We start from the raw sequence: 72,089 nt of genomic DNA, 5'->3' as shown, positions 1-72,089 counted from the left end.
TTCATTCTAGAGAGAAGATAAAAATAAAAAAATACTCTGAATTTTGAAAAAACAACTGAAATAAAATGATGGCAGAATTCAAAGATAAAGTGAAAAAAAAAAAGCCATAAAAAGTGGATGGTAGTGTTCAGGAAAGGAACTGAAAATAACCATAAACATTTTACCAGAATGGAGGGCCACATTAGAAGCCCTAAGTAGAATAGATGGAGTCAGGGATGTGGAGAAGATGCTTGAGAAAATCACAAAAAACCAAATAGAGAAGAACAAAGAGACAGAAATGATTCCAAAGAGGAGTATAGATATGTAAAAGAAAGTAAAATTCAATATGTTAATAATCATTTTTAGTGAAAGAAAAAATACACATCTAATAATACTTTCAAGAATCCACTGTCCTAAAAAGCACACCGTTTTAAGAGAAGAAAAATAATACGGAATAATAGATACTGAGATGTAGTCTGATTAATTTGGTAAACTTCAAGAGAAGGAGAAATCCTGTAGAAGTCTGGGTAGAAAAAGCAAGGAGGGAGATGTGAGGCTGAGTTTAGCTTACTCCACTCTATCAGTTAATTTTAGAATAAAGTGGATAAAAGGCTACAGATTTTTATAGGAGTAACAAGGAGACCTGAGAATTTTATTTCATACCAACTTGTCTTTCAAGTGAAAGGAAAGGCATTCTTAAACATACAAGTGATTGAGGAATGTACTACTCGTAAACTGTCTTGAAACAATTACTTCATGTTGGAATCCAGCAGCCAGCTAAATGAAATTAAATAAAGGATTCAGTATGGGGAAGCAGCAGTGTGAAAGATCCAGAGGTAAGCAATGACTCCATTTAAATACATAAGGAAATCTTTTAAAAAGTTATGGGGAGTTTCATAACAGAAGAGGGTATAACTGATATAAACCTTGACAATGTAAAATAATAATAACAGAACTAGGAAATCTGCAGGGAGACAATGAAGAGGGAAGTTAGAAGTGCAAGAGTGGGTACTAATTTCCTCATCTTTTATAGTTGAAAGTCAAAAGACACTGTACAATTTTGATAAGTCAGTAAATAGAGGTTGAAGCATATAATTTAAAGTTTTAAAGAATTTAATAAAAAAGACTGACAACAAGTCTTTCAAATGATCAGAATGGAGCAAAAAATTAACACTAAGAAACTAGAGACTCCAAAAAAAAGATAGCAAATAAGAGAAGTGAAAAAACAGAAACAGAAACAGAATAAGATGAAAAAAGTCAGACACATTTCTTATAAAAATGAGCATAAGTGGAATAAATTCACTTAATAAAACAAAAGTCTCAAATTATAAGAGAGGGTCAGATTTAAAATAAAATAACTCCAAAAGATCAAATATAAATCAATAAGCAAATACATATTGGGCAGACGAATGCATACATGTAAAAATTAGATAGTAGCAACAAAACTCCAAACCAAAAACAAACAACAGTGACAAAAGCCAGGGGTCATAACTATTCATATTAGAAAAGAGACAAAAATATTTTTTTTCAATATTCAATATTCAAACAAAAAGCATTACACGAAACCAAAATAAATAGTTTATATTAGTAAAGAGTTTACATCATGTTGGGAATAAACCATTAATCTTTTTGCACCAACTAACCAACCATCAAAATATTGAAGGCTAAAATTGTAGTAAATAAGGGAGAAATTGACAGATAATGTCATAGTAGGGATCACTAAGGCACTGTCTTGTCCCACGACAGGTGACATAAAAAATAACTAAAATTACACTGAGTTTTTACAATATAAATAATGAGTGTTCACATGCACACTTACACAGGCACATATCTATTTAAGTCCGTGGAGTATTTTATTTCATTTTATTTTTTTTAGGAAGATTAGCCCTGAGCTAACATCTGCTGCCAATCCTCCTCTTTTTGCTGAGGAAGACTGGCCCTGAGCTAACATCCGTGCCCATCTTCCTCTACTTTATACGTGGGACACCTACCACAGCATGGCTTTTTGCCAAGCAGTGCCATGTCCGCACCCGGGATTGGAACCAGCGAAACCTGGGGCGCGGAGAAGCTGAACATGTGAACTTAACCGCTGCACCACTGGGCCAGCCGCGATGGAGTATTTTAAAAAATTGATCATATACCTTCACTTAAATTTGTTGTATGGAAAAAATCAGCAATTTCTAGAAGCTTCTACCCCATAATTTCAGCAAGTTTCCCTGAAAACATAGAGTTTCATGAACTAGAGTTTCAAAACCTCTGGATTAAGAAAGTAGAACTGTATTATTAGACTGCCAGTGTGATTGGATTTCCTTTCAATATCAAAGCACTTTTCTCATTGTTGCTTCAGAGAAAACATTGTTCTGATTACAGTTGTCTGGGCAGCTGTTAGTTATAACCAATTCTACCATTTTCTAGCAAGGGAACCAAGGAAAACCTGGAATCATAAATCATCTCTCAAAGACGATTTTAGTAATAATACTTTAGGTTGCAGTGCACTTCAGCTCGTAAGGGACTGGCTGGTGCACTCATCAAGGTTCTCTGATCTTTCCCTGTGACACACTCATAACTCACAAAGATTCGCTTTACTAGATGGGGACACAGTCCTGTTGGTTAGCAACAGAACCAGGCATTGAACCCATAGCTCCTGAATCCCAGTCCTTCGTTTCTTTAAGCCACATTGCTTTTCCTCAGCGCACACAGGGATTGTGGATATAGAGTAGCTTTTCGTTTGATTTAACTTTCCAAGCGATGTTGCATTTGACTGGTTTCTTGACCAGCATTCCTGTGGCTTAGAGATTTTCCAGAATCTTCATACTCAGCCCCATGAGAGTTTATTGTGTAAAATGTGTTCATTAGTCTTCTCTGTATTGCATAAATATCTTGCTCACGCCAGATTATTGTTACAAAGTAGAGCTGCAAATACGATTTTCCCCCCACAAAAGCCTCTGCTCAGCTTTTTGCCCATACTAAACAATCTGTCCCAGCTCTGTGCTGACATCTCCCGGATGCTGATCTAGTCGCTCTGGCCCCATGACCCCACAGATATTGCACAACATAAATGTTTCTTCCAACACACCGCAAATGCAGTTACATGCCTTATGGGGACTGTTTTTTCGCCAGTCCTAAGTCCGCATACTCCTATCACTTGTATGCCTGACCAGGTGTTTAATAGGCTATGAGTGTTTCTCTTATAGTAATAAACTAAAAAGTTCTTACTTAAATAATATTCAAAAAGGCCCTGTGATTTAAAAATGAAATGTTGCTTTGTTTACTGTCTTCCTAGATACCTACTCTGAGCTTTTTGGCTCCTGCTGAAGGGATAAAGCTCTCCTAAACCACTGGGAAACTAGTTCTACTAAAAAGAAAGGGTGGATATTAGCAGCTGTTTCTAGAAGAAACATGATTTTGACATGGGCACTATCTTCAGTTTTACTCTAAGCTGAGATACCACACGTGGGTCCTCCTGGACAAGTATGGGAAACAATTAATATTTATAAGCCTGAAAATTCTGGCTGTTTTAAAACCGAGCGAGGAAAACTTCCCAGAATGGTGAATTTGTTAGCACAATAAACTATCAATCATTTCCCCTCTTTCACTTGGTGTCCCTTTTTAAATTTATGAAAACAAAAAATTTAAGCTCTGTGTTTTAGGATAAATCTATGTTGAGATAATAATTCATCTCTGGCTCCATGAGGCAACTTTTAAAAGTTCGAGAGAGTTGTTGATTAGTATTTGAGCTACTTTATGGAATTGTCAGGAAATGACTACATAATACATTTTCATTCATTCCGTTATTCTGTAAACATTTATTGAACAGCTTCTGCTCCAACCTATGGTGCAAAATGTTATAGGGCATGTGGGAGAGAAGAGGCAGACATCTCCTCAGCTAGACTCCCAGCTCAGTGAGGCCAGGATAGGACGTGTGTATAACTAATTTTAATACAAGATAGGAAATACTAAGTGTAATGAGAGAGAGAGGTGAAGGACTTTGAGAGACCAGGGGTGGCAGAGATCACGTCTGGCTGGGGAGTCTGGGAAGAGACAATATTTGAGGTGAATATGGAGAAATAGCTAGGATTTTGACATGCAAACTTAAGCAGAAATACACGTAAGCAAAGGCAGCATTGTGATCAAAGTTGTACAACTTCGAGTTGAATTATTTTTCTTAGGGTCTCGCTAGAGAGCTAGGCACCCAATTTCTGGCTAATATAACACTTATCTCTATGTTTGGGGTCTGTGTGGCTCTACAATTGCAAATCCCAGGCCTGATGACAGCTGCAACCTCTTCAAGGCCCCTAAAGCCAGTGGACCACTGAGCATGTGGTGGAGTGATGCAGGGCACTGTGACCCATCTGTCCTTCAGAGCTCCTGGCTGGAGCATTCTCCTGCTGGCCATCTGCTCCTGCCAGCTGTCCATCACCTTGGAAAAGACCTTCCTTTGTTGAATGTGTGTAACACAGGTATTTCTATGTTTTGGGTTGGGATTTTTTTTTAAAATGTAGTAGTTGGGGCCAGCCTGGTGGCGTAGTGGTTAAATTCACGTGCTCTGCTCTCGTGGCCTAGGGTTAACCGGTTTGGATCCTGGGCGTGGACCTTTGTACTGCTTATCAAGCTATGCTGTGGCAGGCGTCCCACATATGAAATAGAGGAAAATGGGGACAGATGTTAGTTCAGGGCCAATCTCCTCAGCAAAAATAGGAGGATTGGTGGTGGATGTTAGCTCTGGGCTAATCTTCCTCAAAAAAAGTAAAAGTGTAGTAGGATATATGACAATACAATACTACAACAAAGAAATTGGAGTTTTGTGGTGGTTCCACTATTTGCTGTGACTTTAGTAAAGGCAATTTACATCTCTGGGTTTCAGTTTCTTTACTTCGAAAATGGGAATGTGTATTACCATTGGATTTGTTTCTGCCATCCACAGCAGTTGAGAGAACAAGTGAGTTGCAAGTTACTGCTTTGAATTTGGCTTTTTACATGAAGACAGATGTATCTCATTCTCTGGACCAGATTTAGTTCTATAGATTTAGCTATGGAATATTTTCAGCAAATTAAAAATATTTTTTTATCAATTTTCTTTATAAAAGCAAAATAAGTCCGTGGACTGAAGGCAAGAAATCGTAAGTAATAGCATGCACTTTCAGAATCTCATATTTCTCAGATCATCTTTTTTGATAATCCTCTAGAATCAATGTTTAAAATAAGCCATCCACTAAAACAATGCACCTGAAACCAAGTTCCCCTGGAATTAATCCCATGTGAGAATAAGATTGGCTGTATATGTTTAATGTGCCATTTAAAATGATACATTTTCTCTCTACTAAGTGTCTGGGGTTCTTTAGCCATCCTAACATTTATTAAAATTCCTTGGCACTTTTCTCCATGGCTGATAGTCTTGTAAACTTGAACAAGCTTCTCAGAGAGTAATTTGGCAATATATATCAAAGGCCTTAAATACATTCATACCCTTTGACCCAGTAATTTTATGCCTGGGAATTTATCTTAGGGCAATAATCAGAGATGCGCTCAAAGATTTATGTATGATGATATTTATCACAGCATTTTTTGTAATAGCAAACTGTGGAAACAACCTAAATGTCAAACAATAGGGGGTTGGTTAAATAAATTATGGTACATCCATATCCAGAATTCTGCGTGATTATTAAAAATAATGATCTCAAAGAAGTTTTTAAGGCTGTGGGAAAATGCTTAATATATTTTATTAAGAGAAAAAGAAGAAGAGTCAATAGAGTAGATCCCAATGTGTTCTTTAAAAAAGCATATATATCTCCACATAATAAAAGGCTATGGATATATAGCAAAATGTTAAGAGTGATTTATCTATGGCTAGAACAAATGATTATTTTTTACTTCTTCATACTTTTTCTCAATTTTTAGATTCCATATATATTACTATTATTTTCAAAACAGGTTATACATATGATATGTGTTAGTCCATGTAGGCTGCTATAAAAAAATACCAGAGACTGGGTCTCTTATAAACAACAGAAATTCATTTCTCACAGTTCTGGAGGCTGGAAAGTCTGAGATCAAGGAGCCAGCATGGTCGTGTTGTGGGGAGAGTCCTCTTCCTGGTTCATAGCTAGACCCTTCTTGCTGTGTCCTCACATGGGGGAAGGGGCAAGGGATCTCTCTGGAGTCTCTTTTATCAGGCACTAATCCCATTCAAGAGGGCTCCACCCTCAGGATCTAAGCACCTTCCCAAAGCCCAACTCCTAATACTATCATTTTGTGGGGTTAGGATTTCAACATATGAATTTTGAGAGGACACAAACATTCAGACCACAGCAGTATATATATGTCATATAATATATAACTTATATTAGACATCTGCTACATTTCCCTGTCTAATTCAGGAGGTTTCCCCGAGGCTTTCAGCTGCTCTCTATTTGTTCCCGCTGGGGTTTTTTGTGAACTCCTTCAGCTTGACTTTGTGGTGGCTGTCCAGTGTTCCACCATTGGGTTTAGAAACTTGATTTCATCAGTGTATTCGGAAGGTGACGTGTCTCTGGGAGACGGGTTCTCACTCATTACACTCAAAAAAGACTGATTTCAATTAAAGTAAAAACAATTAAGTAATTTGGAAAATTAACTATAGCTTTCCAGTGATCAGAATCCCATTGACTCCTTGAAAATATGAGCTGGAAGGGCCCTTCACAATGACAAACTCTAGAAGGGTTAGAGTAACTTTCCAAGGTCACATGGCTAGGAGTGGCAAACGACACTAGAACTCAAGTTTTAGACCTTCAGATTCCCTTCTCTTTTTTTCTCTAGGATACTCCTGTCTTGCTATCAGGATCCTGGGCAATTTAAGTTAATGAGATACCTTTTTTTTTTTTTAATTTTAAGACTTCATTTTTTTTAAGAGCAGTTTTAGATTCACAGCAAAATTGAGATGGTACAGAGGGATTTCCCATATACTCTTTGCCCCCACATGTGCATAGCCTCCCCTATTATCAGCATCCCCCACCAGAGTGGTACATTTGTTACAATTGATGAACCTGCATTGACCGCAGTCCATAGTTTACATTAGGGTTCACTCTTGGTGTTGTCCAAATGTTGGACGAATGTATTATGACATGTATTTATCTGTGCTCTGCTTTATTCCTTCCTCCACCCCCAACACCTGGTAACCATAGATGTTTTTACTGTCTCCATAGTTTTGCCTTTCCCAAAATGTCATATAGTTGGAATCATACAGTAAATAGCCTTTTCAGATTGGCTTCCTTCATTTAGTAATGTGTGTTAAGGTTCCTTTGTGTCTTTTCATGACTTGACAGCCTATTTCTTTGTAGCACTGAAAAATATTCCATTGTCCGAACGTGCCACGGTTTTTTTATCCATTCACCTACTGAAGGACATCTGGGTTATTTCCAAGCTTTGTCAATTAGAATCAAAGCTTAGCAAGCTACCTTTTTATAATTAATTCACTCTGAGCAAAGAGAGTTGAAAAATCTTCTGTGAATGATACACACTGGCTGCTATGGGCCTTCAGGGCTGTACCTCTTATTCAATAAAACGTCTGTTGGGTGGACTAAAATACTTACATATGCCAAATATATGGGTCCTTTTCAAGTCTGTGGAGAGAACTGGAAAAATACCAATGAATTCTTACTCTCTTTCCTTTATTCAAGATTTTTAATGTTACCAGGGACTTCTGTCATTCTGACATCATCTGGTTTCAATTTTCTAAGAGGATGGCTGCTCTTTATGTTTATATGGTTGCTTATTCCTGATGACGCATAGGAAAGCACCACTGTTTATTATACGTATATTCTAGTGCTTTCCAGATATAGGGAAGAATTATTTGTGGACCTTATCTATCAATTGAGAAGTAGTTTCTCTTTTGTGGTGGACAGTTGTCCTTTCTCCATATCCTACGTTATCTCCTAAATCATTATGGTAATGTTTTAAATATCATAATTTAATTGGTATTAGTATTTGAGGTTTTGCTCAAAGACATCAAATAAGTTAGTATTTCTGTTTTATGCTGGCTGAAATCTTTTTTTCCTGCTTTTTCTCCCCAAATCCCCCTAGTACATAGTTGCGTATTCTAGTTGTGTGTCCTTCTAGTTGTGGCATGTGGCATGTGGTATGCCGCCTCAACATTGCCTGATCAGTGGTGCCATGTCCGTGCCCAGGATCCGAACTGGTGAAACCCTGGGCTGCCGAAGTGGAGCATGCTCACTTAACCACTCAGCCATGGGGCCGGCAACTACTTCTCAATTGATAGATAAGGGCCACAAATAATTCTTCCCTATATCTGGAAAGCACTAGAATATACATATAATAAACAGTGGTGCTTTTCTATGCGTCATCAGGAATAAGCAACCATATAAACATAAAGAGCAGCCATCCTCTTAGAAAATTGAAACCAGATGATGTCAGAATGACAGAAGTCCCTGGTAACATTAAAAATCCTGATGATGATTCTTGCATCTAATTTTTTTTCTATCAGGGAACTTTCTTTTTAAATGATATCAGGTCATGATAAGAGATTCAGTCTTTAATTTATTTCTCCTTATTTCTTTCTTATTTTTCCATTGTGTCTTTCCTTTAAATAATATTTTTCTGTATTTGGATTTTATCATTACCAGAACTGATTTTTATGTAACTTTTTGGGAAAACTGGCAGGAGGATTATATGAATGTTGTGCAATAAAGAAATTAAGTAAACATCTTATGACTTTTCTTCTTCACTATGCAGTCACTTCACCTCTAGGTATGGGATGCAGAGGGTGTTGGTCTGGGGGGAGGTGTGTATGAGGAATTCAGCATAGATAATATCAATGCAATTGCCATGCATCTTCCTAGTAGATTCCAAACACCACCTGAAGATAATTTGGAAGGTGTAGCAGCAAAAAATTAAACCCTGTAAATGCTGTCTGGCAAATTAAAACATGTAATTGATTATATTAGCTTATTTAAGTGCTTCTAATTGCCAGAGATAGGGTTTGTTTGGTATAGCTTTTCAACTTGCCAAGCAAAGTTTACACTGTCAACAAGCAAGTAATAGAAGTTGCCAAATGGCTCTTTTAAAAATTTCAACACTCAGGTGCTTAATTTTATTAGATATTTTGCTTTTGGTGCCAGACTGTCTTCTGTAGTCTACAGTAAGTGAGAAAAGAATAAAATCATCGTGTCGGATTTGGAAGGGGCCCCCAGTGCCCACCTATTCTTCTACACCACAGCTGGCAGTTCTAAATCCATATCCAGGAAAGAGATTGGATGGCCTTTTGAGTTACTGATTGCTACAGTCACATCTTGTACTCAGAGATTCCAGGAGCCGGTTTTTTGGTCAGTACTTAAGTATACCATTCTCTGTCTTTGGAGCCACCATGGTGGTTGCTCTGAGGTGCAGAGAAATCACTGTCCTTGAGTTAGCACCGAAGTGCTCCAGGCCTGGAGGGCTCTAGCACCATGATGGCTTTGGCAATACATTATTCTCTTGTGCAATCAGGGTAGGCATTGGAAAAGCACCCCAGTTATTCCTGCATACTCTCATAAATTACTTAATTACATACACAAATTACCTGGAGCTGTTAGGGATGGGTAAACAAAGGATTCACAGGTCTCCTCCATCTCAACAAAATTGCTTTTGTTTTCTGAATACTGAGTCCCTCTATTAATATCAATACATATTTATTGGGCACTTTTTATGCATACAACACCATTCTAGATGCTCCAGGGAAAGTGAAGAGAGTATAAGTCAAGTTTCGGTTCTCAAGGAGTTTACAATATGTTAGGGAGATAGTGCATGTTTACCTTAAAATAGTGACAACAGAAGTCAGTTATTTGTAGATGTCAACTAACATGCCTAAGGGACCTGTTCTAAATTCTGCTAAGTTGTAAGTACTGAGAAGGTGGGGACTTGGAATTCCTGAAGGCCAGGTTAAGCTTGCTCCCTTGGGTTGACTCAACATGCATGCCAAGAGAAAATTCAAAACCTAAGGTTATTGTACTTAGTTGTTGAAAAATTTCAAAGTTCAGTGAATGGTGTCCACACTATTGTCCTTTCCCACCCGGGCAGAGGAAACAGTAAATGGTCACTGGCAAGCTATTTCTTGAACTGCCAGCTCTGTTTGGAAATCACTTAGTGGAGGAATGGAACAGAGACACAGCCAAGAAAATTTTGACATCTTATACACTCTCTCATATTTGCATGCTGAGCTTGGTACCAGATTTTCCCAATTCAGATGACTCTGTGACTATGAAAGAGTTTTTAAAAGCATAAATAATAGTAAATGGGCAGTCTTTATGAGCACTGCATACCAGGCACTTGGCTAAGCATTTTGTAGACATGATTTATTTTAATCCTTATGACAACTTTATGAAGTCAACTCTATTTTTAGTATCACTATTTTACAGATGGGAGTACAGAGCTTTAAGAGGCGAGATTGCTTGTCCAATATCACAGAGATAATAACCACCAGTAGAACAGGGATTTGAGCCTACGTCTGAGTGATGCTGGAACTCAAGTTCTCTACCACTACTTTAAACCACCTCTCATAAAGCACTTTATTACCTCAAGGGATGGTGATGGTTAGGTAGATAATGATGGTGGCAGCTCATATTTTGCATGTAGAAAGGGGTTCTTTGGCGTCACCTGTTGGAATTTCCTGTAATCCCATTTTGCCCTCACAAATCCCATTCAAGATGGCTTGGACAGAGGTATCACTTCTCTGCTTCAACCACGGAGTCCACGTCTGTCCTCAGGTAGACACAGGGTCCTACCTTGAGACAAACAACCCTTTGTCAAATTAGGTCAGACCTTTGACTTTGGGTCATACCAATGGCTTGCCATTTATGATTCCCTGATCACAGTGGTCTGAGGCAACATAAATCTTTCCTTGATGCTCCGGAGTCCTGAAGTCTGCTGTGTCTGCTCATGGTTATTCTCTGGCTCCTTAACTGTGGTTGAGGATCTTTGACTTTCAGATCTGTTATTTCTCCTCAACAGCACATCACTGTGTGTCCCACTGTGGGCTCTGGTGTCAGCCTCCATGTCAGATCTTCTCTAGCTTTGCTGCTTACTGGTAGTGTGGCCTTGGGTAAATTATTTGAAACTTCTAAGCTTTTGTTTCCTCACATCTGAAATGGTTTAGTAATACACTTGTACATTTGGGTGCTTGTGAGGATTAAGTAATGTTTGTAAAATGCTTAGCACACTACCAGGCACAAAGAAAATAGTTAATGAACTGTTAACTAGCATTAACGAAGGTCTATCCTTTATGTAGCTTTTTCTTTCTCTGGGTAACTGGACTCCTTCCTGTTTATGACTAGCATCCTAGGGCAATAAGTCTAGCTTACCCCTTAGATAACGTCCTAGAGGTGAGAAGAAGTGGGTGGCTGATGTCTTGATGTCTAGATCATTTGGATCTTCTCCAGGTGGCTGCAAGGTTTCCCAGAAGGTGGTCCTGTGGGAGTGGGGCTCATGGTTTGGAAACACAGAGGTCCCAACTGGCTGCTCTTGGGAGTTGCTGAAACTGGGCCACCCCAGCAAGCTCAGGGGGCACTGCCATCTTCTTATTTCCACCCCAGTGCTAGGCCTTACTGAGACCACTTCAGTCACCCCCAACTAAAATCTCAACGACTTTATTGTTTGCCTTGCTACTTGGCTTCTGATCACCTGCTGATCTGACCTGCCACAGGTTTGTTTCAATTTTAGGACTTAACATTCTGGTCAGAACCATGATCTTCAGGCTGTCTTCCTCTTCCTGTTGCCCGGACCCAGATATAGCACTTGCCAGGTTTTAGCTCCTGGCGCCTGCTCTGCCTTTTACTCTTCCTTCTCAAAAGGCCTCACTTATTCCTTCTTTCCTTCAACTCCTGCCTCCTCCATTTTGCTTCTAACTGAGCCATTATGTGACAATGCGGCAGCCACCTAAGCTAACCTGAGTGGAAGTGGGAGGAAGCGATTTCTTCTCCAGTGACCCGAGCAAGGCCTTCTTCCTTAGCCCCATGTGGAGAATTGTCCTCATTATGACTATTTTAACATAATAAATCTTTGTGGCTCACTAGTGATATAGAGCAAAGCCTCATTAATTAAGGCCCCACTGATTCAGACTTTAAGATAATTTGTTCACAGGCCAAGCTTAAATTTACATTTGTACTATCTATGAAAAAAAGGTTCATTAAGTAAATCAATAAAGGAAGGAAGATTGCAGGAAGCCTGTTTAATCTAATTAAGAAAACAAACTATTTTCAAGCGCTTGGTAATACCATTGACATATAAACAATGTGCTCATTACAAATGACTTTTATGTGTTCATTAAAGCATATTGAGAAAGATTCCTGTTTGACAACCTTTTAAAAAAATGATTAGTTCAAGTAAATGTATTTAATTGAAGATAAAGAAACTGCTTTTAAAAATAGTCTGCAGTTTTGACCTTTCCTGTAATGGAACATGTATATATAAAGTTTTGGTTGCGGGGAGAGCAGACCTGGGCATCAGACAGACTCAATTTTTTATTTTGGATCCACTTGTGAACTTGGGCAAGGTATTTCCTTTCTATAAACTGTAATTTCCTTTTGCCAAAAGAGTTTTGGGAGAATTAAATGAAATAATATATGTAAGGTGCTTTTCACTGTCCTAGACATGTAGTAATAAGCAAAAAAAGCAGCTATTTTGTCTCATTTAACCCATACAACAGAATCTGAGAAAACTCTTATTATTCTCATTTTACACATGAGAAAACGCAGGCTCAGAAATATTGAGCCACTTCTCCCGGTGGTAAGTGGAGGAGCTGGGATGCAGACTCAGGAGGCCTGGTTCCAGGCCAACCCCTTCCCAATGGGCTCATGGGGTTCTGTTTGGTAGCTGCCAGTGGGGTAACCTGTGTCTTGGGCACCACAGGAGGACACGGGTGCTTTCTGATGAGTACGTTTGGCTCCATTGTGTTAATAATCAGCCATGGTTTGTAGCTGTTGTCTCCACTTTAGAGCAGTAGAAAGAATGAAACCCTTCCTCTGTCACATTTATTTTATTTTTGAATTTTGGAGGAGGATTAACTTGGCAGTGAGGAGGGAAAACAAGATTAAGGGTGTCTGAAACGGGGCTTCTGAGAGGTTCAGAAAGATTCTGGTCTTTCAGAGAAGGGAGAGGAGAGAAAACCAGCCGTGCTGTAATGGAAGCACCAGGCAGACCTCAGCCAGGCACAAATGACTCCAAGGAGACCACGAGGCCTCACTTTTTATACTGAAACCAGAGCTTCAAAATGATGGAAATGTATTGCTGACAAGAGGGGAGAAATATGGATTAAGCCTATAACTATGTTTAGAGCACCAGGGGATGAATTAGCCTAATTGGAATATTAGTCTCAGTTACAGAGAGCAATCACTGCAGGCTGCCTCTGTTTTCATTAGAAATTTAATTAAGTTTATCAATGTTTGGCTTCTCTAGTCTTCGTTTTCCCCGACTCTCTTAGGACAGCCCTCTTGTTTAAGAGGAGTTTTCTTTCATCTTATTTTGTTTCCAGGAAGGGGGCTGGGCTAGGACCGGGGCAAGCTGGGAGGGATGGAGAGGAGAGAGGTTCATGATTGGCAGGGCTGGCCCTTCTCAGTGAGCCTGCTGTTACCCGCTCTGAGATGGGCTGACAGGCACCAGTGCTGAGGTGTAAGGTCCTGGCTCTCCCAAGTAGCCCTGGGGACTTCCCACAGCTGAAGAGATCATAAAAGGGTACACTTATCCAACTCGGGGAACTGAGCATTTTCTAAATCTAGTTGGGAAAGCAGCAAAGTGTTTCTTTAGTTACCTCCACTAAGAGCACAGAGAGGACCCTCGATGATTCTGCAGCTGAGGCTTTGACAGGCAAATCTCCTTCAGGAAAATAGACACTTTTATCTAAACACGTGGTGTCTGTGGCCACTAATTATAGGGCGAATTGTGGGCACAATGCAAATGCTTATAAGAAGGATGAGAGCTTTTCAGTTCTGCAGGAAGTGTGCCTCTTTCCCACCCCAGTTTTCCTCCTATCCTTCTTCTCTTTCCACCTCTTCCTGCCTCATTTTTCCTCCCCCAATCCTTCACCTTAACCTCTTTCTCTCCACTCCTCCTTCCTTCGCAATGAACTTAGGTTCCAACGAATAAATTCCTTTCCGCAGGTTCTTCTCTTCCTGCTCTGACCCCGGCCACCTCCAATATTTTAATTTAAGACAATTTTCAAATCTATAGATTGTTACTGTTTTGCCATTTTTGTCCCCTCTTTTTCTTTTCTCTCTCTCTCCACATATGTAGACATGTGTGTAAATGTACGTGTATTACTTGTTTTTGCTGGGTCATTTTAGAGTAAGTTGAAAATAGCAATATTCTGTACTAAAATATTTCAACACATGAGAAGAGTTGTCCAGAAATGAATTTCAAAACAAGAAATAAATGACTCTGAACAAGAAGTGGAAGGACTCTTTCTACAGGGAGAAAACCTTGAATGGGGTCCTTTCGGGACTTGGGGAGGAAGAGACAACATGAGGAATTAATTCCTGAAGATAATTTGTACCTAAGGGGCTTAACAATCCTCCCCATCTTTACATTAAAAAAAAAGTCTTTTCTGCCACCCCAATAAACAGAATCCAAGGCGTTTTTTTTTTTTTTTTAACATTTTTATTTCCCTTTGTGAATAAATCCATTTTTCAGGATGATTGATCCATTTTATCTCTTTTCTCTTGTTCTATGCCTGGTTGTAAAAAGCAATGTGCTCTATATTAAGGTTTTAAGTGCCACTCTTAGTGGTACTTAAAGGAGCAATGTGACATTGGTTAAGCCATTTAATCTGTCTGGTCTTCAGCTGCCTTCACTGAAAAATGGGAGAAGGCAGTTAAGGATCTTCTAGAAACTTAAAAAAAAAAATCAGATCTATTGAGTTATAATTTACATACAATAAAATGAACCCATTTTAAGTATACTGTTCAATGAATTTTGACAAATGTGTTCATCCATGTAGCAACTACCGAAATCAGTAGCAAACATTTCCATTACCTCCGAATGGAAGGGCTGCTTTGCAGTTAATCCCCATGTTAGTCTCAACCCTAGGCAAACCCCTGATTTGCTTTCTGTCACTATAAATTAGTTTAGCCTATTTTAGAATTTCATACAGCGTATACTCTTTTGTGTTGGCTTCTTTTGCTCAGTATAACGTTTTTGAAATTTTACATGCTGTTGCATGTAGCAGTAGCTGTTCCTTTTTATTTTTAGTATTCCTTTGTATGGAGTTTGTGTGGAATTTCCATTGATATGGCTTTTGTACTATGTTGTACATTTTTCTTCTACATATATTGCATACCCCACAACATAATGTTATAATTTTTTTGTTTTAAATTATGTTTTAAAGATATTTTAAAAATGAGAAAAGTAACTTTTTAATATTTACTCTCGCATTTGCCATTGTCAATGTTATTCATTCCTTTTGTGGATCCAGGTTTCCATTGAGTGTCATTTTCGTTCAGCCTGAAGAACTTTCTTTCACATTTCTTTTTTTTTTCTTAAAGATTGGCACCTGAGCTAACAACTGTTGCCAATCTTTTTTTTTTCTTCTTCTTCTCCCCAAAGCACCCCAGTAGATAGTTATATATTCTAGTTGTGTGTGCCTCTGGTTGTGCTATGTGGGATGCTGCCTCAGCATGGCCTGATGAGGGGTGCCATGTCTGCACCCAGGATCTGAAGGGGAGAAACCCTGGGCCACCAAAGTGGAGCGTGCGAACTTGACCACTCGGCCCATTAAGATCTATGTCTATATTTCTCTATCTATATTTCTACTTACATTTGCTTCTCCATCTGTATTTCTGTATCTAAATTTTATTCCTTCCTGTGTATGTATCTGTTTGAACCGGTAGTTTTACCTATCTATCTAAATTAAGATCGATACAGAAAGGAAGGATAATCTAGTATATAAAAGCATAGACTTGGGAGCCAAACTCTTTGGCTTTGAATTCCATTCCGGTATTGTGCATCTTTGGGCAAGTTATCTAATCTTAACATACCTGAGTTTCTTCACCTGTAAAATGGGGATAACATCAAAGTCTACCTTATAAGTTTGTGGTGAAGAGTAAATGAGTTAATATATACAAAGCGTGTATAGTACCTAATACATAGTAAGTGTATGTATATACATTGTATACAAATTCTAAGTGTTTGCAGTTATATCTGATGACAGAGAAAGGTCTTACCATGTCCGGAGACTAAGCTACAAGCATTGTTGTTTTTGAGCCTCCAGAACCAGCACTTGTTTTCAGAAACATTTGGGAAGTGAATTTCCTGTTTCCTAGAGTGAATAGAAATGAAGGTGACTTGGAAAAAAAAAGAAAATTTCCATTCATACCAAGTCATGTCTTCTTAGGAGCAGTAGCCTTTCTACATAAGCAGTCTGGCCCCTAAGAATAGTCAGAGGGTATTACATAATACCTGGTAGTTATTTTATAGGGCTTCGTGTGTCAGAAGCCCTTTTATTTACAATCCTATGTGGCGGGCATTCATGGTATAACCCAGCTCTCAACTGCCTCTTTGTGAAGCCTCTTTCCACACCAGACTGAATACTCAGCGACTGAGTTTCCGTGTCTTCCCCAAGGCCTCTCAGTCTATTACAACTTACTTATGCAGAGCAATTTATCTCTTTTCCTGCTTCTCTTTCCTCATTTGCATGTCCTCCTCTACCACATTCCTCATCAAAGAAGTCTTCTTTAGGACAAGGAGCCACCCTCCTTAAAGCTCACTGGGGAATTATTAATAAAGATATTTTCCTGTTTTATTACACTAGTATAAGTATTTCTGAAATGGTGATATTATTAGGAGTTTTAATTCCTTAAGGAATAGAGAGCGTAATCAGGATCACATAGATCGTCTGTTGCAGAATAGGACTCCAATTTCTGCTAGCTTGTCCCCAGATCTAAGTTGTTCATATTCCCTACATCAAATGGTTCAGGTGGTTTCATTAAGCCTGAGGGAATCCAATAGTCTAGAGGGAACCAAAGCAGAAGTGGAAACCTACTCTTAGCTTTTTTTTTGGTGTGTGTGACAGCGTTTTTTTCACACCCTGCCTCATTGTAGAAGTCACATTTTCTTTCTTTCTCCCAGTTATTATAAAGAGAGGAACCTAGAGTTGTTATGTTTCTCTCTGTCTTGTAGTCATCAGAATGGATGCCCAAAGCAATAGAAATTCTACTTCTTTTTAATAAGGCTGCTGGACACCAAGTAAGCGGCTATTTTCTTCCAGTTTCTTAATTCTGGTGCTGGTGCTCCTGAGATACTTTTCTCTTAGAAGAAAAGAAAAGGGGTGGGGAAAATGTCAGAAGTTTTGAATCCATTACCAGAAGACCTTTAAAGTGCTGAATATTTTTTCCACGTGTCACTGAGGGCCTAAGACAGCCCATTTTCCTGTTTAAGATGTGGGTGAGCATACTTGTGTATCCCAAGAGCATTGTGTTGGAATCATGCTATTTTCAATGTAGAATTCACCTCCCTCTGTGATCTCCCAAACTGAAGGGTACAGGGTTTTGCTTTATGTAGTTATAATGGTAGGAAACAACTAGAAACGGGACTTCTTCCAAATCAGAGAAAGGTGGCTGCTGGGCCCTGACAAGTTCACTGTTGCTTTCAAATCTCATAAATGACATCGCTTATTGTATGGGGTATGTAAATGTAGACAATTAAATAATAGCTAGCATTCTCCTATTTGAAAACAAGAGCGCATGATTGATCGTCCTTGCCTGACTTGGGCCCTGCTGGGGACCAGAGAAGGAATTAACGTGGACTGCGTTTAGTGTTTGTCAGATACAGTAAGCTGGTCTTAGTCAAAAAGGTAAAAGAGTATGTCTATTTTCTAGTAAATGCTTTCCTGTAAGCAGATATTAAAAGATGACATGGTTGACAGATCGTCCTGGTTCTCTATCAGTAGGACGTATGCATCTTTGGGATTCATCTTGTTAATGTAGAGGTCTGAGGGTGACACCTTACTTTATCATCACACCTTAAAAACCCAATACATATGCACAAATATGCAGCATTGCTTAGCATTTGTCATTACAGCAAAGGAGTCTGGCAGTGGCTACATACCCCGGTTCATTGTCTAAATTAATCCATTGAGGGATATTGAATCACTTAATCACAACGCAGACTTGCTGCCTTGGTAGGCACGCTCTCCCTTCATTAGATTTAATATATTTCTCATTATACAAATCTGCCGCTGTGACAATAAGTCTTGTTCATAAATCAGTTTGCCCTTTTGCTTTGCAGATATGGAGAACTTTCATCAAACAAGACGTAAACGGAGCCTGTTAGACAGGGGTCAGAGCAGTCATCACCAGATAGTAATATCTATTCATTAAGATGATTTTTAATTGCATATTTTAATGGGCAGAGGTAAAACAATTATGATTTTAACTTGTATTTGCCTTATAAACAAGAAAAAGAAAATGTAGTAACAAGGAATACTCAGAACTACTCCAATAAATCCCCAGACTTCTTCCCCTCATTCCTTCTGAGTGTAAACCGAATGCTTGGGGACTCAGAGTTGGCATATGTGGTATCTCGGGTTACCATGGTGGCAGAAAGGTGGATTTAAAAGTCAAGCCATAAAGAAGACATGCATATAAAGATATGCAAGGTGTTTGGAAATCGCTTAAAAAATGGCTATGGAGCAATGGAGCTAGAATTATGATTATTGACTCCAGAAAAATAACTATTTTTATTTTTTTGCTTTTTCTACCATAGTGCTATGTAGACCAGGAAGTAGTTTTCTAAGACAAATTCTGATCTATTGCCTATTTAGTACATATCCTGGCACATTATTGACCCTCTTTCTTATTTTCTTGATCATATTCTCCAAAGGATTATCTGTATTATTAATCTTTTCAAAGAACAAGCTTTTCCTTCCCATTGATCATTTCTACTGTTTTCATTTTCTTGTTATTTTACTTCATTAATGTCTATTTTCATCTCTATTAATCTCTCTTCTTCTTTCTTTGGATATTGTTCTTTTATTAGCTTTCATGGATTGAAAGTTCATCTTTTTCTTTTCTGTTGCTTTCTTTCGATCTCAGAGGCATAAAAGCGGATTAATCGTAGTGTTTGGATCATGACATAACATTGGCTCACATTTGATTACTTATTTAACATAAGAAGCTTTTGTAAAACTGCCATCCAAAAAAAGAGCTAGGACCTTGACTCTTTGTTTAACCACATGGCCTCTCCATTCTTTCTCTCTTTCCCTGCACTTGACATAACCATTATCCTGAATCCTTTGTCTTTTGTTCCCTTTTATATAGTTTTATTGCATGTATATGTATACTTAAAATTTTAGATCTTTATTTTAGTTGTTTTATATTTTACAAGAAGAGTGATGGTGTACGTAATCTTTTGAAACTTTTTTCTCCCATTTAATATAAAAACGTTTGTCTGGATGAAGTATTTTATATGTCAACTAGATCATGTTTATTAGTTACTTACACGTTTTACATTTTGGGTGACTTTTCTCTTACTTTGTCACTTACAGAGAGAAGTGTGTTAAAATCTCCTGCTCAGATTGTGGATCTGTCTACTTCAGCCAGCTTTTCCCTTTATGTAGTTTTAGGCTATACTATTATGTAAATACAAATTTAGAATTGTCTTATTTTCTGAAGTAAAAGGGACCTACCACCATTAAGAAATCTCTCTTTTTTATTTCTGGTAATTTTTTTTGCCATAATGTCTACATTGTCTGACATCCATATAGCAACACTAACTAGAAGAAAAAGACCAAAAACATGATAGAAAAAAGGACAAAAGACATTAACATTTTACAGATAAAGCAAGGCAAGTTGCTCTTAAACAGATGAAAAGATCTTAACCTCACTCATAAGAGTAATGAAAATAAAAATTCCACTGAGATACCATCATACGTCAAAATATTCAAAAGTTTGCAAAACATTATGTTGGCAAGGCTGTGGAGAAACAGGCACCCACCCATGGCAGGTGGTAATCCGAAAATGTACAACTCTTATGGTGAGTGATTTGGGAATATCTCATAAAATCGCATATGTATTTATTCTTCGATCCAGAGTCTATGAGTCTATCCTGATGATACTCTTCAACAAATGTAAAGAAAATATGCAGAAAGTTATTCATTGCAGCATATTTGTAATAGCACAAGATTGGAAACCACCCAAATGTCCTTCAATAGAGGCCTGTTTGAATAAACGTTGGTATATCCCCCAAATGGAGTGCTATGCACTGTTAAGATAGAAATGAAGAGGATCTTTATGAACTGATGTCTGTTGATTTCTATGATATATTATTAACGTAAAAAAGCCAGACATTGAGCAGAGTATATAGTATGCTACCTTTTGTGTAAGAAAAGAGGGGAAATAAGAATAAATAGATAGCTTTGCTCTTTTTTCCAAAAAGAATCAAAAGAAGGATAAACTAGCAACTAATGAAAATGGTGACCACTAAGGGATGGGGGAAATGGGATGGAGCGGGTGGAAACGGGCTGAGACTTCCTTGAGAGTCCAGCTTTGACTTTGAAGCCACACATGCTTTACATATTCCAAAACTTAACTAAAATTGACCACAAATAGAAAAATACAAATCTATGTCAAACTTACGGGGAAAATAATTATTTCAAGTAACTTTTGAATCCACTACTTTCTACACTTTTAGTAATAAAAGGACTGCAAAGAAATCTTCAACTTCACAGTAGTTTATTGTTAGCAGTAACAATTGTAATTTTGAAACTTTTAAAATATATTATAAGCTAAAGCAAATAAGTAAATATGTTAAGGTTTTTATAAGAAAATAAAATGTAAAACTTAAAAAAATTCCTGTAATTTAAATTCAAATTGGAAATACCAATATAAACTTTCAATTAAAAAAAAACCAGAACATTTCTAACCTCTGTCACTGAACATACCTGGAAACAATGACACTTGAGTAGCAGAGAGCACACCTGGTGTCTAGATCTTGGTTCTAAATGTCGTTCTCCGTTAAAGGCAGCCAGGGATCCTTGGAGACGTGGCTGATTCTAGGTCTAGGCTGGGAAAGAACAAGGTGGCCTAGAACATCTTGTGCCAGAAAATAAGGAAGCCGTCTTTCCACTCAGCTTGGAGGAGGCTAAGGTGCAACTTTCTACGGTCGTCCTGAATCCGGGTTCATCTGACACCAGCTGCCTCCACCATGCTGCCCAAGTTCGACCCCAAAGAGATCAAAGTCGTGTACCCAAGGTGTAGGTGCTATGTCTGCCCTGGCTCCCAAGATTGGTCCCCTGGGTCTGTCTCCAAAAAAGGTGAGCAATGACATCACCAAGGCAACTGGTGATTGGAAGGGTCTGAGGATCACTGTGAAACTGACGTTCCAGAACGGACAGGCTCAGATTGAGGTGGTACCTTCTGCTTCTGCCCTGATCATCAAAGCCCTCCAAGAACCACCAAGAAACAGGAAGAAGCAGGAAAACATAAAGCACAGTGGAAACATCACCTTTGACAAGATTGTCAACATTGCTTGACAGATGCAGCACCGGTCCTTGGCCACAGAACTCTCCAGAAGCATTAAAGAGATCCTGGAGACTGCCCAGTCTGTGGGCTGCAATATTGATGGTCGCCACCCTCATGATGTCATCGATGACATCAGCAGCGGTGCGGTGGAATGCCCAGCTCGTTAAGACCTGGCAAGGACAGTACTTCAATAAAGGATCACTTGACAACCAAAAAAAAAAGGAAAGAAAATAAGGAAGCACTCAAAGACTTATGAGATTAAGTCTAAGGGAGACAAAAGTCAGCTTGAAGGGTATCTCCCTGGCAAAGTGGGGATAATTTGAGCATCAAAAGAATAATGACTGATAAATTACAATGCAGTAAATGAACAAAATGTTATGCGTTCATCATGGTGGAGATGTATGGTTGGGGAGAGGGGAGGGACTGACTGTTATAAGGGAATGCTAGTTAATAAATGGAGAAGGAATGGTAGAATTAGAAAATCACCATTTTCAATCCCACTGAAATAAATGACTCAGTGATTCAGGTAAGCGTCAGCAATCAATGCTAAAGCCATTAGATAAAATGTTGTTTGGAAGCTGGCTATTCACAATTGGCTAATGTATCACCTCACAGATTAACTACTGATTGCTAAATTGCAAAGGGAAAAATACACTTTTATAACAGAGAGATCTGGGTTATTACTGAAACCAAATGAACAAAGTTAACATCACTAGTAGTGAGATTATCAGACTTTATGAACTTCTTGATAAGATGCAATATGAAGCATGCAACACCTATGAGGTACACTTGCCAAAAATATTTAACTTGTTACAAATGTTTAACGTGAATGTGTCCTTCAATTGTCTAAGCATAATTTTCAATTAAGGTCAAAATTCAAAACATGGTGAGGAAACAATTCGGCAAATATAGACTATGAGACATCTTCAAAGAGAATCGGTCTGAACTTTTCAAAAAGTCAATGTCATGGAGAAGAAAAATAAAAGATGAAATTGAGCTCTGTAACAACCAGGGAAATGCTTCAACCTTGATCAGATCTTTGTTTGTCTTATAAAATAGTTATAAAAGGCATTTTTGAACAATTGGAAACATTTGAAAATGGATTGGCTATTAGTAAATGTTATGGAATTACTGGAATTATATAGAATGTATTGGAACTATTGTTTACTCTCTGAAATGGAATAATTGCATTGAAGTTATTCTCTTAGGAGGTGATGATGAAGTATTTACAGGTGAAGTGTCATGATATCCTCAACTTTATATGGTTTGGAGAACATATGTGTATAGGTATATATGCACATATATAAATATATATGCGAGGGGGGAGGAAAGAGGCATAGAGAAGAGAAGGGTGAGTAAATATGGCAAAAATTTAGTAGTTCTTGACTCTAGTTGGTGGGTATACAGGTTCATTGAATTATTCTCCTAACTTTTGTGTATGTTTCATGTTCATGATAAAATTGAGAAAACAAAAGGACCTAGTTGAGAAAGAAAGCAGACTCCCACAGCTCTCTTGTAAACAGTGATTGTACACTTGAATTGTATCCCAGATACTGTGCACCAGAACCTCGATACACAAAGTGTGGTCTGAGAATACAGCACTATCCATTGCAACACTATTCACTGTAGCCACGATATGGGAACAACCTAAATGGCGGTCAATAGATGAATGGATAAAAACGTGGTGTATATGTATACCTCTAGAGTCAAGAACTGTTAAGATTTTGCTGTATTTGCTCCTTTCTCTTTCCTCTGTCTCTCTCCCCCGCCTCACTCTCTGTCTACACACACGTACACACACACACACACACACACACACATGCACGCACAAAATGGAATGTTATCCAGCCTTTAAAAAGAAGGAAATCCTGCCTTTTGCAACAACATAGATGAACCTTATGCTAAGTGAAATGAGTTGGACTCAGAAAGCAAAATCTGTATGATCTCACTTATGTGTGTAATCTAAAATAGTAAAACTCAGAATAGAAACAGAATAGAATGGTGGTTGCTAGGGACTGGGCTTGGGGGAGAGGGAAATGGGGTAATGGTGGTTGAAGGGTACAAAGTTTCAGTTATGCAAGATGAATAAGTTTTTGAGATCCAATGTACAGCATGGTGACCGTAGTTAACAATACTGTATTGTTTACTTGGAATTTGCTAAGTCTTCTCATGACAAAAAAAAAACAATAAAAAAGAGAAAGTTAACTATGTGGAAGCAATGAATCTATTAATTAGCTTGATTGTGGAGACCATTTCATAATGCATATGCATCAAAACATTAAGTTGTACAAGTTAAAGATATACAATGTTTGTATGTCAACAAAATATTTTACCTTAATAAAGCCATTAAAAATTTTTAAAAAACTATAAAAAAGAAGAAACACAGAATCCTTTGGGCCCTACCCCATAACTTCTGAATCAGAATCTGCACTTTAACAACGTCTCCAGTGATCCACTTGCCCTTTAAATTTTGAGAAATACTGGTGTATAAGATAAAATAACAACTGAATTCTCAGTGAAACACATATAATTGCCCAGTTTCTTTTTTAATGCTGTGACTATGACTATCTGAATTTACAGTTTTTGTAAACTTAAACAGCAGGACACAATATATCCCTGGATCTTTTTTTCTTTCCCTGGGGAACACAGGATGATTGCTCCATAATTATATTTGTCTCAGGGCAGGTAGCCTAGCAGTCAATAAACAATAAGCCTGCCAGCAAAGATTCAGATTGGCTTCTGTTCCATTTACTTCTGCATTTCCTCTCACCCGATACAATTACAGGAAAATAAAGGGGCTTCCTTAAAGGGAGAAAATAAATGTCCATAGGAACCTGTTGTGGATCGCCTCTGCCAGTTCAATATTTGCAGACTGCATCTGAACAGCTTCTCTCCTCTGCCCGGAGCAGAGAGCTGATCAGCAGAACTGAATCGTCATTCAATGAAACCCCTACTTCAAACAGAGCGGTTAGATGATGGCTACGGAAACCCAAGAGACCAAAAAGGTTTTCTCAAACTCTGGTTTATGAGAACTTGTAATCCTGATGTTCCGTATCCACCTTGGGAGAAATGTTTTTCCATTTCCGTCTTCCTGATCCATTTGCTCTAAATCGTCTAATCTGAGTTTTCCAAATCTATCAAACTTTTTGGCTATAAAAAGATCCTTGTTAATTCAAGATAACCAGCATCGTTGTAGTCCTTGTTCTATTACGTCTGATTTACACATGAACCTAAACATAATTTGGTGCCTTTCTCCCCATTTTCCTGTTAAGCCCAGGCAAGAAGTGGGAGAGTTGTCATCTGTTGAGTCATTTATCTCCAGAATTGTGGTCCAGCTGCTGCTGCTTTCTGTGTCTTCTGCACTTCGTATAAACCGCCCGGCTCCCTGAGAGGCCCACACAGTGGCTGCCCAGCACAGATTTGTGCCCAGCACAAATCGCTCCCCGTTTCTGACGCTTTTGGATGCAATTAAGAAGTGATAGCTTGTGTGAGCACTGCTAGTGCCCTGGGGTTTGATGGTGAATAAACTCTAGATGTTTCGATTCATATGGCTTCTTTTTTTTCTTACAGCTTCCTGTCTTAATCTAGCCAGTGTTTTCTGAGGGAACTTCATGTGACCTATGCCCAAGGTAGCCAACTTTTCCCTCCTTTTCTCTGTAAAAGAAAATTGGCCAGATGGGCTATGATGATGCCTCTTTTCAGTGACCAGCCTTGGAGCCAGCTGTCTCTTCAGCATCCTTATATTGTTTCTGTTGCTGTGTGAAATCCCCCCTCTCAGTTTGAAATCTTTGTCATCTTGAATGAATTTAAACAATTGAGTTATGCACAAGAAGATCATAGCATAGCAAAACAAGATGGATTGCGGTTTGCAAGTTGGAGATTCAAGAACTGAATTTCTCAGTATCCTTATGAATTTTCAAAATTTGCTTAATTTCCCTGAGCCCCAATTTTTTCATTTTTAAACTAGGCTTGATTTAGCTTCCTGAGGATATATTGAGGAGCCAACGTACTTGAAGTCAGACCTCTTTTTCATACTTTTATTTTGGGACAATTCACATGCAGTCATGAGAAATAATGTAGAGAGATCCTGTGTATTTTCACTTTCCTCCAACATTCACTCTTGCATAGCTATAGTAGAATATCACAACTAGGAAACTGACATTGAGACAATCCATTGAACTTAGCAGATTTCACAGGTTGAAATGCATTCATTTGTGTATGTGTGTGTATTTAGCTGTGTTTTAGTTTCCTAGGGATGCTGTAACAAAGTAGAGCAAACTTGGGGGCTTAAAACAAGAGAAATTTACTCTCTTGTAGTTCTGCAGGCTCGATATCCAAAATCAAGGTTTCGGTGGGGCCATGCTCCCTCCAATGCTTCTAGGGGGAAGATCCTTCCTTGCCTCTTCCAGCTTCTGGAAGCCCCAGGCACTTCTTGGTTTGTGGCAGCATCACTCCAATATCTGCCTCTGTCATCACGTGCCCCTCTTCTTCCTGTGTCTTCACACCATCTTCCTTCTGTGCACATGTGTTTAAATTTCCTTCCTATTTTTTTAAAAAAAATTAATTAATTTTTTAAATTGAGGTAACATTGGTTTATAACACTATGTAAATTTCAGGTGTACATCAATATATTTCAATTTCTGTATAGACTACATCGTGTTCACCACCCAATTACCATCCATCACTGTACACATGTGCCTTGTCATCCCTTTCTCCCACCTCCCTTCCCACTTCCCCTCTGGTAAACACCATCCTAATCTCTGTACCTATGCGTTTGTTTGTTGTTGTTGTTGTTGTTTTTATTTTCCACTTATGAGTGAAATCATGCTGCATTTGACTTTCTCCACGTGACCCATTTCTCTTAGCCTAATACCCTCAGGGTCCATCCATGTGGTCACAAATGGCAAGATTTCATCTTTTTTTATGGCTGAGTAGTATTCCATTGTGTAAATGGGTAAAGGATCTGAACAGACATTATTCCAAAGGAGATATACAGATGGCCAACAGGCATGTGAAAAGATATTCCATATCATTAATTATAGGAAAAAGTAAATCAAAACTACAATGAGATATCACCTCATACCTGTCAGAATGGCTATAATTAACAAGACAAGAAATAGCAAGTCTTGGAAAGGTTGTGGAGAAAAGGGAACCCTCATCCACTGCTGGTAGGATTGCAAACTGGTGCAGCCACTATGGAAAGCAGTATGGAGATTACTCAAAAAACTAAGAATATAATTACCATATGATCCAGCTCTTCTACTTCTGGGTATTTATCCAAAGAACAGGAAAACATGAATGTAAAAAGATATTTGCACCCCTCTGTTCATTGCAGGATTATTCACAGTAGCCAAGACTTGGAAACAACCTAAGTGCCCATCAAGGGACGAATGGATAAAGAAGATGTGGTATAAATTTTCCTCTTCTTATAAGGACACCAGTCATATTGAATTAGGGGCCTACCCTGTCCTAATATCACCTCCTCTTAACTAATTACATCTGCAGTAACTCTATTTCTAGATAAGGTCACATTTCTGAGGTACTACATGTTAGGACTTCAACATATCTTTTTGGGGGACACAATTCAACCCATAAGAACTTCTGTGTAATTTTATCACACGTGTATCATCACCGCAGTCAAGATAAAAACAGTTTCATCACCAAAAGGATCCTTTTCTAGCCATAGACACCTTTTTCCCTCGCCTTCCCCCTACCCCACACACCCTCAGGATACCACTCACCTGTTCTCCATCTCTAGGATTTTGTCATTTGAAGAATATTATATAAATGCAATTGTGCAGCCCCCTTTTAAACCTATAGCTCCACACTCACACACATATATATGGAAGTCTAATTGGATGCATTTATGAATTTTCTGGACCATCAAATGGCAGGAGTTCTATAGCTTGATTTTCCCCAGTTATTTTCTTCTGAGCTCTTTGCTGGCCTGTATAGGATGTCAGTCAGCACTTTCTTCTTCCTCATCTTCTTTACCCAGGCAGCACTGGGGACTAGGAGAAATGTTTCTTCTCTGGTGAGTGGATTGAAACTTTGTTGCCATCACACTCCTCCGGGGTCAGCCTATGCTTACGGCAGCAGAAACTCAACTTGCATTTCCAACATGCAGAAGATTTGCAAATCTTAAGAAATGAAAGATCACAAAATTCCCAAGGACTATTGATAGATAAATGCATAATGTGCCAGCAATAGAATCACACGATCTTGGAGTCATGTGGGAATGTGAATACCATTTTGCCCCTCCTCTCCCCCTTGTGAAGGATGCACTCACACGGATCCAGGTAAGATGCATTCTGCCACAGTATACTCAATGCTCTCCAGAATGTACGTGGGAACTTGGCAGATTCTGAAAAGGTTGAATGCTCTTTACTTAGGTCATTCTTTCCCTGATGTTGTCCTCTTACTTAATTTGCCTATTTCGATTGCCTAACAGTGTATTTCCCCTGAATTAGGACAGCTCATATAGATTTTCCCTTATTTCTAGGAATTAAAACTGGAGGTCATACAATGTGCTTTTCCAGATTCAGAATCTCCAAGCATAAGGTAGCAAATTATGTTTCTAAAGAGAAAGCACTAAAGCAATTTTTGGATGCTTCTGAATGAAGCCAAAGGTTGCTCACTCACTGTGGGCCAGAATTGCGAAATCATTTTCTTACTGGAGAGTCTTCGGGACCTCTCTCAAAGCTTCTTCATTGTCCGACACCACAGCTATTTTTGTCCCTTAGAAATGTTGTAGCAATTTAGCAATCTATCGGCTTGACTTTTTTCCATAAACATGCTGCCTGTGAAATGCATAATTCAAATTCACACACAAACCGCGAGATGTTTGCTTAGCAAGAGCTGTAATTTAAATGCAACCTCTGTAGAAAGCCATTCAGCAGCGCCTGTGTGTAAAGTGTAATTTAGTCTGTAGAAGCAATCTTCCCTCTGCCGTTCTAATATGTGAGCTTGTTTGCTAAATAATCATTGTAGCATTTTGCTCAAAGCGGTGGTTTTATGTGTTTTTCCCCCCACCACTCATAAATGTTGCCAAGGTAAATGAGAGCTTTTTGGAAACGGTTACTGTCATGTAGTTTTCATTTGAAAATGTCACAATAAAGCGATGTTCTTTGATGCCAAGAAGCATAGAACATTAGAACATGAAAAACATAGTACCTAAATACAGTAAAATAACATAGCGTAATGGCTTGATTCTCTGTTAAAATGAGAGGCTTTTTTGTTGTTTTTATTCTAAAGGGTCTGGTTGGAGGACATAGCTGAGAGTAAGATGGAGAGCATAAAAGAGCTGTCAAGGTGGGAGTTTGGAGGAAATTATTATTATTTGTAGCTTGGACCGAATGGAAAGGAAGAGAAATTTGGGAGAAAAATGTACTCCAAATAAGTAAAATGGAGATTACAGCCCAAAATATGCCATTAACACCAAATTACAAAAGTCTTTCCAAGAGCCAGGGAGAAGCACAAAGTAAAAGCAAAGTTTTAAAGGCATCATTTGAAGAATCAGGAGACTATACAAATAGAAAAAAAAGAAGAAAGTTACAAAGGCAGCCAGATAAGGAAGGACACTATTTTCTAAATGCAGTTTTGGTATCTTTTCCTGGTCCTGCCAACCACAACGTTAGTGAATCTCAACTATAATTTTTTCTGTTGGAGTCCTAAAAAATAGCTGGACAGTAACATTTGTTATATCTGGCTGATGACTAAGTTGGTGGTTGTTACATTCTTCCTTGCACTTTTTGTATTTTAAAATTATGACAATTTCTAAATTAAAACATGAGGTTGAGAATTTGAGTCCATTCAAGAGACTCTAGAAATGGCAAACCAATGACATCATGGGATACTAATATGCAAAATGCTACCTGCATTGCTTTCACATCTTTGGAGGCATAATTATTGTCAAGATAATGGAACTGATTTTTTAAAGTCTTGTCTTTCAAACATTTATTGGCTGATTACTATATGCTATTCACTATGTTGGGCACTAAGCATTCAAAAGTGAAAGATTTTGCTTTCTTTGCTGGAGCACTCAATATTCTTCCAGCTTCTTAATGCTAAGTTCCAGGGGAGTCCATGCTTATTTTCCCTTCTGAGTAGTTCTGTGTCTAATGTTTTTCAGCTTATTAAGTCTCTACTTTTCTCCCTATCACTTGTCACTGTTTCATGAACTACAAAAAAATTAATCTTTTCCTAATAAAGCTTCACTTGATTCTGATTGCTCACCTTAGATATAAGTTATTCATCCTCATGCCTTATGATTGTTCCAAAAAACAGTCACCACCACATGAAGGTTTCATCCATTGAGAATTTTTCAAAGAACGGGTCTGCTGCTTTAAAGCCAATTTTAAAGCAAGATTTCAAAAACAGTTTGAGCAATGACAGCATTTCTAGAATAAGTACCCTCATAATCATCACTTTAAAGGGAAAAATATTCATTAGATGCTGGTGTTTGGATAGGTTTCTTTATTTAAAAGCTGCATTACTTTAATCACATTTTGTTTACATACTGAAAATTCAGTGGTGGGTCAATATTCACTATTAATTTGCTTTAGCTTAAGATTGTCTCTTGTCCATAGTGAGAAAACCCAAACACAAGAAAGAAACATGAACTTTAACTGTGGACCATTTAGCTTACTGGGTCCCAAAAGTCATGATCATGATGAAGTCTACAGTATAGCAGCTTTTTTCTTTTTATGGAACAGATTCTCATTCCAGTTAATATTGCATTGCAGTTACTTTTGTACTTGTCTTATTTTAGGTGGTAAGTTTCTTGAGGACTGAGATGCCAGCCCTTAGTACAGTGTAGACCTTTATAAGTATGGGTTCAATATGGTATTGTTGACCTGATACCTGAGTTTGCATTCTCTAGTGACATAGCTCACCTTTTGAATCAACAGCAGCCTCTTCTCCTAATTGCAGGGACTGAATTGTGTTCAACATTACGTAATTATTAGAATTATTCCAATGAAAGGTCATAATGGTGGGGATGATTGTTTGACTTTTGGCAACCTGGACACATGAGAGTATCAAAGTTAGTTTAATAATAAGCATAGCATATTGGGCTGGGCCAAGAAATAGACTCCATGAACCAGATGCAGGCTCTGCTTTTCTGACAGCAAGCAGAGTGTCGGAAACAATTAAACGTAACATATGCAGGAGATGCCTACCACGGACTCGGATTGCCTGGCAGATGAGTCTCGCTTCTTTATACTCAACTCCCTTAGGAAAATTTTTCTACCAGACTGACCTCAGCAGTCCACGTGCAAACATGTGGCCTATGCCTCTCAATATCAACTCATGATAACCACTCATATCACAAGGCCTCACACTCTCAAAGTGCCTAAGGAACTTTTCAAAGGCCAGCTATGATTCTTGATGAAGAAGCTCTCACTATAAAGCTTCACTGAGGGCTGTTTGCATTGTTAGCTGTATCATAGCTCCCTGCTGGCACAAGAGGTTACACTGTCCTGTATCGCCCATTGGCTTATCTCCTAAGGCTCTTCTTGATGTGGGCCAGAAATGTCTTGAGTGCCTCTGAATCTCTTCAGTGATTTCAGCTTTTCTGGAAGAGCCCACAACTCTGGGAAATCAAGGGTTGTTTTTTTCAAGCTGGGACATTTTTGTAAGTGAGAAGGGATTCCATTAGTAATTTTGCTGGGACAGCAATTGTAACCTGAGACAGCCCCAGGCAAAGGAGGATGATAGGTCACCCTTCTGCGGGGATTGTCCCTGGGTAGGATGTGTCTGTTTCTGAACACACAAAGCTTCACTGGGGAGTTGCTTTAGGGCGTGCTTAGAATACTTGTTTGGTGGGGGTTCCCAGAGTAATCCTGCTCGTCACCCTCCATTATCATCTTCTTCCTCCCAAGTGAACTGGGCCTGCCCCTCTCTCGGTCCCCTGCCACTTCTTCCTCATGGCAGTACTTTCACTGCTTGTCTTCCTTGTTTGCATTCAAGTTGATTTCCTGGCTAAGCTCTCTAGCTGGACTCTAATGCTGCTGCACTGAGGCCCTGAAGCTGTGCCTTTAACCTGGACTTGTTCCTAGAAATTGACTGGCCCTAAGATATTGGTGCTTCACAGGAATGGGAAAGGAATTTTGCCACAGAACTTGGGAAAGGTTTCACGCGGGCAGTCCAAGCCTCTCATGTGTGGGTGGAGATGCCAGGGCTTTGCACTGCTCGGCCCATTTCCATTTGGTCTCCTCTGTGGCTAGCTCCTGCTAATTCTCAGAGGATCCCAGGCACTTTTTGCTGTATGTTATAACCTCTTCTGGGGGTGGTTAAGTCAGAAAAGGATTAGTTTGGATCACAAAGTATACAGGAAAACTCCAGTTAATTAAAATACTTTTGGAATGGGGCTTTTTCATTAGTAGAAATTTCTACTTAGTTGGGGTAGAACAAATTTCTGTCTTTATTATCAAAAGATAAAGCAGTCTGCAGTAGCAATGTAGTTAACAGCGGCAAACATTTACCAGGTGCCTATTATATGCTAGGCACTCTGATTATATTCACCACTAACCTTGTTTAAGCCTAACAACGACTTTGAGAGGTAGGGTGATAATTAGTCCCACTTTATTGATGAGAAAACTAAGTCTTGGAAACGTTAAGCAACTTGCCTAATGTTACATAGGTATTAAGAGGCAAAGCAGAGATTTGAACCCAGGAATTTTGTACATTCGAATCTAGGCTTTAGCTGCTATTATATTGCCTCCACACAGACAATAAGTAATCTAGAAAGCTTCTGAGATGAATTTTGTGTGTGTGTAAGAGCATACTTTTCAAGGATCTCCTCCTTGCTTCCTATTGCCACTCCAAGATCACTGCTTCTACACCCCCTGGTACAATCTCCACTTCTTTGAGGTCCATGCTATTCAACTAAACTGTCATACTTCCATATTGACTGTCTAGCTCCTCTATTTCACCATCTCATGGTGAATGAATCCAAGTAAATGAGTCATTTTCTTTGAGTTCCTCTGTCTTCTCATTTCCATCAAGATATAGAGTAAATTTTGCAGTCTCCTCTTCTGATTCTTTCCCCACACCAAGCAGTTCTGGGATGTCCTACAACTGGGTGTCCTACAACTCAACTCAATTCTGATGTATCTACCTGGAGGTAGCATCAGATCCCACAGATCAAGGGCACAGTCCTACAAGACCGGCCTCTCCCACCTCCAAACACACATTTTGGGTGCCGATCTCAAAACCATGTTGTCACCTGTATTTCTCACCAATCCGTTATAAATCAGAGATTCCAATGTGTTTGATTAATTTGCTAGAGTGCCTCACAGAACTCAGAAAAACATTTTACTTGCTAGATCACCATTTTATTATAAAAGGATGTAACTCAGGAACAGCCAGATGGAAGAGATGCATAGGGCAAGGTATGTGGGAAGGAGTGCAGAGCTTCCAAGCTCTCTGAGTGCTCCACTCTCCCCAAATCTCCACATGTTCACCAACTGGGAAGCTCTCTGAAGCCTGTCCTTTTGGGGTTTTACGGAAGCGTCATTACATAGGCATGGTTGTTTGAATCATTGGTCATCGTTGATTAAACTCGATCTCCACTCCCTCTCCCTTCCCCCAGAGGTCGGAGGTAGGACTGGAAGTTCCAATGCTCTAATCACCTCGCTGGCTCCACTGGCAACCAGCCCTCATCCTTAGGTGTTTCCCAAATGTCACCTTATTAACATAAAAAAAAAGACACCTTTATCACTCTTATCACAGGGAATTCCAAGGGTTTTAGGAGCTCTGTGCTAGGAATAGAACAAAAACCAAATATATATTTCTTATCATAAATCACAATATCGCACCTTTGCAGTCAGGTGAGACCAGATGACTGAGTTCTGTTCCATGGCATGTGGGCTAAGGTGATGTAATACCACTTTCAGGCTGTGTCTATAAAATCGCCCAAGCATTCCTCCACGCTCTCTCTCTCCATTCGTTGTCTGGTCTCATGTGGTGGCGGGCACTGTCCCCAGGAGATGGTTCACCAAGGCCCTGTGCTTACCATCTGTGCCCTCCTAACCACTGCAATGTCTTTGTATGCCTTCAGCCTCAAGCACCCTCTTCTCTCTCTTCATTTAGGTGAAAACTGTCTTCATGTGAGATGGCAATGTCTGTGTTTCTTCCCAAGAACACTTTCTCTGTCCTCCTAATTAGATTACGTTACCAGTGTAAGTTCTCAGAGAACCTAGAGCGCCTTGTTCTTCCTAGGTATAAGTGGGCGATCCTTCAATTATACATTTAGGCTTCAAGTGCCCTCAGCACAGGGTTTGCGTCTATTTTGCCCACCGTTGAATCTCTGACACCTAGTTCAGTGCCTGACACAGAGTGGCTTCTAAATTACTGTCAATTGAATGAGTGAATGGATGAGTGAGTGAATGAGCACAAAATTGCATTCTTATATCCTTCTCCTGTTTCCAGAAAAGAAGACACACACACACACATTCTTTTCACCTTGGTTGAAAACATGGAAAGGACAGAATTTTCCATGTGGCCTTTCTTGGAATCTTAGCTTTATACGAATTACTTTGGCAGTGTTTACTCTTGATTTTTTTTAAAGTTTTCTTTTCCCCTAAACTAGAATGTAGTTAGAAGTTTGGTCTCACAGGGATGTCAAACATAGCAGAGTTGCATTTTTGAAACTGTAGGCATATAAGCATCCTTGTATTCCATAGTCATGTGCTCTTATTTATTTATTTTTTTGTTGCTCCCTTCTTCAGTGTATCTTTGTTCCCTGGATTCTATCAAAAGGTAGAGACAAGGGAAGTTATTTCCATTGGTTTATTGCAAATTGTTTTCTTACTTTTTCAGTGGAATAAACGTTCAATTGCATAGTGCTCTTTACCTGGAACTAGTCTGGCAAAATGTGAGATTTCGTGCTTTATGGCCCTTGCTGATGGTAATTAACATATACAAGTCCTTTAGAAATAACTTTTGTAATTTGCATTAGTTTGGTCTGAGACTTCAGACATTTAGTTTTTGGTTACAAAATTCTGAATTCTCTAAGACTATTTGGTTTCTTCTTGTGATGTCAATTCCTTAAAATAAAAGTCAGTTTCTTTAGGATTGGTCTCTTGATTAGGGTTTATCTAAGATTTTACTGAGTTGCTTAAAAATACAGCTACCATTTTTAGATCAAGCCTTAGGGAAATTATTATGCTTAAGAGTATAAATTGTGATATTTTGATACACTAGACTATGATGAAATCATTGAAGGCATCATCAAGTGAAGAAAACCCCAGGGAGATTATTAGCAATTTAGCATTTACAGTTCATGAGAGAATGCTAATTTCACTTACTAGAGAAATGTACAAAGATGGTAATCATTATGAATAAGACCCAATGATTGTATAAGCCTAAAAATGTGAAGTTGATGATTGTACAGATATACTTAGATTAAATGCCTCTGATAGTATAGAGGAAGTTGAGCATCCTGATTCAGTTAAATTTCTTTCCAGGTTCCTTTTTCTGGAAACCTAAAATGCAGTGATCTCTCTGCTTTAAAGGTGTAGGGGAACATAATTTGCAACCCCAAAATTTGTCTTTTTGGCTTGATTATTTTTAAGAACAAAAGACTCCAGAAGAAACTTTGACATTCCTCTAATTGCCTAAAAGAATTTAAGATAGAAGGCCTGTTCCAGGAAGGAGCGGTCCCTGTAGATAACTATAGTATGATATGAACTAGGTGTGGTAGACAGGGAGAAACCTAGCAAGGTCACTTTGATCAAAGTCCTCTCCATGTCCCATTATTTCTGCAAAGCATGACAAACAACTGTTTGCCAAACATTTGCTTTTCCATCTCCACATCAATTGCTTTCCTCTCCTTTGAAGTCCCAAACCACCACCCCAAACATCCTCTTTTGTCTTTAGCTGAATATGATATTTAAGGTGGTGGCTTCAGCCATTTTGGTGAATTACTCAATTTCCTGCATTTCTCCCCTATATACCTGTTACTAAACTTGTTTGATTTTCTCCTGTTAATCTGTTTCATGTCGATTTAATTCTTAGATCAGCCAGAAGAACCTAGAAGGGTAGAGGAAAACTTCTTCCTCCCTTTCAAAGGTGTCTTCCAGTTCTGTGATTTTAACCTGCTTAGGTGAGCACTAGCTATAGATTAGGTTAATAAGTAGATCATGGCTTCGGACCTAGTAACTTTAAAAGCCATCATTGAGTCTTCTTCTTCTTCTTCTTCTTCTTTTTTTTTTTAAAGATTGGCATCTGAGCTAACAACTGTTACCCATCTTCTTTTTTTTTCTTTCTGCTTTTTCTCCCCAAATCCCCCCAGTATATAGTTATATATTTTAGTTGTGGGTCCTTCTAGTTGTAGTACATGGGATGCCACTTCAACGTGGCTTGATGAGTCATGCCATGTCCTTGCCCAGGATCTGAACCAGAGAAACCCTGGGCCACCATAGCAGAGCACGCGAACTTAACCACTCGGCCACAGGGTTGGCCCCCTGAGTCTTCTTCTGATTGATTTCTGTCACCCATCCTTTTTTCTGGCCCTGGTCTGAGGAACCATGCAAGCACCTCATTGCTCATACTCTCATCTTTTTCCCCATCCCTTTCTCCCTACCCACCAAGCTTCAGGCTCCTAACTTGATTGCAAGATACTAGAAAAATATTTTTTCAAAGTGTTCCTTTTCAAGAAAAAGCCCACCATGCCATTTACAGGTAAGAAAACTGAAGCTAAAGAGGTAACATGTATTGTTCAGTTATAGAATCAATTAGTGAAAGAGCCAGGTATATATGACAGGCTGTTAATGGTTAGCTTGATATTTTTTTCTAGTATGCTATCTTAATTATTTCCACTGTTCTAATGGCTGTTCCATTCTCACAAGTAATGAGAACTGAATCAGACTTGCGCAGTTGAATCACAAAGTTGCATATGTTACTTTAGAATTAAAATATCTCGTTCAAATTGTAGTAAATCACTAGTAAGTTATTTTTCTCACATAGACAAAAAAGACAAAATTGGGAAATTGGCAGACCAATACATGACAGTATTGGCAGGAAAGAATGGGAATAAGGAATACAGATGTGGCACAAATTGAAAGCAGCAGGAAGGAAATGAAAAGGTGGAAAACAGATAAATTAGTAACACTGTGAAACTCCTAGTCTTTCAGATAAGAAATCGTGTGACATATCTTGGGTTTTAAGTGAATTATTTCTTCTTAAAGGAACTTTTTAAAATTAATAATAAGCACTCAGCAAATGTTAGTTATGTGTAGTTAGCAGTACTAAATCATTGGCAAAATTCTCTTGCTTAATCCTCCCTATCCTCACTTGAGAAATAGGTGCTCTTTAATCTCCTTTTTATCTATGAATAAACTGTGGCTAAGAATATTTTAGAAATGTGTTCTAGGTCACACAAGCAATAAATAGCAAAGTGGAGATTTAAACCCGGTCAGCTGAATTTCCTTCTAGTCTTTTTTTAATACGGTCAAACACAGGCAAAGATTGCACTGACCTCTCAATCTCAAAGATACTTTGCAGCTCTATAGATTTTACTCTCACAGATAACCCTACTATATAAATTAGGATCCACGGGTAGATCAGGAAGCCTTACAAAGTAGTTCTCCGAGCCATTATTATCCTTCCTTGTATTACTTGAGTGGTTACTTTGAGCTAGGCATGCACTATGCATTGGGGAATCAAAGATGGATAAGACATAGTCTTGTAGGCAAGAGAGAGGGGAGTTGAAGTTGTTGTCACACAACATACTAAGCACGAAGATGGGAAACAGAGAAACCTGTAGGGACACCATGATGGGATCCATGCCAAGCTGGAAAATATGAGAAGAGGGCTGTTAACAATTTGCTACAGCTTCCGCAGGGGTTTTAAACAATAGAAATGTGTTTTCTTACAGTTCTGTAGGCTGGAAGTCCAAGATCAAGGTTTTGGCAGGTTTGCTTCCTCCTGAGGCCTCTTTCCTTGGCTTGCAGATGACTGCCTTCTCCCTGTGTCCTCACATGACATTTTCTCTGTGGGCAGGCATGCCTGGTGTCTCTCCTGTGTCCTAATCTCCTCTTTTTATAAGGACACTAGTCATTTGGATTAGGGCCCACGCTAATGACCTGACCTCATTTTAACTTAATTACCTCTTTAAGGACCCTATCTTCAAATGCAACCATATTTTGAGGTACCAGGTTTAGGGCTCCAACATATGAATTTTTTTTTTTAAAGATTTTATTTTTTCGTTTTTCTCCCCAAAGCCCCCTAGTACACAGGTGTATATTCTTCGTCGTGGGTCCTTCCAGTTGTAGCATGTGGGGCGCTGCCTCAGCGTGGTCTGATGAGCAGTGCCATGTCCGCGCCCAGGATTCGAACCAACGAAACACTGGGCCTCCCGCAACGGAGCGCACAGACTTAGCCACTTGGCCACGGGGCCAGCCGCTCCAAAATATGAATTTTGGGGGACACACTACAGTCCAAAAGAAGGGCCATCTGAAATGCTGAGGGGCTGACATGGCTCTTGGAGTGATGTACCAGGAGAAGCAGGCCCCCTGAGCCACCCCAATGTAGCTCAGAGCAGTGCTTCTCCCACTTGAGCACGAGCACACATGCGTAGAATCACTTGGAGGTCTTGTTGCAACAGATTGCTGATTAGAGCTTCTGATCTGGTAAGTCTAGGGTAGGGACTGAGAAACTGCATTTCGCACGAGATCCCTGCTGCTGCTGCTGCTGCTGCTGCTGCTGCTGGTGATCTGGAGACCACACTTCCATGGTCACTGCTCAGTGACAACTAAGTGACCACACCCAGTGCAGGCCAATACCAAAGCCCTGCTGACCCCTAGAAGGCACTGAGCGAGGTTTCCTTGGCTTTGCGGGGATAGGCCTGGAGAAACGCTGTGCCTTTCTCTTTTTTCAGGCTGGTGGTCGAGAGGCTCTTTTTGTCTCACTGCCATCTTTAAGAAGCTCATTTCGTTCACTGGAGATAAAGACTGCCTCTGTTCCTTGTTCTCTTTGTCTTTTTTGTCTCTATTTTTCTAAGCTGTTTGCCTCAGATAGGCTCTTCATCTGTCTGTGCAATGTGGCTGTTTATTCCCTGCACAGCGTGGTGATTTCCAGCCACGCAGAAGACGATAGCTCTGGGACTTGTCATTGTTAGGCATGCTTTTATATTTCCTTAGCACGCTTAGTTGTCTGTTTCCTGGACTCTGTGTGTGTGTGTGTGTGTGTGTGTATGTACATGGGGAGAGGAGCGGGAAGCAGGTTTGTCTTATTTCGTGAGTTTTTCATCATGTGACTCCAGCACATGTTTACCCTTAGGACAACTTTCATTGAGGGCTATTGCTTTCCAATGCTGTCTTGAAGCTGGGTGGTTACAATTTAATGCCAACTACTACCAATTATCATAAAACAAAACCAAGAAATTATGTTTATAACATTCTGTTCTCTAGGCACTAAGTTGGCTACAAAGCGTTCATTATCATTATGGACATTAGTGTTAAGTGGGTGCATTAATATTTTACTTCTGTATTATCATGGTTGAATGATAGTAAACACTAATAGGCAGAGTACTGAGAACTTCAAGAGGGGATTTTCTCCTTACTTTTTTGCCTGGACATCCGTTTATGTGATGTGCAAACTGACCAAATCAGTCGTTCCAGCCGGCTCTACAATCCATTTGGATCATTCCATGATTAATCTGGCCCAGACAATCAGCAGCAGGGAGGAAGACAAAGGAAATAAAGGATCAGCTGTGGTCCAGTCCAACTGCCCACTGGATAGATACAGCCTCTGCCTGCCTTATGAATTTTGTTTTAGTGTTACATCACACAACCTACATTGACTCTGAGTGTGTGTGTGTTTGTACGTACGTCCACAATCGTGAACAATGCAAACTCAAAGAGAGTATACAAACGTTTGGTGTAGGTTCAATAGCAAAAGAATGAGGTATAAAAGGAGCCACTTCTTTAGCTCATTAACCATTACTTGGTCTGGGTTGTTAAGGAGCTACCTTTCCAAAAGTATAAACCCTTCTTGAGATGTCTATGCCAAGCATCCATTCACTCAACAAACGTTCACTAAGAGCCTTCTACGTGCCAGGCATTTATATTAGCAGCTGTGAACAGAGCAGTAAATAGCACATAGTTCCTCTCCTCATGGAGCTTATCATATGCTGAAGGAGATACGCAATAAACAAGTATATAATTAAACAATGGTAGAAGTGCTATGAAGAAAATAGGATGTGATAGAGGATAGGAGAAGGGAGCGACATCCTCAGATAGGGTGGTCAGGGGAGGTTTGATGAGAAGTTGACATTTAAACTGAGACAGGAGAGATGAGAGGGACCTATATGTGCAAGAGGGAGAGAGCAACGTGGGTAGGAAGGACTGTGTGTGGGAAAGCCTAAGTTACCAATATCCTAATCACATTGTCTCCCAAGATCTATGTGTTTGAAGGAATACGTGTTTTCACTGATGGGTAAAAGTTAAAAGTAATTTTGGATATATGAGAGCGTTAGATGAAAGCGGAGCATGGTGGGCAGTCTGTGGTCATCGTGAATGCCATGTCCAGAGGGAAGAATAAGGGAAGTTAGGAAAGACACGTTTTTCTCTTTTGTAATTATGTCTAAAAAACTGTAATGCCAGCAGAAGCCTATGTGCAATAGAAAATTTGCCCTAAGGACAGCATCCTCTGAGAAAGGGCAGATTTCCTTAGCTCTTGGCCTTTTCACATTTGGCTGGTTCAATGTCATGGCATAACCAGAGAGACAGGTGCATGTGGTGTTTTTCTCTATAGTCTCACCTGCTTGCCTGGGCTGTGGGCATAATATGCTAGGGTTCCACTTGTATAAATAATCTAGGCATATTTAGAATTGTCCGGAGGTCTGAACTGCACCTGCATTGGCTGGTCTGCCAAGACAGGAGGCCAGTCTTGTATTCTATATTAGGCTATGGCTTTGTGTAGCAACACTACCCAGTTGAAGAGTGAAAAATCTATTCAATCAACCATTGTTTAGTATTCAAAACATTTAAACAGTTTGGGCTTTTAACTGAGTTGGCCATAATTTGAATAGGCATAAAAACTGTTTAAATTAGCCAAAATGAAATGGGAGATCAAGAACATCATTCTAGCCTAATCATTCATTCAAACATTTAGTGAAAACATACCATATGCCATTGAACCCATCTCCCTCTACCTGCGGGAGAAGGAGTTTTCAGGGTCAGGAGTGCTATTGCGTAGTTGAGTCTGCTTGACTATGGGAAACCCAAGCTTGACTCAGTCGTTCTCTTTTCATTCCTCAGATAAGGAGTTTACTTATGCATCACCACAAGCTCACAGAAAAGATGCAGTTAAAGCTTTGGGTACTGATTTTTTGGGTAACATTTTTCAAAAGGTAATATAGTATCTCCCATGTACTGAGACGATTGGAATTTTGTGAAATGGTTAGAGAGGAAGCTGTATAGACAAAGGGAACAATATACAGATTAGGTTCTGAGGTTGGGAAAAAGTTTAGTATGTTCAGAAATAGTTATTCATTCTGTATGCTAGAACATAGACCCGTGGGAAAGAATAATGAGGGATAAAAGGTGGTTGGAGCAAGTTTATGAAGGAGTTTGTAAGCACCATGCCGAGAAGCATGAATATATTTTTTAGGCTATTGTTTCCCAAACTTCAGTGTGATTAAGGATCAGGAGGTGAAAGAGGGGAAAGGAGTGTTTAAAATCCAAATTTCTAAGTCTTACCAACTGAGATGACAATTTAGTAGGTCATGAGTTAGACTTGAGTGAGAATATGACTTTTCAGTGTTTCGGTTAATTTTGATGAAGGAGGTCCAAGAATCACCATCTGAGAAGCATTGCTGTAAGTAACAGGAAGTTCTGGGAAGGTTTAAATCTAAGGAGTGTCTTACAGGATTGCATTAGTCTGATCTAACTGGATTCTTCCGGGAATTTGCCCCATTCTCAGCTTTACTGATGATATAGTAGATAACCTGGTCTTGTGTTCTTCCTCGTCAGTGGTCACTGTTAGCTTCTACCCAGAGGAGGTTAATATTAATGACAATAGAAGTCAAAGATTCTCTGGTGCTGCAATGTACAGTGACCACCAATAAAAATTCTTCATGGTGAATTGAAATACACAGTTGTGATTCAATTTTAAAATGTCCCCAACCACAACTAAGTTGTATCTACATTTGCATGGAGCCTTTTATTGTGCCTAGCTACTCATTGGCTAATCCAAATGTCTTTGTCAATCTAATTTCCTACCGCTAATGCCACTCAGAGGCCCCCAGCTCTCTGGGAGGACCTGTCGCTATTCCTTATTGCTCTTGAACACCAATCTTCTGCTTCTCAAATCAATTTTTCATGTTATTGCCAGAGTTGGTTTTCTAAAACTCTGGTAAAGATCATGCTGCTTCTTTATAAAACTTTGTTCCTAGGAAGGGAGATAATTTTCACTGACTCCTTACTTTGCGCATGGGTGTAAGGGTAATAAATTACATTTAACCCTTATAGGTAGGTCTGTTATCCCCATTTGAGAAGGAAATCCCAAGATCAAACTGCCAGGAAGCAATTGAGGTGGAATTTGAATCCAGGTTTCAGAGCCTGCTCTCTTTCCAGTATTTTATTGAAAGGTTGAGATAAAATAGAGATAATAAAAGCTCAAAAAGGAAGCAAGATTCAACAGAAAGAGTATTAATCCAAGAATCAGACAACAAGGGTCTTAGTGGGCAGACTCTTGTTATCTTTTCTCTCTATCCTCTGGCTTCTTGTCTGTAAAACAGGGGCAGACCAAAAGCTGATCTAGACTGTACTTTTTTATTTTATATTTTTATTTGTTTATTATCTTTCTCTCTCTCTCCTACATTGTAAGCCCCATGAGGGTAAGGATTTTTAAATTGTGGTAAAAAATACATAACATGAAATTTACCATTTTAACCATTAAAAAATAAACAAAAAAGCTTTGCTCCTCTGACTGATCGCTTGCCATTCTTAGAACAGCCACAGAATCCAAGACAGCTTTGCTTAACCAGCAGCTTCCTCTTCCTTGAATGCCCTTTCCATGTCTCTAAGGAAAGACTTCAGAAAGACTTCCCAGATTCTCCCACTCGTGGACAACTGTTCTATGTGCTCTTTTTTTTCACTGCACGTTTACCTTGACTATAGAGCTAATTTAATTTTGCCATATGACGTATTTTATAGGTTTCCTTATCTCTCTGTGCCCCCTCGGCCTCTCCAAACAGTTACAAAGTCTGCTTTCTATGAGAAGCCGGGGATATAAAAGTAACTTAAGGTTTGGCCTCCTTCAAGCTAATCACAGTGCAGTGCAGCTAATATAGATGTTTCTCCTCCCAGTTTGCATTCGTGAGGGTAGCCTGAGTGGGTGACTAGCAACTCCCAAATCTCAGCGGACTAACTTGATAGGGGTTTGTTTTTTGCTCTTCTCTTGGTCCAGTGCAGGTTGGCCGAGAAGCTCCGTTGAAGCTCGTCTGCTCAGCCACATTGATGGACCCAAGTCTTTTTCTAGGGACTCAAGTATCCCCTGGGGTCTTGAAGTTCTCTTTGGGATTTTTTGTATCAGTCTAGCTGGCACAGGAAGAAAGAAACAAGAAAGATCGCATTGGATCTTTTATCAACTAAGCTTGGACACGACAAGAAGCGCTTCTGCTTATATTCCTTCCGCCAGAGTTCTGTCATGTGGCCCCGCCTAATTGTGAGGGAGCTTTGGAAATATAGTTTAACTGTGAGCTGGGCAAAAGAAGAAAGAAATTTGGTGATCATTTAATTCAATTCTCCCACAAAGACTAAAAGCAACTTCAAATCTCCTTAAGAGCTATGTTGTAGCACGTAGTTTAAGAGGGCTAGACTTTCTTGGAAAGACAACAACAATATAAGCCATGTCACTGGGTCAGAAAAGAGCATCACCTGTGCAGGAGATTGGCAAATAGGACTCCGTGGTAAAGCATGGCACCCCCATGGAGCTAAAACCCCAGTCTCCCCGGGTCAGACTCAGAGTGGAGCAGGGATCTATTTTTTTATAGTCAGGCTCTGGGAGGACGGGTCATTCAGTTGGGAAGTAAATGAAAACGTTCCTGCTTGAAATGGAATGGACCAAGCTTCTGATTTTATCCGTGTGAGAATCAGTGGCCTGCTCACTCCGTGTGGAAGAAAGCTGCATGAAGCAGCCTGCGCTCTATTTGTTAGAGGTGGAGAAGGGCATCAGTGATGTCTGACAGTTGATTGATCAAACTGATACTCTTCAAAGGCTCATCTGCTACACCAGTCTCTTGTTCCTCACTCAATCCTCCACTTTCCCTAAATCCTTTACACTGATGGGCATTTTTTGAGTTTGACAAACTGCAGTGTCTGCATGGAGATAAATGAGAGTGGTCTGATTCTTATTTAAATCCAGCAAATCAGTGGTAACCAGACGTGTGTTCAAGCAGGCAGCAACACCTGGAGCCCACCAGAAAACGAATAGGAAACCAGGATGACTCAGATTGGTGTAAAGCCAGGGACAGCCCCCCGGCTTGTAAAAATCATTCCCTTAGCATTATTGGGGAAGGGACCAGAGACGTTCTCACATGCTAATTAACAAACCTTTCCAATCATGAAGGAGGTTCCTTTGGGCCAAGTCCAGTTCGATATTGCTGTGGAAATGAATCTTCTGTTTCTTTTCTCTTACAGAACACAGGGGCCTCTTGAATGTTCTCATTTCTCACATTTATTTGTTTAAAAGAAGGAGTTTGCTGACAGCATCCCCATTAAGATGACTCCCCTTATTTATCAATCCTGCCGAGTTCCCTGACAGAAAGGGGGTTTGGTGCTTTTAAAAATAGGTTTTCTTCCCAAATGAAGCAAAGCGTGGAGAAAGGCGAAAGAAAAGTGAAATGTGAAGCTTGCAGTGTGAAAGGCAGTTTCATTATTTGTCCTTTAGCTGCTTTTGTTCCCACTGAGGGAGTGTTTGGGTCTCTCCCCAATTTGCTAGAGATAAAAGCCCAGTTGCCCGACCATAAAAGACAGAAAAGGGCATAGGAAGAAAGAATTTTCTAGTACTAATCCCTGTTCTTCAGATTGAAAGAGGATCTGGGGACCTGTTACAGTTGCTAAGTATACGTGGGAATGTTCCAAATTTGAGTTTTCAAGGCCTCGTGTCCCAGAAAATTCTGTTGGACACTTCAAGTTCCCATGGGTGAAAAATAACATTATTTGTATAGATATTCTATTTTTTTCAAAGCTTCTTTTCATCTCTCTGAGCTCAAATCTTCTTCCTCCTTTTCACCAGCCCTCAAAGGAATCAAAGGCTACTCCCTGCCTACTTCACCATCACCCAAGCCACGCTCATTCCAATGATCCTGGGAACACAGCCACCCACATGGGAATGGAATGAAGACTAAAGATAGAAGGATGAGCCAGTATCTGTTATAGATGGATAACGTGGTGTAGTGGAAACAGCACTGGGTCAGGTAGCAATTGGAAACCAGAGGGTGGGTCCTGCCTGATATCTTTCCAGCTCTCTGACCTTGTAGAAAGCATTCCAATGATTTGGACCTCATTTCCTACACTAAAATGTGGCTAGAGTGGTCTTGGTTACTTAACCTCTATAGTTCCTTTCTGCTCCATGAATATGGGTCTGAAAACTTTTTCGATTCTGCTACTCCTAATGTTTATGGCAATTAAAATAAAGAACTGGGAAAATTTGTCAGCCTTTGGGCAAGCATAGGCTGCTTCCTCTTCAGAACATGTATAGTACTTAACTCACAGGAAAGGTGTGAGCATCAAGTGATAAAAAAATTGAAAGACACTTAGCATAATGGCAGCCACGTTGTCAATGGTCAGTATGTATTAGATATTATTATCACCCTACCTCACAGACATAGAAGACAAATGATAGTTTTGAGGTGTGATATCTGTCTTACTCTTTGCAAATAGAGTCTGTGCTGTTGGCTGTCCTGGATTTCAGGGCAAAAGTTAAGTCACATAAAAGAAGAAATGCCTTACCCTTTGAGGCCACAGAATATCCCACTCTTGGGTGAATCTCTGCCATTCAGTGGTGACAGCTTGTGTGGTAGAGGCCTTGGTGTTTGATTTGGCATATTATAGTTCTTAAAGCAAAGCCCAGAGCTCTATTTGTGAAAACCAGCGGTGGCAGAAATGGGACATCTATGCTCCCCTGCCAGCACCTGCAGTATCTCCTGAATGGAGCACAATCTGAGGGAGTTTTAAATTGAAACCCTGTGCCAGGCTTTGTGATGGGGGCTATAATCAAAGGAGTTTTGACAATTCCGTGAAGAAACATGAAGCATCTCAGATACAAACATTACCTTTTCAGTTGGGTTTATTTGTGAAAATGCAACACAACATAAGGAAATTTTTACTAAGCATCTCCTGCGTGCCAGGCACATGTAATTTCACTTGTCTCGCAATAGCTCCTCAGCCCAGTTTAACAAGTAGAGACTTGTCTAATGCCACACAGTAGGTAAGCTGGGAAAGCTTAGTCAAACAGGAATGTTGTTTTGCCACCTGTGATGTTGTCCCTCCCCGACCCCAGGGGTCAAACTCCCTTCCTGGTGTTAGGCTAGCTATACCAGATAAATTGAATAGGATATGGCATCCTACTTTTCTTGAATTATAGATCAAAATTTGATTAGGTTGCTGTTTAATCATTTAGTAAATCCCCATGTTTTCAGAGGATTGAAGCAGACTCCTGAGGGTGCTTAATGTTCAGCATTTTGAGAAAGCCTAGTTGTCTCACAGTTCCTATATTCTTTAAATATGCTTTCAAAGTGATCCAGAACCACAGATAACAGATTCGAATGAAAAAAAAGTAGCGTATTTTCCTTCATGTGTAGGTGGGTGCATATGTAAATGTGTATTCTGCTGGTCTCAATGTGTGTTAACACAGGAGTGTGTGAGTGAGTGATGTGCCAGAGAGAAACAATGACAGCAATTTAATTAATTCTACTGACATTGTTATGCCTTTAAATACAAGTAAGAATTGAGATTGGAGCAACCTAGAAATTTTCATGGCTGCTATTGGTGTTGCTTTTCTGTTCAGTGCAAATGGAACTGCCAATTAACAAAACCAGCCAAGCCCTGGCAACTGATGGCTTGTTGATGATCAAATCTCTGAGGAAGTTTGAGGAATGACCTCCTTGCCCAGAAAGGAAGGATTTCTCAGTCCCTATCCCTCGTGTACAGAGTAACAATGCATTTCAGCTCAAGGAAAAGGAAGAAGGTTGGTGTTGAGGGAGTTACCTATTTGGCTCCATATATCTCTGTCCTGTCACCACTGCTAATTAGCAGAAATGCTTTTCTGACAGCTACTCATAGAAGCAATTTTATCCACAAAAGTTCTGAAGAATGCAACCTTAAAAAACGTGGAAGGATAAGAAAACTGGGTCAACTTGCAGTGCTTTATTTTAGTTGTCTGCATATGTGAATGAAACTCTGGAAGCTAATTAATACTCTTAGAAAAAATGTTTAGTTTTCAAATAGTCTATTCTATTCTACGGCTCCAGGGAGATGATAGACTTGCATGTAGCCATTGACCATGCCACTAACTAGTTGGACTTGGGCAAGTCAAACAACCTCTTTGAGAAGTACTTCTTATTTTTTAAAGTTAGATTGCAGGGTTGAATAATTTCTAGAGCCCTTGTCAGTCTAAATTCTATAGATGTCTCTGTAGCACAACGGTTCATAAGAAGGGGAGGGGAGCACTTTGTCCCCCAGGGGACGTTGACAATGCCTGAAGATATTTTTAATTGTCATAACTAGAGAGAGGGGAGATGGACTGTGGGGCTGCTACTGGCATCTCATGGGTAGAGGCTAGGGATGCTGCTGGACATCCTACAATGCATAGAATGGGCTCCCACAACAAATAATTGTCTGGCCCAAAATGTCAATAGTGCTGTTGAGAAATTGCACGAGGAGTGTAAACAGTGAACTTAGATCCTTGATCCCATTATTGTTCTAAATTTCTTTGAAAAATTAAAAATGATTCAATTTCTTGATATTTACCACCCAATATTTTATATGATGGTTTCAGGGGCTAAAATTAGGTCCAAAGACAGGTGGTGGGTAGGGGCAGGGAGGCACTCCCTCATGATGGAAACATGGTGCTCAGGCCTAGGGAAGAGGCTGTGCAACAGTCCTAAATAGCTAAGGGTTGGATTAGACAAAAGTATTTTCAATAATCTCATATATAGGGCTGTTTGTTCATGATACAGAGATTGGATGAAAGGGGTAAAAGATAAAATAAAAACTAGTTCTCTAACCTGATGATAAAACAGGTACTTATACACTTGAGTTATTAATGCAAAAACTGATAATTTGGTATCCTTTACAGTCAAAGCATGTTTTCTATTGCTGCTGAAATAAATTACCATGGACTTAGTGGTATAAAACAACAAAACTTTATTATCTTAAAATTCCGTAGATTAGTAGTCCAACACAGGTCTCACTGGGCTAAAGTCAAAGTGCTAGCAGGGCTGTATTTCCTTCTGGGGGCTCTCGGGGAGAATCTATTTGAATGGCTTTTGCAGCTTCTGGGGGCTGACCATATCCTTTGGTTTGTGGTTTCTTCCTCAGTTTTCAAAATTGGTCTACCTAACCCTGACCTCAGCCAGGAAAGGGGCTTTCAAAGATTAATATTATTAAGTTGAATCCACTTGGATGATGCAGGATAATCTCTCCATCTCAGGGCCCTTAACCTTAATATATCTGCAGAGTACCTTTTGCCATGTATGGTAACAAGTTCACAGGTTCCAAGAACTGGGATGTGGACATCTTTGGGGGCCATTGTTCTGCCTACCACAGCAGGATTACATGTGTTGGATGTTATGCCACCATCTAAATCTCCCTGCAGAACGGAGGCACTCATTTCCCCAGTGTCAGGGAGTGTTTGCCGCTGACATCTCAGTTGAGTTGCTCCCTGGAATTGTCCTCAGCTAAAGAGAATTGCCACTCTCAAGCTCAAGCCCTGTTCCTAGAGGCAGCCCACAGCCAATGACAGGTTGATGCAGGGATATAAAATTATTGGTCCCTTGTCTCAAGACAGGACAGCTTGGAAGGGCCGTTCTAACTCTAGAGCTCGCCATTGAATTGGCTTGGGTCTCTGTTGTGATTGCATTGCTGTTCAGCTCCTCTCTCTGTCTAATCCTCCTTTCTTTGCCTCCTTTCTTTGCTTTCTTTGTTGATCCTGAGGACACTCTCCAATAAGTTTCCTGCAAGCAAAGCTTCATCTCAGACTCTGTTTCTAAACTGTTGATGCCAAGAATTATATGAGGAGGCAGTTTCTAAAATGGGCTTTTGGTGCTGGCAATGTAGACCCAACTACTGTTGGAAAGAGGAGCATAGATAGCTTCCTACATGCTGTGGTGACAGGATTGCTAAAATTTTCACCATGCTGAACTGCAATGAGACACTGGTAGAGGAGTCTTGGTGGAGGCAGTGTCTTAGATATTTGGGAAGTTTGAGGGGAGAGTAATTATTAAGACTGGAATTTCTGGGGGCAGCGTATACATTAAGAAATACAATAGTGAGTTGACTGGGGTGACTGGAGTGACTGATCACCAATTAAAGGCTAAGTTGAAGGCCAGAATGTCTCCTTTTAGCATATATAGAGTATACTGCAGCCAGAGTATAGAAAAAGCTGGAGATTATGCCCAGGACTTAATTATAAGAGTGGAACAGATCCAAAGGTTGAATTTTCAGCCTCAGCAAATCTATTCTGTAAGATAAGGGCCTTTATCAGACTTGGGATGAGGATATTTGAGTTGATGCACTTGAATCTCTTAAATCTTTAAATCCCTCTGAACAGTCTGGACCTGCAGGAGTGACCCATTAAAAGCTATTATTAAACCATTAAAGGCCCCTCTTACAGGCTAATGCTCTCCTGCTGCTTGAAGATAATGCAGAGGTCTCTGCCTTGCAAGACACATGCATCTCCTCAGAACCTACCATCCCCTCTCATCCTGGTCACCAAACCAATAACTAGGGTTAATTTACAACATAACTTGGCCAGGAAAGTTCTGGGCCAGCTAAGAGAAGATGAAGGAATTGCAATACTTACCTAATACATAGTTGTGTGATCTGGGCCACATGTGGAGCTGAGTATTCAGATGCTGGATCAAGGTAGGATATGAAATATTAGGTTGGCTGAGGGAAGCTTGTCTATATGGAAGCACCTTGTGATACAGAATTTAACAAATTTGCAAAGCACTTAGGAGATGGTATTAATGTGCTCCTGGGTTGGCATGCTGCTAGAAGCTTGGAGAAAGTGATAGCCATTCTAAATGAGCTGGAAATGCCAGAGCTGCTGAGGAAGACAGTAGCAGTAGTTGTCAAGAGGCTCAGAGAATTTGGCATGCTAGATTTGATATATTATGTAACCCACCAGTTAACCATGCTCCATGGGAAAACCCAGAAGACAGTCTGTTTACTAAAGTGGTAAAGAATTCACTGATGAGCGGGCTATCAGATTTGTTGGGAAGGTCAGTGGTAGGCCAGGGCCAATGGTAAAGGATGCTGTTACAGAATTGGACTCCTTACAAGGAAAAAGTATGATAAGGTCCTGAAATAATAAAAAGTAGGTGGCAGTGCTTAACTCAGAAGCAAGCTGGGCACTATTATCATAAGACATGGCAAAACTAGAGTGGCATCTAGGAGGCTATCCCACTAAGAACTATGGAGATGGTTATAAGAACGTGATATTCCTAGAGACAAGGTAAAGGAGCAGTCAATAAGAGTCTTGTTCAATCTGTACAATTAAAAGAAGTCAAGGTTGGGTGATCAGGAGATTGAAGACGGGTACTCCAATAAGAATTCATTATCTCTTGACCAGTTTTCAGACCTGAGACAGTTTTCTGGCCCAGAAGCCATTAACTGAAGGAGAGGCCAGTTCCCCAGAAAGAATGAACCTGCCACACCATAGAAATTATATGGTACTAATTCTCCTGGTACTTTCACAAATGGGCCTATGGCCATTTACTGGGATAACACTGGAGAAAAGAAGATACTCAAACATACCAAAGATCTGAGTTGACATAGATATCTGGGGACCTCAAGTGTCCTAAAAGGTCCCCTTTTAGGACAGCATGTGGGGCTATATAATAAATGGTGTCCTGGCCTAGTTTGGTTCACAAGGAGCCACCACTTGGTCATTTCTCTGGGCCTGAATATGTATTTGGGTGAACGTAATTTGGAGTTGGTAAAACTTTCACATTGGTTCCGTGGCCTGTGGGGTAAGAACGGTGGGGGAGGCCAAGTGGAAACCTCTGAAATACCCCACAAATGAAGATATTAAATAAAAACAAAAAACTAGTATTGTAATATTTACAGTAGGCAAACAATAAATAAGGAAAATGGAAAAAATTAGTGCTACCTTTAAAGTTCTAAAAGATGTGAGGGTGGTGGTCCCCATTAGATGACTAATTTGTCATTCTGGCCCCTATAAAGTGAGGCAGATCCTGGAGGATGGTGGCAGCTATGCCAAGTGTAGTACATTTGTGAAAATAAATTAACGCGGTCTCAGATAGATACATGGTATGTGGCCAATGGCAAATGTACTCCTTCCATTCCTATCAAGAAGGAAAATCAGAAAGAGTTCACATCCACTTTGGTAAAGTGGTATACACATTTACAATCTTACTCCAAGGCTATGTTAATTCTCCTGCTCTCTGTAATGGTGTAGTCCAGAGAGATTGGCCCACATGTTTAGGCAGGCAAAATTGCTCCTTATGACCTGTGTTCTGTCAGATCCATGAAATCACAAGGTTAGGTGGGCCCAGTAACAGTTTATCGTGAGAAGGAAGTGGCACATTTGGGATTAGGCATGAGCAAAACCGGAAGGTACTAGTCAGCTTCATGTACCAGACTCCTATGTCATCCATCACTGCCAAAATTGTGTTCTGTCTGTCATCACAAAGTGAATGTCTTACAATGACATCTGTCCCTCTCCCTCTACTTATAACCAGGTGGTGGGCTAAAGACCATAGTTTCCATGTATTGAACTTCATCTAGCTACCATTTTTGCCAGTTGTCCAACTTTTCAGCCACAAGATCAAAGCTGAGCCCTCAAGATGGCACTATCTTTTAAAGAGACTAACCAGTGACTTGGAGGCAGTGACCACTGTGTCAGTAGAGAATAAAATACATGTGTCCAGAAACCAATGGGTGCAGGTAAGAGCGGCCCTGCTTATCATCATTCCCAGTGACACACTTACAGAATTTTTACTTCCTATCTTTGCAACTATGCTCTGTGGATTTAAAGACCGTGTTCCAGAGAGGGAACACTTACCTCAGGGGACACTGACATGATTCCTTTAAATTTTAATTTCAACTTCTGCCTGATCACTTTGGGATCCTCATAGCAACAGACCAGCAGGCAAAAAAGGAGTGCCTATCTTGGCATAGGTAATTGTCCCTCATCGTCAGAAGGAGATTAGGTTGTTGTCACACAATAGGATGGGGAAGAATATGTTTGGTATGCAGTTGATCCACTGGATGTGTCTTTTGGTACTTCTCTCTTGTTTTTAATCTTGGTAGAAAATGGATAAGTGCAATAGCCACAGCCTGAGAGAGTTGATGCTCTGGGTCATCTCACCCTAAACGCCCCCTAAACCTGGAGAGGTGTTGGCTGAGGGTAAGGGAAATCTGGAATGGGTACTAGAGAAGGGGGGGATAATGAGTATCAATGGAAGCTCTGAAACCAACGGCAGAGGTGTTGTATGTAGTAAGTCCCAGTAATCTTCCTCATATAAATTTCTTTAGGGAAAGAGATCAACCAGAATCCTGGAAGATCTATTCTAAGAACTTATTATATGAAATGGAAATGGATCTAAGAAGTACAAGGGGGAACTGTAGTGGGTGCTGTGGTGTGCTGCCCAGATCTCTGCTATAGGACTGAGGCACTGCTTCTCCCAGAGGCTAGTAGTCTTAGTAACTGATGGCTCCCAGTTGAGTTGCTTTTTGGAATTTTCCTCAGCCAAAGAGGACACAAGGTCCTCATGCAAAGTCACACCCCTTCTGTGGGGAGCAGTCCACTTCCACTGACTGGTCAATGTACAGCTATGAAGTATCTTTCCAGCTCCAAAACACCTTTAGGATTTGTCTACGGTCATTGTTGCTAGTGCATTACAATTCAACTTCCTTCTTTGCTCAGTCCTACTTCCTTCACTTCCCAAAGTTAATGATCCACAGGATCATTAGTAAAATTATTAGTAAAATAAATTAGTAAAATTTGTGCATCTACATCACAGCCTCTGAGTCTATTTCCTGAGAACTCAATCTAAGACAATATATACATCTAATAAATACCAGATTTCTCAGGAGAATACTCAGCAGTTTTTGAGAAAAATGATAGACTACTGAGTGCTTTTGATGGGCACTCTGTTAAGAATTTTATGGGTAGTTTCTCATTTTGTTGTCAAAATATCCCTATGAGGTCCACTATGAGTATCCCCACTTTATGTATGAGAAAATGAAAGCTTAGAAAACTTAATTACTTTTCCAGTACCCTATTGCTAATGAAGGGAGACAAAGAAATGAAAGATCTTGAATTCAGGCCTAGCTGAAAACCATTCTGTCATATGATGGCTAGAACCCTCAAGCATTAGTGATGTAGAAATTCTAGAAATTTCAACCAACTCAGAACATAGCAGTAAGAAGTGAATTAACACCTAATTACCACTTAAGAATTTATGGCTAATTTCTGGAGACTCTTGGCTTGATGACAATGGATATCAATTACCCCAAATTTACAAAATCGTCTAATTTCTAAATGATTTCATGTGGCATGCTGTATACAGCTTTCCCATCAACTAGTTAAAATTCATTTTTAAGGAAAGCTGTGAAATAATGTCATTTTAAAGCTGAGGATGACATGGAGAACATTTGATTCAAGCTCTATCAATTGAGCTCCCACGGGGCAGGAACTATATCCCCCCAAATGAGCATAGTGTCAGGAACTTAGTTTTGTTAACTCAGTGTCGATTCCCTTTATGACATCCATAGATGTTGCTTAACTTCCCCAACGTTGGATGGTATGTTTGTGGCAATGCAAACCAAGCCTAGTTTTATAGTCATTACTTTTTAAAGATATTTCTTCTACATTAACTACCCCTTAGTTCACTGAGAAATCACCCCTACAATGTAAATATCCTTAAAAGATGAAGTGTCCGTTTACATTATTCATGTAGAAATAGGTCTATTTTCACCTTGGGTTAATGGAATTTCATGAGGCAAATAAGTGATTAGGGACTTTGGGATGAGTGCAAAAGGATCTTTCAGGTACCTCCAAAATACCACCTCACTGATACTTTCTTCGTCAGGCTTACTTCTAAGATTTATTGTGTGTTTTTGTGGTACTGATGGTGTTGAGGAAAGAGCCAGGGAAAAAAGGTGAAATATACCCACAGATCTTTTGCTGTGGGCAGCACAATAATGATCCCAGATGCTGACCCCATTGATCCTCTGACACATTCATGCCAAATCCACACTTCTGTCGGCTGCTCTCAGCCACTGAGTGAGTATGGCAAGATTTTTAAGCCAAGTTCATTCTGGCAATGTTGCAGAACTCTTCCGGCAAAGGTCTTTGGCTTTTGGACATTCCAATAGGCTACCTGAAGCTTCCTTGGAGTCATGCTGCCGTTGAAGGCTATTTCTGCCCAATCCTCCTCTTTCTCCTTTCACAGCTTCAGACATGCATTTTAGTCTGAAAGTTCTCCTATCTTAACCTGTTCCTTCCCTAATAAATCTCCTGTACTTTTGTTCCTGCCTTGACATCTGCTTCTCAGAAGTTCTAAACTAATGTAAGTTGTACTGAGGGTGGTCTGAGAAAGCAGGCGGTAAGATGAAAATTTGGGACTGGCTAACTCACTTCCTGGTGGGCAAAGAGAACACCATCCTGAGTGGTGGGTTGGGCATGGATGTCCCTGAAACAAGGTGGTAACCCAATTGCAAATGATTTCACTGGTGAGATGTTAGAAAATGTCCTGGTGGAGGGAAATGTCATTGCAGATAATATGCAAGAAGGATGCCTGCAGAGACAGTGGAGTTGGCTGATTACTGCTAAGTTCTATTGAAGGCCTGTAGAAGCATAATGAGAAATTGAGGCCTATGGGAAAATTACAGTGAAAATAAGAGATGACCTGATTGAGTAAGAAGGTAAGAAGCGTAGAAATAAAACCAAACACTGGTATATAAAAAACACCATCCACTTTGTGCCTAATAACAATAGGTTTTCATTTAACTAAATCTGTATGTGTGTGTACATTCAGCCAACTTTTAGACCTGAATTGAGGCTAACATATAGGAGGAAAGGAGGAATGGACATTAAATTTTTGAACCACACCAGTGTCTCCTAGAAAGGAAGGTTAAATCATCCAATGGATAATAGCATTTGTTTCTAATCTTAAAATTTACAGAAGGCATCACTGATGATATTCATTTCTATCTTAGATTTGCATAGTATTTTTCTTCTAAACAATCCGGGACCTATACAGACAACTTTAGAATCGTGATTCACTTTGCTTGAAAATTTCACTAGAAAAAATCCACTGATAATTAAAGTATGGTTATGTTAAAATGGGTGAGGTGAAAGTGGTGAGTTTGGTGTACAAAAAGCTGGATTAAGGGCACTTTATGATTTGTTTTTCCTCTAGTATCTGGATTCATTTTCCTTTGATTGAGTGATTTCTATCTTTTCCTCTCTCATTTTTTCTCTCTCATCCTTCGCCTAGATTGAGCAAAAGATATTTCCTCCCAAGCTGATTGCTCACATTAGTGAATTATTTTCTCAACTGCCTGAAAACAGTTTCTTCTTTGTTTAGGAAGCAACTCCCCTTTTTTTTGCATCTTCAGTTCTGAGATCACAGATACAAAACTTTTCTAAGCTGTGACTCACAGATTTTATTTTTAGTTAACATCTTTTGACATTTTTTTCATGTTCCACTAAATAATTAAAGAAATTCGGGTCTCCTTTGTCAAACAGAAATGTTTCACAAAATTCTTATTGCAAATAGCGCAGTTCTAAAAGTTACTATTTTGAGTGAGTTCCTATTATAATTAATGGAAGTTCAGGCTTCCGGTCAGTGGAAGAATGTTGGCAAGTATATTCTAGTTCAAACTATCTTTTTCATCAATGAAAAAGTTGAAGCCCAGTGCTATGGACTGAATGTTTGTGTCCCTCCAAAATTGGTATGTTGAGATTCTAATTCCGAATATGATGGTGTTTAGAGATGGGGTCTTTGGGAATAATTAGGTCATGAGAATGGAGTCCTCATGATGGGATTAGTGACCCATGTAAGAAAAGTCATGGGAGAGCTTCCCTCTTCTCTCTGTTCTCCACCATGTGAGAATACAATGAGAAGACAGGCATTCGCAAGCGGCCATCACTAGACATGGGAACTACCAGTGCCCTGGTCTCAGACTTCCTGCTTCCTGAACTGTGAGCAATAAATGCTGGTTGTTTAAGCCACCCTGTCTATGGCATTTGGCATGGCAGCCTAAACTGTCTAAGACACCCAGAGATGTTAAAATTTGTGGTCAACGTTATGCAGGAACAAAAGAGAAAATTCCACCATTTGGGGTCCTAATCTTACTCTTTTCAGTAGAATGGTGACTTCAATGGATTCCATAGTTTACCGCTGCTGAAAAGAGATAGTTTTAACTGTTCTTTTTTGATGGAATTGGGATAATATTGAGGACTAATTAAGGGAATAAGTAACAGATCACCCCCCACCACCCAAAGCACAGTTGCCTGGGGAGGGTTGGTTGGGAGATATGGACTGAGGACAGCAATGCTTCCCTTCAGTGCATTGTCTAACTTGCTGAATTTTCAAGAACTATGTAAAATATATATACTGTCATTATCGTTTTGAGAACAAAGATGAAAAGATATTAGAGGAAGCAATGTGGAAGCACAACCAGTAGACACATAAATAAGAAAAATACAGTCAAAGAGTGGTGTCATTTTCCTCCAACAGTGTACTATGTAAGCCTAATTTCTCTCCTGGCTTCACAATGCCCCTGAAACCTCTGCCCATTCCTGCACCTTTTAAAAACTTTTGAATTAAAGGTGTCCATTTTATACTTGGTTGTTAAGTTGTTATGTTTCTTAAGATCTTTAAACATACAATAAGGGTCAAACCTGGTCTGCAGCCCATTTTGTAAATAAAACTTTTTGGAACATAGTCACACACTATTTATTCAAGTATTATCTATGGTTTTGGGAGTTGAGTAGGTGTCATAGACATAGCATAGTCTGCAAATCCTAAAATATTACTGTTTGGCCTTTTACAGACAAAGATTGCTGAATCCTGATACAGAAAGTTCTCTCTACTCTCTTTGTACCCCACACTGACTTCTTGAAGAAACTAGATAGTTTTCCTACAAAATGCCCCACATTCTTAATTTGTCTGATTCTTTTTTGTGTGACATTGTTTAACTTGTTTCTCAATCTCCTCTGCTTCTTAATAAACTGGAAGTTGGGTTTAAAATCTTAACTAGATTAACTGAATATATGTTTTTTTAAATCTATAAATGTCCTTATTATCCCAAAAGCTTTTCCTTATTTAATCAGACATGGACTGCTTAAAAAAGGAATAAAAATAAAAATGGTAATGTTTATAGCATGCTTACCATTTGCCAAACATACTGTCAATGTCAGACAGATGGTGAGGATGCAAAGGGAGTCTATTATATGGGTGAAGGGAGACATCAGGTTTATTTAGTAGTAGAAATAAAAGGAGCTAAGAAATCCTGCAGAGAGTAGCCATTCAGTAAGACCATGAAGAAAAAAAATAAATTAAAAAAGGAAGGGACAATTGCAGAATGTTTATACTCTTCTCATTTCAAACAAAAATGCACCCCAAACACGGTAGGAATTTAACCAAGATGAGTTACAGTTTCAAGATCAAAAGTGGAAATTTATGACTCTTGGTTGCTCTGACAAAGAGATTCTGTACAAGCTATTGTCTGTCTAATTTCTACCTTCTTGAATACATTCATTATTTTCCGCTCTGTTCTTTGCTGTGGGAGGCTGACTTCTATGGACTGAATTACCCAGCTCCATTTCATTCAGGCTTCTGATTAAGTTAGGCCAAAGGAAGTTATCCACAAGAAATCTATGGGTACCTGCAGATAAGGAGTAACAGGCGGCAGGGTATTTACTTATTATAATTCCATGAGTATAAGCTAGAGGTTTTCATCAGCCAGGTGCTTGGTAGATTTTGTCAAAAGATGGGGTGATATTTACAAATATGAGCAGGGCTAAAAAGAACTAAGAAACGACTCCTGGACCAGCAGCGACGTGAAGCAGTCCCAGTCCTGACTGGGTGAGGTTTGGCGTGAGAAGTAAAGGTGTGGGAGAAGGGAGTACTGTATAGGGGAAGGTAGAGGGGAGGTATAGGCTTCCAGAATGATGTTGAAATGCATGATTTTGTGATGTTCAGAGGTAGTCTAAGAAGTTTTCTGCCATAAGAGATCTTAGACATTATCTAGCACCATAGGCCAACTCCATGAAGAAATTTCTCCCTCAATATTGAATTTAACCCATCGGTTTTGATTATCAGGTTCTTCTTTCTCTGATAAATAGCTATCTTGGATAACCCGTTCTCTTTAGGTTTATCGTTCCTTCTTCTCTCTAGGGAAACTAAGAAAATAATACAATGCAACCTGTTCTGCCAAGCTCCCTTCCCTGCCCTGAGGCAAAAGCAACAGAGTCCAGCTTTCAAGTGAAAATTGTCCTATCAGTGAGTGACTGTTTGGAGTCTACAGAAACACTTCAAGGATTTCTGACAAATCAAAAAAAAAAAATAAAAAAAGAATGTCTGATTACCTTGAGCCAAGAGCAGAGGAGAAGTTTGCACTGGAAACAAATCCAATAGAAATACTGGTCAACAATTAGTCTGCTAATCATGACTCTTTTCATTTTATTTAATAATTACCAATTAAGTAATTCCATGTGCAAAGCTGGCACTTGGCCCTGGGAAAGAGATGACAGCAAGCAAACGTTTATATGGCACCAAGTTCCCACTCACAAGGGAATTTTAAATGGACCATTGATTTTCTTAAATAAGCAAATCACTGGAGGTAGGACGGGGGACACTATTTTAAAAGAGTAAAGTAGCTTTTCCTTTGGGTAAAATCCCAAATTTTCTTTTGGCATATACCTCTGTCAACATTGTACTCTTCCTAGATGATTGAATATTTGGTGATGGTTAGGAGCAGTAGGTATAATAAATTGACACTCTTCTCTTTCAAGAAAACGAAGACAAAGAAACATCTCAGCTGTACTAGTTTTCTATGGCAGCGGTAGCAAATTATCACAGACTCAGTGGCTTAACACAACACGAGTTTGTTATCTCACAATTATATAGGTTAGGAGTCCAAAATGGGTCTTCACTGGGCTGAAGTTAGGTGTTGGTAGAGCTTTATTCCTTTCTGGAGGTTCTAAGGGAGAAGCCATTTCCGTGCCTTTTCCAGCTTCTAGAAGACGTCTGTGTTCCTTGACTTGTGGTCTTCTTCCTCTATATCCAGAGCCAGTCACAGCTGGTCCAGACTTTGTCACACGATGTCCATCACTTAGACCCCTGCTTCCGTCTTCATATCTCCTCCTCTGATTCTGACTCCTTTTCTGCATCTCTTCTTTTGAAGACCCCTGTGAGTACATTGGACATACTGGAATAATCCAGGATAATCTCCCTGCTTTGAGGTCAGCTGATTAGCCATCTTAATTCCATTTACAACCTTAACTACCCTTTGCCATGTAACGTGACATATTCGCAAGTTCTGGGGTTTAGGATGTGGACATCTTTGGGGAGGGACATTATTCTGCCCATGACATTAACCAACAACTAGCAATCCTTTGTGAGCGTTTGATGTATCTATCTCTGTGCTACACACTACGAAGGATACAAGAGATGGATAAGACATGATGCCTGTTCTCAAGTAATATAGATACTAATTAATTGCAGAACAATACTAACACATATAAGACAATGAATGGATGCTGTGAGATGTGGTGGTAACAAATAGGCAGCCAGTGCATCAAATTTAGGTTATACATGTATTTGGTGGGGATATGCACCTTCCAATCCACCTCAGTCCTCAGTTCTCCCTATCATCTGATATCTGAACCATCTCACTTATCTATATTACCAGGCATACCTAAGAAAGCATCTGAGATTTCCATCATGATTAACATATCACATATATTCCACGTATAAGCAAAGTTTTTTTTTTTTAAAAAACAGAAGTAATCATAAAACAACCAAAAACCAGATCTTTTTATTCCAAACTATTGATCTAACTCCCTGTCCACTTTGTGCTCTTTAATCTTTGGAAATGTTTCAGCAATGTAAATACAAGAATTAGGATTTGTGTAACAATCAGTTGTGAAGTTATTTAAAAAATTTTTTAATAGCATTTCATTTAACCAATGTGCTAAAATGTAATAGTTTCACTATATAATCCAAATACAATTATTGAGATAGTTTACAATTTTCTTTGTGTATGTGAGAATATTTAAGTTCTACTCTCAGCAAATTTCATTCATACAATACAGTGTTATCAACTATAGTCACTACATTATACTTTAGATCCTCAGACCTTATTCATCTTAGAACTGAAAGTTTGTACCTTTTTCCAACCTCTCCCTATTTCCCCCACCCCCCAGACCCTAGCAACCAGTGAAGTTATTTATTTACTTATTTTCATTTATTTATTTATTTTTTCGAGGATGATTGGCCCTGAGCTAACATCTGTGCTCATCTTTCTCTATTTTACAGGTGGAACACCTGTCTCAGCATGGATTGATAAGCAGTGTGTAGGTCTGTGCCCAAGATCTGAATTGGTGAACCCGGGCCGCCGAAGAGGAGCTCATGAACTTAATCGCTGTGCCATCAGGCCAGCCCCTGAAGTTACTTTTTGATGCACCATCAATGGTTTATCTTTTACCTATACTCTTCCTAAATAAAAAATAATTAACTATTTACTCCAAGTTAATTTCTAAGAAATGGATCGAAAACCAAGTCTGGACCTTGATGATTCCAGAATTATCTGGAAAAATAACCTTCTCTCTTTTATTAGCAGTTTACTTTTCCAATAGAAATGCTAAGACCTGGAAACATTTTCTAAGTATCAGTTACTCGAAGGACAGACAGATGGCTCAGTTCCTAAGGAGAGTGGAATAGACAATGCTCATGGATAATGAAATGGTACATTCCCTGTGCTTCAATAAAAATCTTTCAAACAAGCTCTTGAAGTTGTCTCCTGTGCTAAAGGATTAAGCTATTAACCTTAACAGTGCCAATGTGTTCTCACTTTCAAATCCTAGTTAATTAGTATCCAAGGTAATATTTAAGAAAAGCTTCATACAGAGGAACGTGTAAAAGCTTTAGCTGCTCATAAACATGATGGTCTTTTGAGACACAATGAAGGAAAAAGATGCAAGGCAGAATATAAACTGTTATCTATAGAAATGGTAAAGTAATTTGAGCCAGGAGGCTAGATTGCCAGAAGGGTTAGTAACTTACCATAGTGTAGAACTGTCCAAAACAACTTTCTACAATGACAGAAATGTTCTATATCTATGCTGTCCAATATGACAGCCACTCACCACAGGTGGCTATGAGGACTGGAAATGTGGCTAGGCAACTGAAGAACTAAATTTTTAATTTTATTTCATTTTAATTTACGTTTAAGTTAAATAGTAGCCATATGTGGCAAGGGGCTACTGGACAGTGCAGTTATAATGACTTAATTTCCTTACTTAGCCTCACTCATCACACTGATCCTCAAACCTCCCTTCTCCAAACAACAACAAAACAAAACAACAGCAGTAACAGCCTTCCAGCCCACACAATAAACATTCATGATTGCCCAGAAGAGGAAGAAAGAGCCTGCGCCAGTGTCAGGAAGCCCTACAGATCCTGGATAAGACCCAGCAGTGTTGGGGGGTTGATAGTTAATTATCAGGGGGAGCAGCAAGAAAGGGCCCACATCTGGAACTTGTTTCAGAAGGTTAGTACTTTAGGTGCCGTGGTTCTGATGGAGAGAGCAGAGATAGAATTAGCATAGCTGGATTTGTGAACATTTCAGTGTGAAAAGACAGAGTCACTTACACAGATTGGAATAAAAACTTTAGGGCTCCTTACCTGTTTTGTTGACTTTTACATTCCCAACACTAAAGCATTTCTTCTTATGGAGTGGGATCCAATTTGTGGGGTTCTTAAGTTGTGGGGAGTGGTGGTGCGTGTGTCCCATTCAAGTTGAGTGGAGCTTCTATTATAGTAAGTACTTCTGACATGTGGTCTGACAAAAATTTTTGCTTTCTGATTTATAGTTTGTTTCCATAAAATCTTCCCAAGGTGTATAAATAAAAGCAAATTTAGCTGTAGGATTAATTTATTTGAACATATTGAAATGAATACAATTGCATGAAACCCTGGTTGTCCCAGAGAACACTGGCTGAATGATCTCCATATTAATAGCTCTTTCCCACCCCCTCAAAAGCTTTTGTCTAAAAATGGTTGCTTGAAAGCATATTGGCTGTGTTGACAAATATTGTGCCTAAGGAAAAGCAAGCTCTCAGTGCTGCTGTTCACTTTAAAGATTGTTTTGGCACGGCCAAAATGAAATGGAGAGATGAAGCTATGTCTTAATAAATATATTTTAAAAAATATCTTCCTTCCTTAAGAAATAATTTTTTTTCTTAAAATTTCCCGATTGTTAGTGTTAGATTGATTAATTTCAATCTAACACCATTCTCCCCTATTGTTTGCTGGGGAGAACAGTGAGCGGATGTATTATTAGCTTTGTATTCTGAGGCTGTGACTAATTTGTCAGGACATTTTCTTTATTGCACAATCTCTCAGAGGTGTTTATAGATGTCTTTGATATCTATTCATGACTCCTAGTACACATGTATCTGAGTCATCGCATCACCCACATCAAGTTGGCTTATTATACATAAAGATGCACAGAACCAGCTGTAAAAAGAAGGACAAAGATCATATTCTAAATATTCAGAGGCCAATTATCTTCATAGTATCTTGGTGACACTATATGGGTTAGGTAATGGATCAAGTTATTTTCCAACAAGTCTGCTTACTGTGTATCTAACAACTGCCCACATGCCTAAAGCAGTTTGTGCCTTGACAAACAAGGAGCACGTTTGGCTATCCCTCTTCTCTCCATCCTTTCCAATCCCTTCCCTCCTGCAACCTTCAAGAGTAATTAATTACTACCATGTAGAAAGACACTGTGCTCTGCACTGTCCAAGGTCCTGAGATAAAGCATACTTTAATTTTTGCTTGCAAGTAGTCTGCAGTTTGTCAGAGTTCTAGGTGCATAGATACTGTTCTATAAATGCTGGTCACCAGAACTTGCAAATTACCAGAGAGCTAATCAGTGAGAAGTCCTTATTGAGACTAATAGATGTCTGAATAAATATCATCTATGTCCTCTGACTTTAGAGAGCTTGTAGTTTAGGTAGGGAGAAAAGAAATAGCACACGTTAAATGACTACTGAACAATTAAATCTGAACTATGTGATGGTGATTATTTTGAATACGCATAGGCATTTAAAAACAGTGACACTTATAAAAGGAGTAGTTGAAAAACATACCACGTAGAAGTAGGGATGCAGAATAAGAAGAAGAGTCTCTGTTCATATTTGGCTTACGTTATATATGCAGTGTCTTTGGACTAGGATTAGGAAATAAACTAAACTGATCAGGTCCACAATCATTGATGAACTTCATGATCATTTCCTTATTAGCATTAGAAGTTAAAATTACTGAGGTCTTAAGAATGATTTGTATAGGTTTAAGATAGCTATTGTTCATCTTGAATATTTCCACTGAGGGTGGGCAATTGCGCTGAGCAAGGTATAGTTGTGATGTAGCTCTCAGAGAAATTCTGGAGCCTAAGGCCAAGAAATACTGAAATAAGAAATAAAGAATCTGATAGCTGCAGAATGGTTGGCTCTAGGGAAGCTGTGCAGGATATCTTTGGTTTGTCCCTCCACATCCATTCTAAGTCTTGCCCTGTGCCTAGGAGGTTGACCTGGGAGGTAGAATCAGAGATGCTTTGGCCTTCTGCTTTACAACTGGGTTTGTTAGATGGGGGATGCTGGCAAGACACCAGAGGAAGAGAGAAGAATGAAATCAGAGTATTGATCTCTCTGGCTTTCTCCTTGGTGGTCATGATAGATTGGCTACTTTTTTCAATTGAAAGGCACAGGAGACTCCTGTTGGATGGTTCTCTTTTTAGAATTCTCTCTAGGTTGTATTAACTGACCCATTCCCTTTTCCCTTCAAGTCTAGATCTTGTAACCATTTACTAGTCCTGAGGTACTGAACACACTCTTGTTGCTTTTCCTGATCCTTGCAAATAGTGCCTTTATTACCCTCTTCTCAAGTACCCAGCTTCAATGTGCTGCCAATTTCCAGTTTAACACAGATTCTAGAATGGCAGATGTATTCAAGTAGTTACCTCTACCCAAAAGAGCAGCCCATTTGACTATTTCTTCTGAGCCATATTGAAGTACTAACTTGGGTGGCATGTGTGAGTTTAAGCCTGGAGTAAAGCTTGTTGATGCAGAAGGCAGTTGGCAGGAGTCAATTAACCAATAACTTGCTTGAAAATATATTCACTTCAGATGATTTGTTCATTCAACCTCTCAAGAGAGTTATAGCATCCCAAGGAGACTGAGCCACACAGTTGTAGATGGCCAGCCACTCTCTTCAACATTCTCTGTAGCTATACCAGTATCACTTCCTACTTGGACTTGCAAAAAGCATTGAATTCTATGCACTGCTCAATTAGCTAAAGCTCTAACACCTCAATTTGCATGTGAAAATGCTGTTTGCATGAGAAAATACAGAGTTTTGTTCACACAAATGATTTGCTTAGACAAAATTGTATCTAAAATTTTTGGTTTTCAAAAACTTATTACTTAAAGCTGATGGTCTTAGAGAAGTTATTACAGACAGGAAAACAATCTAATGACAGTCTTTCTTTTCCCACATGCATTCTTTCCCAGGCCTTCAAATCCTATCTGCTTACTGTCAATGCTTTCTACCTGAATCCACCCAGGAGATTCAAGGGCGGGAGGCAGAGAAGGAGAAGCAGGTTGACATCACACTTCACTTCTCATTGACAACTAAGCTCTCCTCACACAGTCTTGCATCCAACAATGATGTGCAAATCAAGATCTCATATGGATTTGCAAGTCCCAAGTGGAACTCACAGCAAATGCATTTAAAAAACAAAACTGTCTTTTGACATGTGAGCTGATTAAGTGTGATATGCCCTTCCCTTTGAGGATAAGCTTGGAGAACTCTGAAGTAAGATCCGCAGAATGGCTGCTCAGATGCCAGTCACTCATTTTGAGGTGGTGTTTGAAAATCCCAGAGGGAAACTCAGGGCTTTACTCTGGAGCTTAGTGAAGTTATGGCATTGAACAACCGTGGGCTGTCCCTAGCTTGCACAATTTTATTCCATCCATAAAGTGATATTTCCTATTCAAGTGAAGGAATGTCTCATGCTGCAACTGGTAACTTGTTTTGAAAGCTTTAAATTCCTTTTAGTCAATCAAACAACTCTTATCAAGTAAATATTCATTTCCTAGTGTGGGTTTGGTACCATCCTGGCTGCCAAAGAAATACAAGAAGTCACGATCCTTGAACTTGAGGACCTTTTATAATCTTCTTGAAGTTAAAAGAAACATATAAGAAATGAAATAAGTAATGAAGACTGCAATATTCATTCATTTCATTTTTTTCAATATTTATTGAGCATCTACTAAATGTTAGCCACTGTAGTAGAGATAAAATGACAGGTCCTTGATTTGATTCTGAAGTGCTTACAATCTAGTTGGTGAATGACGTGGGCACAGGTTGTATTTGTTATAGAATTTAGAGAAGGGATAGGGCATAGCAGGTTGGAATAGTTGAGAAATGGCATAGAATTTGAGTTGGATCTTAAAAGATGGGTAGATTTTGGTGAGCTCAGCTGTAATCTAGGAGGAGAATACAGCCCTAGAAGCTGGAATACACATGATCCAATGGGTTTAAAAGGGAGACACTGGCTTCTTTCTTTAGGACTGGAGAGTTTATTTGGAGAGTGGTGGGGAATGTGTCCTTACATCTTTGATTCTTGCCCTAGTAAGTTTAAAGACAGTGACCATGTTGGTGAAGCATGTTGTTCTGCCAGCAACCGCGTTGCCTTCTACTCTTTTCTCTTTAATTGCCAGACCTCTATCTGTACAATAGCCTGCCTTTGCTTCTGCAGATAAGTGCTCTGCAGGCTCTCGTTTGATACGTGAGAAGGTTTCAGCAGTGTCCTTAGGAAAGCCGAGTCATCAATCACGCTTGACAAACTCAGGGATGCAGGAGGAGGAGGAGAAGTTTCCTTTTCATTTAGGCAGGCACAAAGGTCAGAGGCAGCTCTGCTTTCAATAGGGTTTCAGTTCCAGTAGTTCAGTGTACACCTTTTTCTTTTTCTTCTTGTCAGACTTGCAGCGTTTTCTGCCCTTTTCAACTTCTTTCTTATATGAAATGTATTTTACAAGTCTCTGTCAAGTTCCCTATGAAATATCCTTGATGCACAAAGTCCAGAGGGCTTTTAAAAAGTTCCTCATGTTGTACTATTCAGAGAACACTGATCAATCCTGTCTTGTCTTTAAGTCCCTCCTTTGGGCTCTGCTGTGAGGACAGTGCTGGGAGGCCCAAAATGCTGTGGGAGGGGAGCAAGAAGGATGACAAATAGAAGAAAAGTACTTCTGGGCCAACCAGTCACTAGCTTGCAGTGTGGGGAAGGTAGGAGGGAGTGGATTGGGAGTGCAGAGAAGTCTTGGACTGTGTTGATAGAATGCGAGCCGTCAAAGTTGAAGGAGAGGGCAGATCTAGTGAGTAATTCAGACTGGACCTCAATCTAACACGGATGATCAGCACAAGTTAGAGAATTAGACCCTGACTACCGGCAAATGAGGGGTGTAGCATATCTCAGCAATGGCGAATTAGGGTCAGGCATGGTCAGAAGTTAGATCAACAGACAAAACCAGGAAGGCATCATACCAGAAAGAAGGAGAGGGGAGGCACAAGGTCCAGATGAAGAGACCGAAGCCAGCTGCCTCCTGAGACCCATAGCAGAAAGGAAGATGTGCTGTCCTCTGGGAACAGGATTTAATGCAGGGGACAAAGTCAAAAGCCTACAGGGCCAAACCAGTAACTGAAGAGTGAGGAAAGTGAGGTGTGGGAAAGCAAAAGGGAATGACTGTGGCAGCTGGAAGCCATACATCCTCTCTCTGAAGGGAGCTCCTGATCCTTAGTTCCAGCAAATAGTCAGTTGCCCAGAAGAAAACAAGCCCAGCATTGCCAGTTCTTCTGATATTTTTGAAAAGAAAAAGTAAAAAATTGGATTTTCAAATCTATCTTTTTTTTTAATGTTGGAAATATACAATTGGTAGTTTTTGAAAAACACCATAAGGCCAGGATTGTACAGGTTAAACCAAACACATCTGTGTGCTGCCAGTGTGTAGCTTCTGTAAGTGGAAAGAATATGAGCCTTCTACTCGGACAGCATTCTCATCTCATCTGCCTACTGCCTGACTAACTCTTTGAACCTGTGTTATTTGTTCTTTTTAAGTCCCAGTTTCCTCATGAGCAAGAGGGAGATAGTGATAGTTTTCTCACAGAGCATGGTCATGCTTAATGGTAATATACAACAATTGGCTTACCTCCTTTATTGTTTTAAGAAAGGACCTTAATATCTGCATCAGACTAGGTGCAGGCTACGGAGGCTGGAATCCACACCATCTTAACCAGCCAGGGCTGAGCAGGTAACTGGAAGTGCTACGAGGCTGCAGAAAGCAGCCGTCTTTAGCAGGCAGGACTTGAGTGGAACATTTGATTCTGTAGCTAATGGAAGAACAAAGAGAAAAAAGGAAAAACAAGAACAGATAACTTGTAAGGAATAGTGCTTCTTAGAGTAGAAGCACATGACCATGATGGTTTGGGTTTCAATGAGAAAATCCAAGTAGAGAAGGAGGAATTAGCTCTCCCTCCCATGCCAAGCAGATCCTGGGTCTCATGCCTTTAGCAACATTGCCCAGCACACAGTTCTAGAGGGTTGTCTACCCAGGAGAGAGCCAGGAGAGAGAGAGAGAAAGCCCTTGCCCTTTTGACTCCAGGTCTGTGTTTCTTTTCCAGCCATGCAGAGGAATATTGTTTGGTCATTGCTCAGATAAAATAATTATATCTTCCAGGTAATAATAATTATAGTTCAAAATTTTTAGGTGCATGCTATATGTCAGACATTGTGCTATTACCTAATATCTGTTAGATACTCAACTCTGAAAGTAAAGGATATTGGAATAATCTTTTTTTTTTTTATTGAAGAAGATTGTCCCTGAGCTAACATCTGTGGCAACCTCCCTCTATTCTGTGTGTGGGATGCCACCACAGCATGGCTCGACAAGCAGTGTGTAAGTCAGTGCCCAAGATCTGAACTCATGAACTCTGGGCCACCAAAGCAGACCACACAAATTTAACCACTATGCCACCAGGCTCACCCCCTGAAATAATTTTAACTGTTAAAAAACTGAGGTTTCGAGTAGTTCAATATCATGCCCTGGTTCACACAAATCTCATTGGTAGAATTGAGATTTGAATCTGAGTCTTTTTGAGGCTTTATACAATATATCACTGCCTCCCATCAATGGGGGGAGTTTAAGAGGGGTGCTACCAGGCCCTCTTTTTCTTAAGCCCTTGGAGAACATGTATTATGTAAGTTCAGAGGGAAGACAAGAGGAGAGACTACGTTTGATTTCAATGAGGATTGAATAAAGCATAAAATTGTCTGAAGCCTGATGAAACCTAGGGAATTAGCATTTAGAGAGCATTCAGATCATTCAGAACAGTGTCTTCCAGGGCTGCCTTCAGCCATGTTTTTGTTCAGTCCCCAGCTACCCGCACCCCCATGTAAGCAGGGCAGACTGTTGTTATGCGTGCTTGTCCTATACTTCGCAGTTCATTTTTCTTTTGAAGAGAAGGGAGCTCGGTGCCAAAGTAATACTCTGCAGAGGTCACATCGCTTGTAGGTTCATTTGCAGAAGAAATTGGTAGGCCAATTTGGAATGCCAAAAGTATTTTCCGTGATATTGTAGGAAGTATAATGATAGAACAATATTTTTAAATGGTAATAAGAACAGCAAACACAATTAGAAAAAAGGAGCAATTTAGTTTGACACATCTACTAATTCTGCTTGTCTCAGGGAAAGGCATCTAGGGACCAAGGAGAGGCTGATGTGATGAAGAATTTGTAGAGGTGGAAGGAGGGGGAGTCTCAGAGGGAAGGTTAGTCAACCAAGTAATCAATTAAATAACAGTTATTTTCAAAGCACCTGGCAGAAACTAGGAACCATGTCCTTTTCTCTAGGGGACACGGAAAGACACGGGACAGAATCCCCAACAATGAGGTCCATAGGGATTTACTTCATAGGTGGGACCAAGGCCCAGACAAAAAAAAAAAACAGTAAATAACCGCATAACACAAAGGTACAAGTGATATCAACAGGTAGTATAGAATTAGTTTCCAAATCCGCATTGCCGCTCATGTCTTCAACATCAGCAACAACTATTTGTTGGGCTGGCTATGGACATGGCACAAATAACTTATTGTGCTAAAGGCCAAAGGGATTATCTTTCCCCCTCCATCTAAGAGTGGAGAAGTTGTCATATTTAAGGACTAGCAATGAATTGCCTCTCTCTGCATCTAGTCTCCCATCTGCTATCTCCCACCACCACACCAATCCATCATTACTATCCCTTCTCTCTCAAACCTGTTCCTGTTTCTCTTTCTGCCTTCCACCTGCTGTCTTGTTCTCCTTTCCTCTCTCATCCAAGTAGCCATTAAGTCTTGTTGATTTTTCCTCCTATATATCTCCTTAAATCTGTTCTCTCCATTATATTCCTAGTGCCTCTAAATTTCTTTTTCCAATTCCCCTTATTTCATCTGGAGTTATGTGTCACCTTGATGTCATTCTTTTTCCCAAAAAGCTGACATGACTCTTTTCTGTCCATTGGATGAAGGCCAAACTTCTTGAGATACTATTCAAGGTCCTTTATACACTTTCTCTTGACTCACCCACAGACTCATTTTTCGGCCATTCCCTTCCTTCCGTAAAACCTGAGATCCTCACTTTAGAAACTATTTGTTGAGAGAGACCCCAATAGATTACACTTATTATTGAAGGATATCTTTATTCTATGATTTTTCAGGAGTCCTAAATTAAACCTGATTTGAAACATAAATTACCTTCAGCTTAGGAATATACATTCTTCCCTAAGACATTTCTCCCATCCCCCATAACGTTAATAACCTTAAAACATCCCCATAACTTAATTCATCATTAGCTTAGGCCTGTTTGCTAGTTTTTCCAAGAGCCATGCCTGTTTGATGTATTGTCGCATACTTAGGTATGACAGTCCTGTGATTCATTATGTCACTCAATATTTTCACCCCAGAATAATAAATTGGAGAAATGAGACATCTGCCTAAAATTTATTCCTGTATGTATTTTCCCTCTTGATAAGGAAATGACAGTACTTCTAAAATGGGAAAGCTAGGTCAGCTTAACCCTCTAAAAATCTATCCAAAGATCCATGTGACAAATACATTATTTTTGTGTGTCTTAATATATTTGGTTGAAACACAAACATATTTATGTCTTTCCTTAGAAAGGTGTTATATTAATGAACCAAAGAGTGAATGTAAACTTATGGGTCAGGCACTGTACTAGATACAGGGGCACACAGACATGGTAGACTAGGCCCTCAAGGGAGGTAGCCAAGTGTGGTGAGCAGTTGAGAACACGTGCTTTGGGCTCAAGTCCTGTTTCTCTCATTTACTAAGTGCGTGCCCTAGGGTATATGGCTCTATAGAAGTCTTACTCTCTTTAGCTGAAAAAATGAAAATGATTGTATATATCACATAAGGTTGGGTAGGATGGAATGAGTTAATATAAGCAAAGAGTCTGGTATATACAGCAAACAATAAATTGTATATGGGCTATTACAACAGAATAAATATTGCAATGTTGTAGATAAATACAGTTTATGGTAGCTATAGAGAAGGGGTATCTAATAGAATTTTGGACTGTACTCCATTGATATCATAGGAGTGTCTAATGTTTATCCTGTGCTTATAATGTGCCAGGAAATGTTTAATTCTCACAAGTTTTTGAGGTAGGTGCTACTAGTGTCTCTGTGTCACAAAGATTCTGAAGACACAGAGAGGTTAAGTAACTTGTGCAATTACCCAACTTCTTGCAAGGCTGAGGAAAGACTTCTAGGAAGAGGGAGATTTACTGGACCACCAGCAATTCCCTATACACACGAAAATTAGGAACTGAGTAAATTTGTGGGTAGGAGGCAAGTTGTCTCCTGTCAAGGAATCAAAGTGATATATTTAAGGAGTTGAGGGCCATGACAATAGAGAAGGGAGAAAGAAATCTATACCAGATCTATAGGAGAGAAATCAGGGACCTGCTTCATGCTTTTGCATGTGTGTGTGTGTGTGTGTTTGTGTGTGTGTATCTTTATTATCCTTTTTTTTTTTGCAGGAAAAGATTCACCCTGAGCTAACATCTGATGCTAATCTTCCTCTTTTTTTTCCCCTCTCCAAAGCTCCAGTACATAGTTGTATATTCTAGTTGTATGTCATTCTAGTTCTTCTATGTGAGCCACCACCACAGCATGGCAACTGACAGACAGGTGGTGTGGTTCCGTGACTGGGAAGTGAAGCTGGGCTGCCAAAGCGGTGAGCACTGAACTTTAACCATTAGGCCATCAGGGCTGGCTCCATGCTTTTTTAAAAAATGATTTATAGGGGCTATCAGAGTGTTTAGTATAAAATAACTAACAATAAATACATTAACTTGGAAAAATAATCAGTAAAATATTACTTGTTATAACCAGCAGATTCAGAGGAATGACAAGAAGTACCCACATAAACATTATAAGAACTTGGATTATAGAATCACCAGTATCTCCCCTGAGAGGTGTTTATTGTCTCAGGGGAAAATTGTTTGTAGTGAAGAAAGGGGAAGGATGGTCCAACCTAGAATTATCTGTAGTTTTTTTTTTTTTTTTTATAATGGAAGGAGATTGCAAAACAGGGAGAGAGGAGTAGAATATCTAAAGCCTAAAAGCTTGAAAGCAAGCAAGAAAGAAAGGTATGCAGCGCAGGCTCTGTGGTGTCTTTGAGACAAACACACTGGTGCCCTGAAAGGGAACAAGCAGTCTTGCTGAACGATGTGAAAACAACCAACAGAAACAGGAGAACTCCTCAAAAATTGTCCAATCAATAAAAGTTTAATCTCATCAGTTGTCTGACACTGAAGACAGAACAACTGGTTACCTTACAGCATCTTTAAACTTTTAGCAGGATTTGTTTGGTGGTGCACAGCCACTGTCTTGCTGCCTGCCTGCTGGAGTGAATGCAACTTGCAGAGGGATGCCACCAACTGAGAGGACTGTGAACACAGACAGGCATTAGGTTCTGCTTCCAGAGGAAGGTGTGACTATAACTTCCAACTCGCAGTAACAGCACCAAGCTTTTAGGTAAAATTGTACAGTCTTCAAAGCACTTTCATGCACTGTAT

General features: G+C 39.6%; 1 long non-coding RNA gene and 1 pseudogene across 1 annotated transcript; both read left to right on the top strand.

The window, feature by feature from the left end:
• Nucleotides 1–21,138: 21,138 nt before the first annotated feature.
• On the top strand, nt 21,139–21,622 carry LOC100060811 (large ribosomal subunit protein uL11-like; annotated as a pseudogene).
• A 5,911-nt stretch (nt 21,623–27,533) lies between these two features.
• On the top strand, nt 27,534–60,674 carry LOC111770913 (uncharacterized). The gene is made up of 2 exons (XR_011433296.1): nt 27,534–27,754; nt 60,208–60,674. It is a non-coding gene; the product is annotated as an uncharacterized lncRNA (long non-coding RNA).
• The last annotated feature ends 11,415 nt before the right edge of the window (nt 60,675–72,089 follow it).

The sequence above is a fragment of the Equus caballus genome, chromosome 27, assembly GCF_041296265.1.
Source record: "Equus caballus isolate H_3958 breed thoroughbred chromosome 27, TB-T2T, whole genome shotgun sequence".
Lineage (NCBI taxonomy): Eukaryota > Metazoa > Chordata > Mammalia > Perissodactyla > Equidae > Equus > Equus caballus.
This window is presented reverse-complemented; position numbering and strand designations above follow the sequence as displayed.